The 70505-nt window shown below is 43.0% G+C and overlaps 2 protein-coding genes across 3 annotated transcripts; one reads left to right on the forward strand and one right to left on the reverse strand.

Moving 5' to 3' along the window:
* Nucleotides 1-778: 778 nt before the first annotated feature.
* Nucleotides 779-14929, forward strand: LOC117365828 (neutrophil elastase-like). Its single transcript, XM_033956703.1, has 5 exons — nt 779-875; nt 3171-3324; nt 13095-13236; nt 13464-13697; nt 14315-14929. Exons 1-5 carry the CDS (start codon nt 806-808, stop codon nt 14462-14464), a joined length of 750 nt encoding a protein of 249 aa, XP_033812594.1. The 5' UTR covers nt 779-805; the 3' UTR covers nt 14465-14929.
* Nucleotides 14930-22535: 7606 nt separating this feature from the next.
* Nucleotides 22536-53321, reverse strand: LOC117364559 (complement factor D-like). 2 transcript variants are annotated; one of them, XM_033953876.1, is made up of 5 exons: nt 53200-53321; nt 36059-36215; nt 33036-33180; nt 26578-26835; nt 22536-23235 (listed from the first exon to the last, which is right to left on the reverse strand). In XM_033953876.1, the coding sequence occupies exons 2-5, from the start codon at nt 36151-36153 to the stop codon at nt 23020-23022; spliced, it is 714 nt and encodes a 237-aa protein (XP_033809767.1). In that variant the 5' UTR covers nt 36154-36215; nt 53200-53321; the 3' UTR covers nt 22536-23019. The 2 variants fall into 2 exon arrangements, with proteins under 2 accessions (XP_033809767.1, XP_033809766.1); XM_033953875.1 differs by lacking the exon at nt 53200-53321 and adding an exon at nt 41624-41736.
* Nucleotides 53322-70505: the final 17184 nt, after the last annotated feature.

The raw sequence follows: 70505 nt of genomic DNA on the forward strand, positions 1-70505 counted from the left end.
CCTAGGAGAAAGTGCAGTTACTTACCTGTAACATGGGTTCTCCGTGGTAAGCAGGATAAGTCATCCACAAAACCGTCCCTCCTCCCCTTAGGGCCGATCTGGTCATAGCTAGGAACATCCTGAGGGAATATGGGGAAGCAGGGGGGGAATGGGTAGTGCTCGGGCATGCCCGGTGGGGCCCCGGGCACCACACATGCTCAGAGAGGGGAAAAAAATCTCAGAGTTATTGGAGAGCATATCCTGCAAATGGGAGCTGTTGGGACATCACCCCTATATGTGGCTGATTTATCCTGCTGTCCACGGAGAACCTACGTTACAGGTAAGTAACTACACTGAACTGCACATCCATGTCTACAACATGGTAAAGGGGACCACCTCAGGTGTTCCTAATGCCATAACCCAAGATAAGGGACTCTGACATTACCAGGAGTGCTCATAAAAACCCAGGCCTGGCTCAGTGTGTTTCTCACCATTGTCCTCGTTGTTCTTGTAAGGAAGTCTTCTCAGTCCTCAGAGTTCAAGCTTCACTCCTGTGTGTATCAGATCTGAATTTACAACCACCTTCTCTCCTCTGAACCCTCATGTATTAAGTAGAGGGGGGGGGGGATTATCATTCTTTTGTTTGGGTGGATAGGGTGCTAGGGGGCAGGACACCAGGTGCCTGCAGTCTTGGTACAGGCATTCAGGAAGCAGACCGTTAAACTGTGGCTATGGCGTAATGATAACTGCCCATCCTTAAGGCTTTAAAAGCAAAGTGGGGCTAGTGATATCAGGAATTGGTCTAATCTCTTGTGACTGGTGCACTATGATGAAGCTTCTCTGGCTTCTCTCCTCCGCTCTCTGGGTGCTTTGTACAGTTTACTCCAGCCAAGGCGGTAAGTTTGCATTTCCCACATTTTTCTGATTCAGCTAGGATTTATGACAGCCTGTATAGTTAAGAATCCGGCATAAGGACAGATCCCTGGCCCTGAGCTATGTCCTGTGTACAGCGTTGAGAGAGTGCAGGAAATGGATTGTCTTGAGCGTCTGACCTAGAGAATGATAAGGGAAAAAATTTGTCCCCATACCCGTGGGATCTATCTCCATCTCAGTTCCATTCCTGTGAGTTCTGTCCCTGTCCTATCCCTGCAAGCTCTGTCCTCATCTGCACAAGCCTGGAACACTTGAGGACAGAGCTTACAGGGATGGGGCAGGGACAGAATGGGGATGGAAATAGTTCTAATCCAGTGTATCGCAAATTGTGTGCCGTAAGACGCTGGCAAAGAGGAGAGGCACCAGTTGACTGTTAACACGACGTACCTCTCGCATCGAGAGGCACATCCTATAGGCTGTCAGCCAGCCCAATGACTTTCTCCCCCACTGGCATAGAGACAAGTTCAGGGTCCAGCCAGAGGACCTCCGCGCATGTGCCGACGTTGAAGTAATGACATCACATCGACGTCCACACACTGCCGGGTGCCTTCTGGCTGCGGCACCAGGTTTAGTGTGCCCTGGTGTTGAAAAGTTTGTGGGACACTGATCTACACTTCTCCCTCCGAATCCGCAATTTAGTATCCGCGGATTCAGTTATTCGTGATTTTTTTTTTTTTAATTGATTTTAATTTTTTGGGCTATTTTTAAGCCCTCTGAGACTCCCCAGAATCTTACCTGGTGGTCTAGCGGGCTTTCAGGGCAGGAGCAATCTTCCTACGCTCCTGCCCCCGAGACTACGACGGGAGCTCACGGAAGCCATTTTCTATGAGTGATCTGCATGGGGCAGGAGCGTAGGAAGATCGCTCCTGCCCCAAAAGCCCACTAGACCATCAGGTATGGTTCCGGGGAGTCTCAGAGGGCTTAAGGTAAGGTCTGAGATTCTGGGGGAAGGTGGGGTGGGTGGGTCAGAACCGGCCCGAATATTATTCACGGGTTTTTAATATTTGTGGGCCAGCTCTGCCCCTAACCCCCACGAATATTGAGGGAGAAGTGTAATCTAATCTAGTATTTCTGAGTCACGCTATGCCTAAACAGGTTCAAGGTGACTTACAATATAAGGAATTACAGAATGTGTATGCTACATTATAGCAGTATAAGGAAGGCAGAGTTATGAACAGAAAAATACGGAAGAGAGAATGGAGGTTCTATGACCAGACTGGTGTAGCACTTGAGTAGAGAGTGTGGGATTTAGTGGCATCTAGTTATCTACAGTGTGTATGCTTTCAAAGAAAAGAGTTTTTAATGTTTTTTTTGGAATCTGTTGTAGAATGTTTCCATCCTTTGTCAGTCAGGAGGTTGTTCCAGATCTTGGCGCCAATTTGTGTGAAGAGCGAGTCAACTATGCATTTGGATGTAACTCCGTAGGAAGATGGGAGGAGCAGTTGAAGCGATTTCAGGTTTCTGGATGACATAGACCAGGAATTGACAAATAGGTTTATGAGCGGTTCTGCAGTTTTTGCCTATAGGATTTAGATCCTGCTGGGATATTTGTCCCTTTCACCGTGTCATTCTCTAGTCAGATTCACAAAGTCAGTGTATCTGTCATCATGCTCTGTGTTGCCCAGTCTCATGCTATTGGGTGAACTGCAGCTGGAGAAAGCCAATTAAGTTGTTTGGCTGGTAAAAGGTCTTTTGTTTTAGCTGCTCCATAGAATTCCTTCCATGAGGCCATAAGGTATTTAACTTTTGCCCTGGCTAGGAAACATAAGCTTCTGGGATATTTACGACAGCAAACAAGTTTGAGTAGTTTTAAGAAAATGTTGAAGAAACACCTCTTCTGCAAGATGAAATAAGGGACTTGATCTATTGGGCTCCTTTTACAAAGGTGCGTTAGGGCCTTAACGCATGGAATAACAAGTGCTAAATTGCCATGCATGCTAGCCGCTATTGCCTCCTCTTGAGTAGGCATTAGTTTTTTGGGTAGCACGCGCTAATCCGGTATGTGCGCTATAAACGCTAGCGCACCTTTGTAAAAAAGCTCATAGTGTTTTGATGCGAGGCGCTGGTAGCCTCTTCGTAATTTTAGTACGCTTTACATTATCACTATTATGTTTTATTGATGTTCGATTTGTTGTACCGTATGTGATTCTGTTTGGGCATGTACTCTATTATGCAAATACAAATTTCCTTACAAACTGGGACCCCAGAGAATGGTTCCGATTCGCAATAATGTGAATTTATCTTTAACAACCTGCCAGGCATTCTTCAAAACTGGATTGTTGGAGGTAGAGAAGCTGTTCCTAACTCCTGGCCCTTCATCGCTTCCCTGCAGATTCGAGGGCTGCACTTCTGCGGGGGGTCACTTGTAGCCCCCCAGTTCGTGATAACAGCAGCTCACTGCCTTATGGATTTGTAAGTGACATCTCTCTCTACTGCTCTCAAGTTTATTCCAAGCTTGCAAACCGTGTGGCAAAGGTATTTGTTTGATATAATCCAGATTAATAGCTATAGTGTATATCAAAAGAATATCCAGATTGTAGTTTATCTAAAAACTGACGCCTCAGCCCCACCACTCCACCGCAATATTTAGTTTAAACGGGAAGTTTGATGTGGGTGCCTCATCATTGGCTGTCAATTTTGTAACGTTTATTTAGATCGTTAACATTTTTAACTGTTGTTTTTTATTATTATTTTTTGTTTTTTATTTTCTCTATTCAGTGCAATAAACTTCAAAAAACTTTAAGAAATAAATAAATATTTCAAGACTCTTCAATTTTTGAATATCATAATATAAAGTTTAAAAGTTTTTTTGTATACTTATCTCAGCATAAACCCAGGGAGTCAGACCCGACATGTTTCACAGAAATGTGTTTTATCAAGGGTCTCCCTGTAGGATATAAAGAGAAAGTTGTCACATACGATTGCATAACCTCTCCCTCCAATCTATAATTAGTTTAAAAATAATAATCGTATTTCAATGGTATACTCACCAGAGGTGCCGCTGCCATCCGACTCCACATTAATCATGAGAAAAGATGGCGGCGGCGTCCCTGGAGTGAAATTTAAATCTTCCCTCTCTATCATCCAAATCTCCACCCCCTACATTCTATTGGTCCCGTCCGAATTATACCGTGCCCCACTCAATCTCAATATTTAATCCGTGAGGTTCAACTGTATCCAAAGAAAAAATGCATCTTTGCTCAAATTCATTAAGTCTCGCAGTATCTATCCGCCCATCCCACCGATGTTAACGATCTAAATAAACGTTACAAAATTGACAGCCAATGATGAGGCACCCACATCAAACTTCCCGTTTAAACTAAATATTGCGGTGGAGTGGTGGGGCTGAGGCGTCAGTTTTTAGATAAACTACAATCTGGATATTCTCAAGTTTATTCCAGCATCTTTTACATGGACAGTTGCTGTGCTCACTACAGAGTATAAGTATACAGGAAAGATCTCATAACTCTGGCCAGGGATACTGCAAGGTGCAACACATTTCAAACCCCCAAATTTTCAGGTTTCTCTGTGGTGTTTGTTTTCAGACTACAATAGTTTGAATTTTCCTGCAATGTGCCTTTCTGGCCATGAAGCCAGACTGATAGCATGATAACAGAGCTTCCAAATTACCCTGTTCCAGGAGGGAGATTTTTAGGCCAGTCTGGGATTTCAGATGCCCTCATAATATTGCATTATAGGACTTGCAGCAGATAGAATCAGGGACTACAAATCCCATACTGCTTTGGGATGTAAGTTTAAAAACAGGACTGGCAAAAAAGTCTCTCTCCTAGAACTAGGCAACTTGGCAGCTCTGTGGAGACACTATAAGTACACCCTTTCTTCTGCAGCTGCTCCTACTGTCCTTCCTGGTGTCCTGATTAGCAAGGAAGTTTATAGTTTATAGTTTATTCAGTTTTTGATTAAACGCTTTATCAATTCTTCAAAGCGTTGTACAAAGTAAAAACTTTAACAATTTAAACAAACAAAACAATTAGACGAACTTTTATCAAATCTACAGGACAACTGACCGTACAGAACTAGATAAATATTGACCCATAGGCCATAGATACATGTGGGAAGGGGGGAGAAATACAATTGTAATAGAAAAAGCGAGTAACATTTAAGGAAAAAACACTTAAGGACTGGGAAACAATATAAAATTAATAGTTAGACTACCATAGTTTAATTAAAAGCATCTTTAAATAGAAAGCATTTTAAATTGCTTTTAAAAATTTTTAGGTTTTTTTCCATTTTTAGATATAAAGGGAGAGCGTTCCAGATTGTAGGGGCTGTTACAGAAAACGTGGAGGTACGACGCGTGCCTATGATTTTTAAAGAGGGAATATTAAGGTTATATTGAGAGATAGATCTTAGAGATCTTGGGGGGTCGTAAGGAATCAAAAGTCTATCTATGAAAGCTGGTGTGTTGCTCAGCATTGTTTTAAAGTGTGCATCCTGAGGAGAGAGCAACCATGGGAACAGGGACAGCACATTGTCACTGCATCCCTGCCTTGCTGGTTTGGCACTAGACTCTCTATACCCCAAGAAACCGAGAGGGAATGCAATGATATGAGAGCAAGGGAGGAGGGTGAGCTTGCTGAGGAAGGGGAGCCTGAGGGCCGATATTCAGGACTTGACACTGACACTAGAGCTGATTAGTGATGGACTAGTTCCGGCGTTAATCTGCGCAAAATGCTGAGAGGGCTTTAGTGTAGGAAATAAGATGTATGCTAAAGAGGGTCACAAATTGTTTATAAATGTGTGTGTAGTAAAAAATATTTATTAACCCTTTAATTGGCAGATGGTGAAACGGCTGCTTTATGCAACTTGATGTTGAAGGAGAGCAACAGTGCCAAGAGGCATTTGGAGATGCAGATCTCCCATAAGAGCCATAGAAGACACACGTTGCTTCTGAGCTACAACGCCAAATAAAGGGCTACTAAGCAGAGAAAGACACGGGGACAAATTTTTCCCCGTCCCGTCCCCGCCCATTCCTGTAAACTCTGCCTTAACCGCACACTTCTGATTTTAAAGTGTTTGAGGTTTCTGCAGATGAGGACAGAGCTTGCAGGAATAGGGCAAGGACAGCAAAATAACTCGCTGGGACGGAACGAGACGAAAAAATGTCCCCTTGTCATTCTCTACTACTAAGGTCATTTGCTATGTCCTCCAATGCTCAGATAACAGCGCACAAACAAGCCTTGTTCTTACAGCTGGAAACCTAATGCAGCTCGGAGCTGGTATTGGGGGAGGGGGTCAAAGAGAGGATTTATTATGATTTTCTGTTTAAAATCTGTTGGTTTTGATTTGTTTCAGAAGCCCATGCAAGCCTCTAAGCACCAGTACTGAGAAACAAATGTGTGTGGATCCAAGCAAACCTGATAGTGAAAGCACACATTAGCATTGTTTTCTGTGCTTAAAAACCCTTTCAAGTTGGACATTTTTTTTTTTTAAAGCTTATATTTAAAGGCATAGAAGAGTGGCACCGCCATGTGCTTCACTTCAGGATTTTCCTGGGCATTCAGGCTAGAGCTGCACTTTTCAAGAAACCTGTTTGCATGTGCCAGACAGTGGCAAACACATTCTTCTCCCTTACTTTTGGTCTCACAGCATGCATATAATTTGAAGGCCATTAACTTTGAGTATGGAGGGCTGTTTGTCTCTGCTGTTCCTGTGGTATGGGGCAGTGCTGTTTGCTATAGCACCTGAACTTTGAGCATTGGGGCTCTGGATAGGAAACAGGAGGGTGAAGGACGGGATGAGGCAGAGAGAAATTGAATTGCCTAATGGAGAGGAATCATAAGGAGTAGAAGGGAAAGAGATGAGGAGACACAAAGTCTCTGCAATTTCTGTTTTGGGGTTTTTTTTTAATCCTTAATCTGTACACACAGAGCTGCTAGTCACGCAGTTCTGACATCCAGACTGCAGACTTCTTGGCCAGTCCTGGTTTTGAACTTACATCCCAAAGCAGTATGGGATTTGTAATGCTTGATCCTGCCCTTTGAAATCAGTGTTGCAAGTCCCATAATACAACAGAATGGAGTGGGCAGAAATCCAGGAAAGCCTAACACCTTCAGCCTGGAACTAGATAACCTTGCATATGTGGTCAAGTAGGAAGTTCAATTTACATTAGAGCTTCCAAGTTATCCGTTTATTAGAAGGAACTAGTGTTTAAGCCCGTTACATTAATGGGTGCTAGAGTACATGTCTGTCTGGGTTTTTTTTATTTGTCTCTCTCTCCTTGGATGCTGTCTGTCTGTCATTCTTTCTGTCTGTCTCTCCCTGGCCCCCTGTCTGTCTATCTTTATTTCTAACTCTATCCTCTTCCCTCAATCCTGCATATGCCCTTTTTTCTTTCTCTTCCCCACTTCCATCCAACGTCTGCTCCCCCTGTCCCTCAGACTTCCATTCAGTGTCTGTCTCCCTCTCTCTACCCCTTCTATCTATTGTTCACCCTCTGTCTTGCCCCTTCCATTCACTGCACTCTCTTCTCTTTCCATCCAGTGTCCGCCCTCTCTCTCTCTCTCTGTTCCATTTGGCATCTTCTCCTTCCTTTCCCCCTTCCTTTTCCCTTGGTCTGGCATACATTCCTCCTTCCCTCCATGCCCTGCCATCTCTTCTGCCCTCCAAGCCATTCTCTCCTCCTCTGCTCCCTTTCTCTTTGAACTTCATCGGGCAGCAGCAGCAGCATTCACAATTCATTGCTGTTGCCGCCTAGTCCCTTTCTCCTTTCAAACCTACTTCGGCAAATTTCCTTCTGTCCGAATCAGTGACTTCTCAGCGCGTTCCATAAGGAACGCAACTTGTGACAAACATCGTACCCAGAAGAATACGACCAAATACATAAATTTTATGGGGGGGGGGAAAAAAATGATAATGATCCAAAGTCTATTGTGCTTGCGGCGGCAGCGCCTAATTCTACAAAGCAACCACCAGCCCCTCCTGACACTTCCGCGTCGCAACCGTAAAACCCCTTCTTATTGGTCAGCCGCTGCCGGACCTCCTTTGACTGTGCTGAACGATTGGCTGAGTGGCTGGGAGCGTGAGGCGGGGAGGGCAGGCGTTCTGAGGTCGACTGTGTGTGTGGTTTTTGCTCCTCTTCAGGTCTTCCTCTCTGTCGGGTCGTCTTCCTGAAACAGAAAGTAGGCAGGACCCGCCAGAGAGGAAGGCCTGAAGCCGGCAACAGCAGCGAATTGTAAACACTGCTGCTGCCCGAAGAATCCAGGCCTTGAAAAACCCGAGGCAGACCGCTTCTCTTCCCTCCCAGCCCAACCTCTGCTGACTCGGCTCCCTTACTCATACCCTGCGTCGCGGAAGCGTGAAGACTGAACGCCAGCAATCGGGGTGGCAAGGACGCGGCTCAGGAGACTGTGAGGTGTTGGCGTGTGGCGGTGCTCCACGAAGCCCTCCTCCCGGCAGCTGCCGCCAGCACCAATCGGGACCAAGCTTGCCTGCACTTCCTCCAGCGGTTGGTGAGTGAGGGCGGGAGGAGGGGAGTGGCTAGAGTGATCCCTGCCTCCGCGTTCTAAAATGGAACGCAGCCACGGATCAGAAATCACAGCGGCAGGGATCACGAAATTTCAAGAGCGCATGCGCGCTCTAGGGTTTTATTATATAGGATATTGTGGGTCAGTCCTATATTTTTGCAGCTCCATCTAGTGAATTATGGGTTCTGCAGCATTGATTTCAGTGGGTAGAATCGGAGACTACAAATCTCATACTGCATTGGAAATGTGAGTTCAAAACCAGGACAGGACAAAACGTCTCCCGACTGGAACTGAGTAACCAGCAGCTCTGTTATTTTTCTGTGTTTGTCCAAATTTTTAAAACAGGATAATTGTGTTCTGTTCATGCTTAAACAGGATAGAGGATAATTTATTAAAAAAACCAAACAAAAACCCCAAAAACAAAAATAGAGCTATCATGTATAAAGAGGATATCTGGCTTCACTAACTGCACACACAGCACAAGTTTTTAGGGCAATGGAGTAGAGAATGACATGGGGGACAAAATTTTCCCTGTCCCGTCCCTACGAGTTTTTTTCCTATCCCTGTCCCATTCCTGCAAGCTCTGTCCTCATCTGCACAAGCTTCAAACACTTTAAAATCATAAGTATTTGAGGTTTGTGCGGTTAAGACAAAGCTTACAGGAATGGGAAAGGGATAGGGACAGCAACAAAACTTGCAGGGACAGGGAAAAATTGGCCCTGTGTCATTCTCTACAATGGAGTTCTGGTCTCTCAGACTCATTAGCTCCATCTGCTGTTGGCTCTATGAACTGCTCCAAGCAGTCAGTCCAGCTTCAACTCAGGACCCCTATACTACTATTATTAATTATTTCTACTGTCTGCCCTGAGCTACAGCTCTGTTTGTGTAGAAACACAGAAAATTAGAACACAAAAGGATTGTAAGGCCCATCCTCTCTGCACAGCTTCATTTCTGATGCATGGCTCAGGCTTTATTGAACTCTGTCTGTCACTGTCCTGTCCTGTGTCTTTAGCATCTCCCTTGGAAAGCCATTCCATGGGGAAATATTTCCTTGGAGCCTCATAGTGCGACCCCTCTGGCTCTAGCCCCTACTTTATTACACTATTCCACTAGCTTGAAATTGTTGTCAGATGCAATCACAAAAGGTTCCTGATTTATTGGTACACCTATGCGTCCATCCCTCTGTTTCAGCAGGCACCAAGCTCTTGGACTTCCGGCCTCAGGGTGAGCTTCAGAATCCTGGCAATGATAGTTGTCACACTTTAGTGTGGGGTTTCTGTCTGTGAGAAAACAGTAGGCAGGGCCTAAGGACAGTGATTTTCACACAAACAGCTTTCTTCACAGAATCATAGTGCCTGTGCTATAAATCTATTCTAGTGCAATGTGTCTAATGGTCCTGAAACATAGGGAGGTTTCAATTCCTGAGACCAGTTATGCATGTCAGAAAAGTTTCTAACAGTCTTACCCAGGGAGAAAATGCCAGAGGATTTATCCAGCAATGTAGTGCTCGAAGACAAGCTGACCAATAAGACCAGTGCAAATTTGGCAACCCAAGCCATCCAGATGTTTTATAGAGAAATAGTATAGGAACTTTAATTAATGGTCTTTTATCTATATATATAAAATCGGAGGTATGTATGTGTGTGTGTGTGTATGTGCCACTATCACGCAAAAACGGCTTGACCGATTTGAACAAAACTTGGTATGCAGATCCCTCACTACCTGGGATGATATGTTCTGGGGGTCTCGCGGCCCACCTGCACACGTGGGCGGAGCTACAAACATAAAATCAGATTTTACCCATTCATGTCAATGGAAAAAAATGTAAAAAGCTGCCATTCTCACAGTAATTCAAAAACGGCTTGACCGATTTGAACGAAACTTGGTATGCAGATCCCTCACTACCTGGGGTGATATGTTCTGGGGGTCTCGTGGCCCACCTGCACACGTGGGCGGAGCTACAAACAGTAAATCAGATTTCACCCATTCATGTCAATGGAAAAAATGTACAAAGCTGCCATTCTCACTGTAATTCAAAAACGGCTTGACCGGTTTGAACGACACTTGGTATGCAGATCCCTCACTACCTGGGGTGATATGTTCTCGGGGTCTCGCGTCCCACCTGCACACGTGGGCGGAGCTACCAACAGAAAATCAGATTTCACCCATTCATGTCAATGGAAAAAATGTAAAAAGCTGCCTTTCTCCCTGTAATTCAAAAACGGCTTGACCGATTTGAACGAAACTTGGTATGCAGATCCCTCACTACCTGGGGTGATATGTTCTGGGGGGTCTCGTGGCCCACCTGCACACGTGGGCGGAGCTACAAACAGTAAATCAGATTTCACCCATTCATGTCAATGGAAAAAATGTAAAAAGCTGCCTTTCTCCCTGTAATTCAAAAATGGCTTGACCGATTTGAACGAAACTTGGTATGCAGATCCCTCACTACCTGGGGTGATATGTTCTGGGGGTCTCGCGGCCCACCTGCACACGTGGGCAGAGCTACAAACAGAAAATCAGATTTCACCCATTCATGTCAATGGAAAAAATGTAAAAAGCTGCCATTCTCACAGTAATTCAAAAACGGCTTGACCGATTTGAACGAAACTTGGTATGCAGATCCCTCACTACCTGGGGTGATATGTTCTGGGGGTCTCGCAGCCCACAACTCTATGTTGCTTGCTCAAGGGTGGGTTCACCCAAGAATTTATATGTTCTTGCTCCAGGAGGTGAAACTAAAAATGTTGTTTATAATCACGTTTTGCGTTAGTTGTATTGTATTAATTTTGTCAAATATTTCACATTATAATTTGAATATTGTACTTTTTATTAAGCTGTAAAAAAATAATTTCATTCACCACTATAAAGTATCTTTATTTGAATCCATTTACAGTGTTATTGCTATAATTAAATACCCGTGCAACGCCGGGGCATCAGCTAGTTATACCATATAATGAACAATGCAGGATTGAAATGTAGCAAAACATTTGTGAGGAATAAATATGAGCAGGTTAATGAATAGAAAAAGAATTTTAGGAAAGATAAATATCTTAAATATATTGATTCTTCCAGGTTCATCCAGCAAATCTGAACTAGCAAGGTGCTTGCAGAAAACTGTCAATCATGTTTTTAACTCCACCTCCTTCCCAGGAAGCAGTTCTTGCCCCCTCAGTTTGTTTTCTGAATGTAAGTTGCTCAGAAGTGTTTCTGATCTGCTCTGCGGTTTTATTATTCTCGGGTATTTTTTCTCAGTGTTCTTTGGAGGCTTGGTGCCTAGAGGTTCCTACTTGGTGGGACCTCTGCCTGGGAGAAGACGCAGACTTACACAGCAGAAGTCTGCTGCTAGCAGGATCAGCCTTTGGGGACACCAAGATAGCCAGCTTGTATTTATATTTTTTGAACTCAGGAGCTATCCCCTGCATAGCTGCTTGCATCCCTGATTTAATCAGGAGTTTGAGCGCAGGTTGTTAGGCTACTGCCCTGCTCATCTGGGACTAACTGTGGGCCAGCTGCCTGGTCCTCCCCCTTTTCACGACACAGTTTTTCGGGGGTTGAGGTTCAGTCCGACCTTGGCAGCCAGAAGACCAGGTTCATCCAGCAAATCTGCAAAGCAGATTTCTTCTCCATTGATTCCAACCGAAATCCTATCCTGTAGCAGGCAGGCACCACATGACATTAGTGAGTAAGGCTATCATAGCCTATTGGGAAAATCAGGGTAGCAGTGGCTACTCTATGGAAGTTTTATGAGCAGTCTACTGAAAGTTTATTTACAGGAGTTTGTTACAGAACTTTGGAGTCACGCCTGATGCAGCGACTGGGTGAATTTGGCTAGGGGGAAGGACAAATGCCTGTATCTTGGTGTAGTATACATACCTCCAAGACAACAGGAGGACATGGATATAGAATTAATCGAAGACATTGAGAATACAGTATCACTTTTCTGCAAGCAAGTTGCTTAAAAGTGTTTCTGATCTGTTCTGCACAGTGGAAGTCTGCTGCTAGCAGGATCAGCCCTTGGGAACCCTGATTTTCACTATATCAAAAAATGTGCTGACACTAGTTTGGGAAGACTGAGTTCCACTACTACCAACAACCCTAAAATGTTTATGTATATAAAGGATCAAATATAGGGTTACAATGTGACTCCAGAAAAAGGAGGACGGATTGAGACATCCAGGTTTTACTTCCATTGCTTTCAATGCAAATAAAAGCCAGATGTCTCTATCTGTCCTCCTTACTTCCATTGCTTTCAGTGGAAGTAAAACCCAATTCATCCTCCTTCTTCTGGAATCACATTGTAACCATATATTTGAGCCTTTATATACATAAACATTTTAGGGTTGTTGGTAGTAGTGGAACTCAGTCTTCTCAAACTCGTGTCAGCTCATTTTTTGATATAGTGAAAATCAGGGTTCCCAAGGGCTGATCCTGCTAGCAGCAGACTTCCGCCGTGAAGAACAGATCAGAAACACTTCTGAGAAACTTGCTTGCAGAAAACAAACTGAGGGGGCAAGAGCAGCTCCCTGGAAAGGATGTGGAGTTGAAAACATGATTGACAGTTTTCTGCAAGCAACCAGCTAGTTCAGATACAAGACCTTATCATTTCAGGACCACTAGACACATCTACAAGAAAGATTACAGAGGTAAGAACCTATTCTTTTCTATGTGCTTGATTCTCCAACGTCTCCCTAGAAATCCTGCATTTGTGACCATTGTGCTGGGGGCCCATTCGCTGTCTGCCAATGAAGTAACGAGACAGACTTTCCAGATCTTGCAGGTCTTTGAGAATGGATTCAACCCTCGATCCTTGAAGAATGACATTCTGGTGTTAAAAGTGAGTGTAAACAAATAAGGGCTGCTAGGAACAGGTTTGTGTTGATGAGAGGGGTGGTAGAATTTTTGAATCTGTGCAGTGCCTGAGTTCAGAGCGGAGGGGATCTGACCAGCAATATCCTATTCTAAGGCCCTGAGGGCTGGAGAAAGTCTCTTAAGGGGAAACCAAAGCCTAATCCTGACATTTATTCCCACACTGGTGACTGCCTCTGTCTTGTGCCCACACAGCTGAACCGTGCAGCTGATCTGAATGTCACTGTGCAGACCGTGAAACTTCCAAAGCAGAACCAGACAGTCCCAGCACGTACCCAGTGTGTTACAGCAGGTTGGGGCCAGCTATCCACTCAAGGCCGTTCTTCAGACCGACTGCAGGAGCTGAATGTTACAACTACTAGGAATCGTTTTTGCAGACCAACCAATGTCTGCACCCGTGTTATCAAGCGCCAGGCAGGAATCTGTTTTGTAAGTGATCAATGGATTTACTTACTGCTCTACAGGAAATGGAGTGAAGTGTTTTGGAAGATTCTGGGTGCGGGTTGAGGGGGGAGGATATTTCAGTACTTGAATAGGGAGGACTGCAGTGCAGGAGTGAGGTGCTTTGGCAAAGCTGTATGGCAAGGGAGAGGGCCTAATACTGCAATATCAAGGGGTGCTACAGTGCTCTGTGGGGTTACCATTACTGGAACAGAAGAGAGTGCTGCAGGGCAACAGTGAAGTGCCCTGGCAGAGCTCTGTGTGTGTGAGTTTCTCTACTGGATAGCAAAAGGTGCTGCAGTGCAGGAATGAAGTGCATGAACTTGGTAAGGGCTGTCATTACTGGAACAGTAAGAACCCCTCTGCCCTGCAATGTTCTTGGGGAGTGCTTCAGGGTAGGATTGGGTTGCACTGCTAGAGAGATGTCCATAAGAGGGAAGGTTTCTTGGTACCGATATAGTAGGATGTCCCTCCCTATCTCTAACACTGTGTTGCTTTTAAGAGCGCTTGGTACAAAGGGAGAGCGAGAAGATGGATGTGTTGGCATTTAGGAAAATTCATGTCCCTTTGGTCCTGCTAACTCGGCTGTTCTCTTTTTCTCGCAGGGTGATTCTGGTGGACCACTGGTTTGTAATGGTGTTCTTCATGGCGTGTCTTCCTTCATCATTCGCACCTGTGGCAGTGGAGTTGACCCAGATTTCTTTGCCCAGGTTGCACTTTTCCGAAGCTTTATCGACAGTGCCCTTGCGAGTTAAGAGAGGAAGAGGTCGAGTCCTCTGATGCAGTGGCGCAAACCTCGGAGCATCGGAGGGGACAGCAAGAACAGACCCAAAGCAGAGACAGAAGCCCAGGTCTCCCATTTCTCAGGTGTACATAAAGTTCTTTTACTGGGAAGCTAGTTAGAGCTAATATTGTTACCTTCTCTCTTGCATCAGTACATGTATGTAGGGAGGAGAGAAAGGCACAGTTTCTCAACCTTGCCACAGATTCCAATCTGGCCTTGCTGGCAGGAATAAAAGGTAAAGAAGGATATCCCAGATGAGTTTCAGAATAGATATCTAGGATCCATGCTTATCCAAAGTATGTTCTTCTAATGGATGTGGGTCCAGTACTGCATGTCATGAGCAGACGTACTCTGGATTTACTGGGAAAACAAAGAGAAGAAAGGGATTTTGTGTCCTATGTTCTTTAATGCTTTTACTATGCAGACGTGACCATGTTCCCTCAAATAAAAATTTGGAAAGGACCAGTTCAGTGTGTCAAGTTTTTGATCAGCTTTGTACTTTGTGGGTGGTTGGTCACTGATCTTTCCACCTTTCTCAGAATTTAGGGAGGCTGCAAAATACAGCTTGAGGGGAGATCAGTTACTGAGAGGACATGCTGAAACATTGTTTTGTACATGAGATTGCAGCTCAGTGTGTGTGAGGTGAAGAATTAGTGAGATGATGGACCCTGGATCTCTCCTCCATGGACTCATTTTCATGTTTTAATGTACAGTATATCTATCCTAGGGTTACCAAGGTACTCCAGAAAAAAAAGAGGATGGATTGAGACATCCAGGTTTTACTGCCATTGAAAGCAATGGAAGGAAAACCTGGATGTCTCAATCCGTCCTACTTTTTCTGGAGCCATATGGTAAGCCAACTTCCAACCTTCCTCCCCAATCATCCTTTACTTACCTAAATCCTTTACAGCAACAATTGAGAGAGACTTCTCTGTCGGCCACGGATCTTTCTTCCTGATGCATCCCGCCTCCTGTGAAGTAACTTCCTGTTCTAGATTGTTGCTTCCTGGCATTCAGTGACTCCAGGCAAGTAGAGGACTTGGGGGTGGCAGTGGGTCTGGCTTTGTGTCTCGGCAGACCTGTCTGAATATAGGTATAATTTGAAATGTGTGAAATTAGACATTTTGAATTATATGCGAGATGTCCTGCTGAAAACTGGGCTTTTCTCTCCAGCTTCTCACGTTCTCAGCATTGGGCACTGCTCCTGGTACAAGCTAGGCTGAGTTCCTTGAATCACGTTTATTTTTTCCAGGCTTTACTTCTTATCCATCAGTTCCTCTGGGTGCAGGTGGAAGATGGGTATCCAAGAATTCTTCCTATCACTGAAGGAATTAATTCTTCTTGAACTTTTAAGCTTGGATTGCAAATTCATTTGTTTGTATCTTGTGGTTTCCTATTGCTTTGTAGAATGTAAATTGGCTTGCTGACCAGTACATAATTCATGGTACTTTGCACTATATGTGGCCTCTGTCCCAATCTGCTGTAATATCAGCTTCCTTCCATGTAAAGGAATCTGCTAACCACAACAGTTTCGCTGATGAATAAAAACAGCATCTTTTTACAGAACTAAAGTTCACAGTCAGTTTTACCATTGCTGCTACTGGTGGATTATGGGTGTTGCCTTCATCTTGGTGATTCAACTGCATCTCTGCATTTCTTCAGTCTAATTTCTTGTTCTATTTATCATCCACAGATCCTATGTTCTGTTAGACACTATATTTTCTACACAACAGCAAGAATGAAATAAAGCAACAATTTATTGGAATAATCTGTCGCTGTTCTTTTCCAAGACTTTACCTCCCCCACCCTAACAGCTGAGGATCCTTTATACAGTCCGTTCTCGCTATTCACGAGTTCCTATTATGCAATATTGCGTATCCACGTTTGCATCAGTTGCTACCAATATTCCCCATTCTCGCCACTGTATTCAAGTATTTGCAGACTGGCTCTAAAAAAAACAGCTCTTTTTGCTTTCACTTTCACGTCACGGTCAGGCATTTTCTTCCAGATATGGCCCCTAAGCATCTGGAGAAAAAAGTGTTAGATACAGAATGATGCACCCACCCAATCCCCCAACTACAGGATGGAGGATGGAGAAAGAGTAGGTGACACGCTTTGCAGGAGTTTCCAGTAACTCCCATGGATGGATGACAAGTGAGAGGGAACTGAAATGAATGCTATAAATATTTAACAGCAGGGGAGAGACGTTGCAGCATGGTAATCAATTGTCAACCAGCTGATTTAACCCTTTCTGTGCAGCTTACACTACAGTACAAATCCAAATGAGTAAAGTTAGAATTACCATATGGCTCCAGAAAAAAAGAGGATGGATTGAGATATTAATATTAAAATGAGCAATTTTCTATAATCACCGGGTGATTCTCTAACCTCATTGTGCCACATTTGCTGCCAAAATTTGCCTACAGGTCTGAGCTGTCGTTGCCTTATTTTCTGATCAGTGCCTGAGTACTGATTGGCTCAGGCAATGACAGGAAAATAAGGCCAATTAGAACCTTAGGCCCCCTTAGGATGCACTGGGGAAGGGAAGGCCGCCATTTTGAAGAGGCGGGCCTGCTGGCCAGAGGGAGTAGGCATCCCTCCGGCCAGCCATGTAAATAAGGTAAGGGGGAGGGTCATTGGAGGCATGTGGGAATATTGGGGGGGGGGGGGGCTTGACTTCGATGGCTGGAGGGAGTGGGCATCCCTCCTGCCGATCTTCAATTTGGGTTGGGTGCATTTATTCTGTGCTGATCACTATCACCAGCGATGGGCACATGCAAATTTAGTGAACCTTCATTACTCTCCGCCAACCTCATTTGCACACGTGTTTTTTGGAGAATGACTCGCCTTTTTGAAATCACTACAATAACGGCTGCAACAGCGGTCCATCAGTTTTTAACACAAAGTTTAGAGAATCTAGCCCTCAGAGACTTGCCCAGGAACACAAGGAGCTGCAGTGGGAACTGAAGCTGGTTCCCCAGGATCTCAGTCCTTGCACTAACCATTAGGTTACTCCTCCACTCCAGAGCTTTTCTTCAACACATAATGTTTCTATTTATCTTGATTATCCACCCATGCACATATTCCAGTCATAACAATTTCTTCCTTATATGTTATATTAAGTATATCTGATCCTCAGAGGGCTACATAAGCCCATTTGGTATATGTGAAGCTTATCACAATCACCCGATCGTCATAGGATCAACATTAAATAATTTTTTGTTGCTATTATTTTGTATCTTTTTCTTATTATTATGCATTTGAAGTTAATCTTGTGAATACTTATCTTGATCAGTACAATAAATAATTTGGAGCGCCTCTGCCAACAAGCATATGTTTCAAATATTTTTCATCAGGGCTGAGGTTTCAAAGCTGCCGCTCCTTTCCTCTCCTGAACAAACTGAGTGAGTGGACAAATAGACATAGACATAGAAATAGACGGCAGATAAGGGCCACGGCCCATCTAGTCTGCCCACCCTAATGACCCTCCCCTACCTTTTCTTAGTGAATAGAACCCACGTGTCGATTTGGCCTTAAAATCAGGCACGCTGCTGGCCTCAATCACCTGCAGTGGAAGACTATTCCAATGATCAACCACCCTTTCAGTGAAAAAGAATTTCCTGGTGTCACCTCGTAGTTTCCCGCCTCTGATTTTCCACGGATGTCCTCTTGTTGCCGTGGGTCCCTTGAAAAAGAAGATATCTTCTTCCGCTTCGATGCGGCCCGTGAGATACTTGAACGTCTCGATCATGTCCCCCCTCTCTCTGCGCTCCTCGAGCGAGTATAGCTGCAGTTTGTCTAACCGTTCTTCGTACGGGAGATCTTTGAGTCCCGAGACCATCCGGGTGGCCATTCTCTGAACCGACTCCAATCTCAGCACATCTTTGCGATAATGTGGCCTCCAGAATTGCACACAGTATTCCAGGTGGGGCCTCACCATGGATCTATACAATGGCATAATGACTTCTGGCTTCCGGCTGACGAAACCCCTGCGTATGCAACCTAGGATCTGTCTTGCCTTGGATGAGGCCTGCTCTACCTGACTGGCAGCCTTCATGTCCTCACTGACAATCACCCCCAAGTCTCGTTCTGCTACCGTTCTTGTTAGGATCTCACCATTAAGGGTATAAGTCTTGTATGGATTATGGTTGCCTAGGTGCATGACTTTGCATTTTTTGGCATTGAAGCTAAGTTGCCAGGTCCTAGACCAGCGCTCCAGTAGGAGTAGATCGTGCGTCATGTTGTCGGGCATTGAATCTTCGTCCGTTGTGCATTTGCCCACTACATTACTTAGTTTGGCGTCATCAGCGAATAATGAATGCTATTTTACCTCTAAGCCCTTCTGCCAAGTCTCTTATAAAGATGTTGAATAGGGTCGGGCCTAAGACTGAGCCCTGTGGCACTCCACTGATCACCTCCGTCATTTCTGAGGGGGTGCCGTTCACCACTACCCTTTGAAGCCTACCACCAAGCCAGTTCCTAACCCATTTCGTCAAAGTGTCACCTAATCCTATAGAACCCATCTTGCTCAGCAACCTGCGGTGTGGTACATTATCGAATGCTTTGCTAAAGTCCAGGTACACGATGTCCAGGGATTCCCCAACATCCAGCTTCCCCGTCACCCAGTCAAAGAAGCTGATCAGGTTGGATTGGCATGATCTCCCCTTAGTAAATCCATGTTGACGGGGGTCCCGTAGATTTTCCTCATCCAGGATCTTATCCAATTGTTGTTTGATTAGAGTTTCCATTAGTTTGCTCACTATTGATGTTAGACTCACTGGTCTGTAGTTTGCTGTCTCCATCTTTGAGCCCTTCTTGTGGAGTGGAATGACGTTAGCCGTCCTCCAGTCCAGCGGGACGCAGCCTGTACTAAAGGAGAGGTTGAAGAGCGCTGACAGTGGCTCCGCCAAAACATCACTCAACTCCCTAAGCACCCTGGGGTGTAAGTTGTCAGGCCCCATTGCCTTGTTAATCTTGAGTTTTGACAGCTCATCGTAGACACTGCTGGGCGTAAACTCGAAGTTACTAAACGGGTCAACTGAGTCAGCCCTTGTCTGTAGCTGAGGGCCAAGCCCCGGTGCTTCACGGGTGAAGACTGAGCTGAAGTATTCATTTAATAGTTGGGCTTTTTTGGAATCCTTTTCCACATAGTCTCCGTCTGGTTTCTTAAGACGTACAATCCCGCCTGAGTTTTTACTTCTGTCACTGATATACCTGAAGAAGGATTTATCTCTCTTCTGGATGTTCTTTGCCAGAGACTCCTCCATGTGGAATTTAGCCTCCCTGACTGCTGTTTTGACTGCTTTTGACTTGGTCAGGTAGTCTGCTCTAGAGTCCTGTTTCCCCGATTGTTTGTAAGAGATGAATGCTTTTTTCTTCTCCTTGATGAGGTCTGAGATCTCTGCAGTGAACCATTGCGGCTTGTTGTTTCTTCGCCGTTTACTTACTAATTTAACATAGCGGTTTGTCGCTTCTTGTATGGTGGCTTTCAAAGTCGACCACATTTCTTCCACGCTATCGGTTTTTGCTTGGCTTTGTAGTGCCTGGTGAACAAAGGAACCCATGTCTTGGAAGTTTGTGTCCTTGAATTTGAGGACCTTGGTCAGTGTAGTAGATTTAGTAAAACCTTTCCTAAGATCGAACCATACCATGTTGTGGTCACTGGAGGCCAATGTCTCGCCCACCGAGACCTCTGTGACACTTTCTCCATTGGTAAGTAATAGGTCCAGTATTGCCTGATCCCTTGTTGGGTCCAACACCATTTGCTTCAGACCAGCTCCCTTCATAGAGTTTAATAGCCTCCTGTTTCTGCCGGAATCAGAGGTTAGTGTATCCCAATCCACATCAGGCATGTTGAAGTCACCTAACAATACTGTGTCCCCACGTAAGGTGATATTTTCTATATCCCCGATTATTTCCATATCCAGGTCATCCTGTTGTCTTGGGGGTCTGTAAATTACGCCAAGATACAAGCATTTGTCCTTCCCTCTGGCCAAATAAATGGCAGATGAGCTTCAATGTAGAGAAATGTAAAGTTATGCACATAGGGAAAGGGAACCCGATGTACAACTACACAATGGAGGGGATGGTACTGGGGGAAGGCAACCTAGAAAAGGACTTGGGGGTTTTGGTAGATAGAACAATGAAGCCGGCAGCACAGTGCGCAGCGGCCTCAAAAAAGGCAAATAGAATGTTGGGCATTATCAAAAAAGGTATCACTACCAGAACCAAGGAAGTTATCCTCCCGCTGTATAGGGCGATGGTGCGACCGCATCTGGAGTACTGCGTTCAGTACTGGTCGCCGTACCTTAAGAAGGATATGGCGATTCTCGAGAGGGTCCAGAGGAGAGCGACAAAAATGATAAAGGGCATGGAAAACCTCTCATGCTGAGAGTCTGGAGAAGCTGGGGCTCTTTTCCCTGGAAAAGCGGAGACTTAGAGGGGATATGATAGAAACTCATAAGATCATGAAGGGTATAGTGAAGGTAGAGAGGGACAGATTCTTCAGACTAGCAGGGGCAGCAAAAACTAGAGGGCACTCAAAAAAATTGAAGGGAGATAGGTTCAGAACAAATGCTAGGAAGTTCTTCTTTACGCAGAGGGTGGTGAACACCTGGAATACGCTTCCAGAAGAGGTGGTAGAGCAGAGTACGACTTTGGGGTTCAAAAGGGGATTGGACAAGTTCATGAAGGAAAAGGGGATCCATGGGTACATTTAGAGGGTTACTATACAGTACAGAAGGCTGTAAAGTAATAGAGTAGTAGAGTAATAGATCACTACAGGTCATTGACCTGGGGGGCCACCGCGGGAGCGGACTGCTGGGCATGATGGACCTATGGTCTGACTCAGCAGAGGCAATGCTTATATGTGCTTAAATGCATAATAAGAAAAAGATAAAAAATAATAACAAACAATTATTTAATGTTGATCCTATGACGATCGGGTGATTGTGATAAGCTTCACATATATCAAATGGGGCTTTTGTAACACTCTGAGGATCAGATATACTTAATAAAACATATAAGGAAGAAATTGTTATGACTGGAATATGTGCATGGGTGGATAATCATTGAAACCAGTCTATGAATAGCCGGTGACACTGATCTATTTATCTTGAAGCATCCCAAACCCACTCGGTAACCCTGCAAGATACATTGATGGTTCTGCATGAGATATGTTTGCAACCATGGAAGAGCAGTGTATATAAACAGATTTTGTTGCATAAATTTACATTTCCTGCAAAATCAGCAATGATATCATGCAGGGTCACCAGGGTGGGTTTAGGATGCCTACTTCAGAGAAGACTAGCTTGCTCATCCCATATGATTTTGGTCCTGTTTCTGAAATCAGAAGCATTTCTTCATGTGTTTTATTATGTACTCAGACACTTTCTTCTTAAGGACTATTTAAAAGCAAATCTTTGATAAGAGATTCATAATACCAGCAGAGAATGGTGTCCTAAATGAGATTAATACATCCCTGAACTTTTACCCAAATAACAGGCCAAATTATGATATGACAAAAGAAAATAGCTTTTATGTAGTTGAAATGGTGATAGATTTTGTAGCAAAACACATTTAATGTCTGATCTAATTTTCCCCCTTAGTAAAAGAACCCCTTTATTTGGCCCACACCAGGTTTAATCTTAAGTAGATCCAGGGCAGATTCTATAAAAGAAACCAATGTGTACTCTGGAAAATTACAACAAAATTTAATAATATTAAAATAACTGAAAACCCCAATAATAATAACCACTTGCAGATCAACTGTAGTCCTGACTTAAATATTTATGGAATACAGCTTGGAAAAGACACGGCTGAGGCTGAGATATGATGGAGATTTATAAAATACTGAATGGGATGGAACAGGTAGATTGCTTTTGTACTCTGTCCAAAAATACAAGAACTATGGGGCACACAATTAAGCTAAGTAGTAAATTTAAAACAAATCAGAAAAATATTTATTTACTCAACATATAATTCATTGCCAGAGAATGTGGTAAAAGCAATTAGCTTAACAGGGTTTTAAAAAGATTTGGATCCCTTCCTAAAAGATAGGTCCATAAGCCATTATTACGATGGACTTGGGAAAATCCACGCTTATTTCTAGGATAAGTAGCATAAAATCCATTTTACTCTTTTGAGATATTGCTAGGTACTTGTGATCTAGGTTGGCCTCTGATGGAAACTGCCATACTGTCTGTCTCAGTATGGCAGTGTTTATGTTCTTTCTTACGTTAAATGTTTTCAAGTGTCTATAAAAGGAAGAGTTAGAAGACTGCAGTCTCATATACAATGGCAAACTGTTCTAGACACTCAAGGCCTGATAAGAAAATGTATTGTTCTTTTTCCTTTAAGATTCACCTTTCTAAAAAGACTCTATTTAATCTGGGATTCAGCGTCTGCATTAAAGAGTGATTTTATACAAGTAGTGTTAATTTCATGGGGAGCAGATTGGATGACCGTGGTTATTCCTGGGAGAGTGACTACTGTAAATGGGACATGTAGCAACTTTAATTTAGGGTTCTAGAGGGAGAGAGGAAGGGAACTTGCAGTCTCTTTGGACCCTGCACTCTCCCCCTCTTCTTCGCTGGCTGCTTCCATGGTACTGTTGATCCAGGAGTTATAGGCTGAAATCCGGGTATAAATTCCAGGCCTCTTTATGTTGCCACATTTGCGATAGCCAGTGGAAACGACACCCTCTGCTATTCCATCACAAACCAATGGCCCACCAGAATCTCCCTGTAAGGCAAATCCATGGAAAATGATTAATGTAACTGCAGCCACATGCATAGTTTAGGGCTCAGGGGGAGGGATGTTAGGGGACTGAGTGCAGGAAGAGTTCATCCTATGGTCCCTAGGCACTCTTACAGAACTGATGTTCTTGTTGTAGAACAGTGTATCGCAAACTATGTGCCCCGGGACATTCCAGTTATGCCGCCAGATGCTGGGGAGGAGAAGAGGCACATCCTGTAGGCAGGCAGCCAGTGCTAGCATCTCTCCTCCTCCCTGGCATCTCTCCTCCTCTCTGCACCTTTTCATTTTCAGCACCCCCTCACTGGCGTCTCAGAGCCCTGTCTGGAGGATCTATGTGCATGCACGGATGTTGTTGTGATGATGTCATGCATGTGCGTGATATCATCATGTCAACATCCACGCATTTCCGGATGTCTTCGAGCCACCACCCCCAAGTTAGTGTGCTCACAAAGTTTGCGAGACACCTTTGTAGAATCGCTTGCCTTCTACCATAGACAAACCAGTTAATTACAGTAAAACTTTGGTTTGTGAGCACAATTCGTTCCAGAAGCATGCTTGTAATCCAAAGCACTCGTATATCAAAGCGAATTTCCCCATAAGAAATAATGGAAACTCAGATGATTCATTCCACAACCCAAAACCTTTAATACAAAATACTATGCGTACTTGTATTGCAAGACCTCGCTCATTTAGAACAGTCACTACACTCCTGCAGCGTCAGAGAGAGAAGAGCCATCGGCTCAGTTGTGATGTGTGTATACTGTATGTACTAGTATTGCAAGACATTGCTTGTATATCAAGTTAAAATTTAATAAAATGTTTTGCTTGTCTTGCAAAACACTTGCAAACCAAGTTACTTGCAATTAGAGAGTTGCACGGGGACAGAAATCCCACCCATCCCCGCCCATCCCCATCAGGATCCTCTCCATCCCCACCCATCCCCGCAAGGAATTACCTCCATCCCCACCCGTCCCCATAAAAAGCAGCAATTACTTCTGACAGGATCATCAATTCCACAGTTTCTTTTGTGTTTGCACTGCTGTTTTCCTTGAGGAATCTCTTTGGTGGAACCCTTTTTTTGTTTTCTGTTCAGGTAATTAACTTATAAACCCCCTCTTTTACTAAGGCTGACGTGCCCATTATATTATATGGACGAACCCTGCTTCCAAAGCCTTCCATCCCCGTGGGAGTCCCGTTGGCTAGAGGGGGGTCCCCGTGGGAGTCCAGTGAGCCAGAGGGGGTCCCCGTGGGAGTCCCATGGGTTAGGGGGGATTCCCGCGGGAACCCTGTGGGACCCGCGGGATTCCCGCGATCCCCGTTCCCGTGCAGACCTCTACTTGCCATCCAAGGTTTTACAGTATTATGTTTTGGCCCAGGCAACTCTCTTCCCAATCCTGGTGGTGGCTCTAGTCCTTGAGAGAGCAGCACACAGGATCCCTGCAACTTCTTGTCACCTGTGTTTTTAACTATAGCACATTCTTGATTTGTGAACCTGTGCTCTTAGCATAATTAGTGCCCATGCTCATTTTTCTATCCCACCAGGTTTTTGAAGTTTAAGTGTATCTTTTTTTATGTGCAGTAGCAGTGAAGGCAGCAAGGCTGGCAGGGTTCTTAAGCTGCACACTAGAACAGGGATCTCAAAGTCCCTCCTTGAGGGCCACAATCCAGTCGGGTTTTCAGGATTTCCCTAATGAATATGCATTGAAAGCAGTGCATGCACATAAATCTCATGCATATTCATTAGGGAAATCCTGAAAACCCGACTGGATTGCGGCCCTCAAGGAGGGACTTTGAGACCCCTGCACTAGAAGATGACAAAGGTGGTATAGCAAGATGACAAACTCAGAAAATAGAGGGTAACTCCTCCCTCCCCTATTCCTCCTTTCAGTGTTTGAAAATGGCCTTTGGGGGGGGCCTTCGCTTGAAACATTTGGAGACCCCTGTCTTTGAGCAAGGCAAGTTCTTCTCATTCCTGAGCAGTCCACAGAGAGACCCTGAGTGATGGGAAGGATTGCAGGAAGAGCTGGGCAGAGACAGATAGCAAGAATCAAACACCAGAGACAAGGGAGGCAGAAGAAGATGCAAACACAACTGTTCCACTGAGCACCACTGTGCCCTTTTCAGCAGGAGACATCTAAAAGATATCAGTGTTTCTCAACTCGGCCCTGGAGTACCCCCTTGCCAGTCAGGTTTTCAGGATATCCACATTGAATTTGCATCAACTTGATTTGCATAGACTGCCTCCATTACATGCAAATGTATTTCATGCATATTCTTTGTGGATTACTCAGCAAGTTTAAAAGTCTCGTAAAGAGTTGGCTATTTAAGGATGCTTTCTAATGGATTCATTCTAAGTTACAATAGACTAGGAAGACGATCTAGTAAAAATTAAGCATGTATTTGTTCCCCAACCTTTAGTGTCACTCGACCTTCCATTTTTTAGTATTTTTTTTAGAATTGTATTTAAGCCAATTGTTGTCTGCCTCCTATTTCCCTAAATGTATTATTGTAATTAGTATTAATTGTTATGTTTGTTTGTCTTTTATTTTAACCTAACTTTTAACTTATGTAAATCGCATTGGATTTGGAGTATGCGATTAAATCAAAGAATTTAAATAAACTTGAAACTTGATATCTTGGAAACCTGACTGGCAAGGGGATACTCCAGGACTGAGTTGAGAAACACTGATCTAAGCAAGCAGACAAGGTTGCAGTGGCCGGGGGGGGGGGGGGGGCAGACCACCTCGGGCACTGTCTTTGTGCACCCCCTCCCCCCCCAACACACTTACCTCTTTAAATGTTTGTTGGTGTGAGCAACATCTTCCGCTTGCTATTTGCACCAGCCTTGGCTCCCTTCTGACACCACTTCCTGGTCGCGGGACCAAGACATGATTTCAGAAGAGAGCCGAGGGCGGCGTAAGCAGCTTGAAACATTTCAAAGGGTGATCGGGGACATGGGCACACGGCGCAGTGGGAAAGAGTGGGGGTGTACAGCGATGCCAGGTGCCAGCCTCCGTTCACTACGCCATTGCAAGTTTGCCCAACTTTATTTCAGATCCGTGATGATCACTGATGTTTCATAGCATAAGAGAAATTTGAGTTTTTAACTGTGCAACAGCTAACAAAGATCTATTTAACACTGCTAGTTCAAAGCTTTCCCAAAATCAGCTTACCAATTTCTCTGCTTTAAATGATTTTTTTTTTCATCCTGTTACATTGCACTAAAGGTTTCATTTGTATTCATAGCTAGGTTACAAAATGATTATTTGCATCTAGTTTCAACATGCAACCAGCATGTTTTGTCACACTAACCCGGTGGTAGCATACCTCACATGAATCTTTCCTCCGGGCTCCTGCACAGATCATGTTCTCCGTTATCTCATTGTCATAATGATCACGTTGATTGCAGGTGTTCCGGCTGATCACCAGCACCGTCACCTCTTGCAGTTTATCTGGACGTTTGCCCGTCAAGCTGATTTGACCCCATCCTGCGACACTGCACGAAATCCCAGCTGGAAGATCTCTATCCACCTTTTGCAAGGGAAGGATGTGCACCTCTTGGCTGAGGGTTACTTTCTCTTTCAGCTAGGGGGTATGGAAACAGATTATTGAGCTGGGCCCCCAAACTCCATATAGACCTACTGTGCTAACAGGTTGTTCCGCCACTAATTTCTGACAGGTGGAATGATCAGTAACACTCAGGAAAGCACCCAGACAATATAAAGCATAAACAATAACAGTTTATTATACACACATATAAGAATTAAATATAAATTATCCTCACCTTGACCCCAGACCCCATCCTCACTATTGAGAACCCCTAAAATAGATGGATGGAAAGACCAAAGGACTGTCCCGTGAGACGTGGCCAACCGTCATGGATTCTGGATTCTAGGAGCAGAATTCCGTCCTTATAAGCTGCTGAGTTAAACAGCTGGTTCTGCAGTAACAGCGTCCTTTGATTCAGGCACACCCCAGGTCGGTCCCTTTGAAGTTGTTTGGGCAACATTCAGGTCAAAGAGGTCAAAATGTCAGATAAACAGACTTGTGGATTCATGTCAGTTACCCCTCTGGCCAGTTTCTTTGTTTGGATAACATTCAGGTCCCATCTGGCGTTAATGAGGTGTTGCAGGGACTGGTCTTGCTCTTTTGTTCTCTTGTTTTGGTAACACCCAGGTCTGTCTTTAATGATGTTATTTGAGTGTTACGCAGGCAACTGAATTTAGGGTAATCAAAAGAGTCATTTGATGTTGTCAAGGTAACACTAAGGTTCAGGAGTTCAGGTAAGCAGACTTGAGGAGACATATAATATTCTGAACAAAATTATCAGTAATATACTGGGGTATAACACAGGTCCATAAAATCCAAGAGTACACTTAAACCAATCAACAAGGAGAGATTTGATCTGACATGTATTGTTCATCCTTTGCCTAATATTCTCAGCCATCAGTGTCAAAGTTCTATGTGCCATCATCCAACAGATACATCTTGTGTGCACAATCTATCATCCCCTCCAGACTAGACTATTGTAACTCCGTCTATTTAAGTCTAACTAAAAAAAAGTCTCCAAAGACTTCAGCAAATTCAGAACACTGCGGCCAAGCTGATGTTCGCAAAAAGCAAATTTGATCATGTTTCTTCTCTTCTGTCCAAACTTCACTGGCTTCCAGTAATTTCCAGGGTTCATTTTAAATGCGCCTGCCTAGCTTTTAAGATCTCACACGGCATCCTCCCTAACCTAATTCCACTATCTTGGAATTCCTTGAGTCCCGTTACCACCAGGTCCACCCAAAAATTTAAACTATCCTTCCCCTCGCTAAAAGGTATCCTCTATGCGGGAAGATTAGAGAAATCTCTCTTCTTCTGAATCACAGGGCTTTGGAATAACCTTTCTGCCCCTCTAAGGAATCTGGACTCTTTCCAACTATTCCAAAAGCATCTAAAAACTAGGGCTCTCTCCCCACCTATACTCGACCTCCAATCCCATTATGCTGTTCCTTCCTTGTATTAAGCTTTTGTAAACCATGCCGAGCTCTATAATTATGGAGAGGATGTGGTATATAAACTTAAGGTTTAGTTTAGTTTAGTTTGCAGAATCTACTGTTGGTTCTGTGATAGGATTCCTTAGAACTGCCAAGTTACTCAGATCCAGGAGAGACATTTTGACAAATCCAGTCCTGGATTTTTGACAGACCAACATGTTGTATCATGGGATCTGAATCATGGATTTCAATGGATAGAATCAGGAACTGCAAATATCACACTGCTCATAGGCATCAGTAGGTGCTAGAACAGGGATCTCAAAGTCCCTCCTTGAGAGACGCAATCCAGTCGGGATTTCAGGATTTCCCCAATGGATATGCATTGGAAGCAGTGCATGCACATAGATCTCATGCATATTCATTGGGGAAATCCTGAAAACCCGACTGGATTGCGGCCCTGAAGGAGGGACTTTGAGACCCCTGTGCTAGAGCATCTCCAATATTTTTTCCTAGGGTTACCATATTTCTTAAGTTACAAAAAAAAGAGGACACAAGGTCCTGCCCCCCCCCACCCCCCAGCCACACAAACTGAGCCACCTCATCTCTCTTCTTCCCTCCCCCCAAAGGAATAAGTACCTCCAGTGACAGCGGGGGTCACCCATGGGTGGGAGCCGCATCAACTGCGGTCCTTTCGCAGGTACCAGTAATCCAGGGATAGGCTGTGAGCTGCTGGAGGCTCATTTGGCACTGACTGGAGGTGGTAGGAAAGGCTCCGGCTCTGCCTGAGTTCAGGGCCTGCATCTGGAAGGCCTCCAAGTATGCGCGGATGTGACGACATCATGTGTTAATGTTTATTACAATTTTTAACCGTACTTCGTTTTAGCATCAGCACGGTTTACAAATATTAAAAAGAAAAGAATGGCATTAAAAACAAAGAAAAGCAAAAAAATAATTAAATAAAACAAAAGTTTAATAGCTGCCTACGAAAGACCTCCACTCTCAATAATTTCAAGGCTAACCCGAAAAGATATGTCTACACAAGTGACCTAAATTTTGGATAGCAAAGTTCAGAATGAATCTCGATTGGAAGAGAATTCCATAGACTAGGAACAGATGCAAAAAAATAAGTAGAATTATGAGTTGAAGCCAATTGAACTAAATGAACCAAAGATAAAGTTAATTGATGAGCAAATGCAGAATGCAAGTTATGAGTTGGTCTATATGCCACCTCCAGCTGCTTCCAGTGGCTCGCAACCTACCCCTGGCCCACCGGTACCTGCGGTGGGACTATAATTGATGTGGCTCCCACCTGCAGGCGACTCCTGTTGCTCACCCATAAGTTAAAAAAAAATTAGGCTGGACTCAGAGAGTCCAAAAACCTGGACAAACTGCCAAACTTTCTTGTTTGCTAAACACTTTGAAAATTAGCCACTTTTGTTAATTTAAATTTTCTGCTTTTGTTCTCTTAAAGTATTATGTTACCATTTATTCTTAACCGAGTCGAGCTCCATTTGGTTGATGACCTGGTCTATAAAACTAAGTTTTAGCTTAGTTTAGTTTTAGAAAACCATCTAGACAGTCTTCCAAAAAGAGAACGTGTTCAGGTAAATCCAGACTTATGGTAACCCTATTCTTTACAGCACCACTCGGACATCAGAGCTGAAATCTTCAGTATGTAGCTTCAGGAGAAAGCAAGAAGAAAGGAAGTGTCTTTGCAGCTACTGTTCCCACCTCCCCTTGCAGCCCATTGGTCAGACATTTCTTAGCTAACCAATAAGCTGCAAAGGAAGCAAGACCAGTAGCTTAAGGGACACCATTGGTCACTCATTCCATAGCCAGCCAATAGGATGAATGGGAAAGCCAGGCTGGTTGGGGTCTCTTAAGCTACTGATCCTGCCTCCTCAGCAGCTTATTGGCTGGCTGAGGAATATCTGAGTAATGGGTTAATAGCAAGGAGTGGAGAAGAGTTGCAGCATAGGTAAGAGATCCTTCCTGCTTTTGGTCTATCATAGAGAGGGGGAAAAGTGCTGAGGGAGCACTGAGAAAGGAAAGAGTAGACAAGCACTGAGAGCTGGAAGGCATGGGTTGTGAGAGGAAGAGAGATGGAATGTAAAAAAGAGAACAGAGTTGGGGGGGGCTAGTTTGCAACCTCGGGGGCATGGACTGTGATATAAAGATAAGTGGATGAGGAATGTTCTGAAGAAAAAGGGAGATTTAATGAAGAGGGGGCTGATGGGGGAATAAGCTGAGAAAAGAGGATCAGGTTGGAGGGATACAAGTGGCAGGAAAGATTAAACTAGGGGGGAAAAAATCAAGATAATCCAAAGAAAAAATTGTTTTCAGATTTTTCAGGACATGGTTTGAATCTATCAGCTGCTCCCCACGACTGAAGGAACCCAGGAATCACTGGGTAGGAATGTATTATATTGTTAATTGAGCTGAGTCAGTTTTGGGTATCTGCTCTTTTCTTTCAACCTTGCATTCATAGGGATAAATAAAGTAAGAGTGAAAGAGGGAAGAGGACATTCTCTTTCTGAGAGGAGACGAGTAGAAGACATATCTTTGGGTAAGTATACATTATTTTGCTCTGAGCTTTGATAGGTTTGAGGAGAAAAGCTCAATTGTAGGTTCCCTTCTATAGACAGTTTACATCTTAAAAGAGCAAACTTTTCTTAGCTAGTCTCCATAGAATAATAGTCTTTTACAGTTAGCTAGTCTCCACAGAATAATAGCCTTTTACAGTTTTGTAAGCTTGAATCTTCTACTAGAGAGAAAGTTTCTGGCAGACAGAGCAGGGTCTGGCTTAGTCTCCATTCCCTCCTCTCTCCCACCCTTCTCTAGCTCATTTCTTTACTTATAGTCTTAATTTATTGACAATTATTCTAATTAGGACAACAGGAGAACTCTTTATATTTCATTACCTGTAAAGAATCAAACAGTAAATAAGCATACAATATAACCCTAAGACTATCTAAGAAATAAACACTAAATAAAGCATATAATAAAATCCTAAGGCTCTCTATACTAGTCTAATATATTCCCAGTAGCTTAATAAGATTAATTAATGAATCAGCTCAATAACAAGATGCAGACCAGCAGCAAGAGGGTTACTATCCAGTCTTTTGCACTGAGTGTCACATGTATGATTTTCTCCTGGTTGGTGAGAAATTATATGTGTGTGCTTGCTACAAAGAGCTCCTAGCTCTCGGAGAACAAGTACGTTCCCATGAGGCTAGAGTAGCAGACTTGGAGGAGTACATAGAGGAGATCTACAGGCATGTTGAAGAGAAGTCCCACCTCCGGTCTGGTAGCCCCTGTGCTGCCTTGGAGGAGAGAGGTCTCCTAGATAGAGAGCATCACCCTGGTGAACTAGGAAATAATCCTGTAGCCAGGATCCGCCCATCAAGGGAAGCAATAACCTCTCGCACCGAGGATGTGTCTCCAGGGGCTTCTGCCCAGGAGGGAAGGGTTAGGACAGCTGATGTAGTTGGTAATTCGATCATTAGGAATGTAGATAGCTGGATGGCTGGTGGGCATGAGGATCGCCCGGCCTCTTGCCTGCCTGTTGTGAAGGTAGTGGACCTCACATGTCACATAGATAGGATTTTAGATAGAGATGGGGAAGAGACAGCCTTCTTGGTACACGTAAGTACCAAGGACATAGGAAAATATGGGCGGGAGGTTCTGCAAGCCAAATTTAGACTGTTAGGTAGAAAGCTGAAATTCAGATCCTCGAGGTTAGCATTTTCAGAAATGCTCCCAGTTCCAAACATGGGACCCAAGAGGCAGGCAGAGCTCCGAAGTCTCAATGGGATTAGGGTTCAAACTGAAGGACGATTTGTCGTGGCCTTGTTGAAATGTCCCACGATGAATCATCCCATTCTGTCTCAAGCAGTACCCAAAAAGAGGAATGTGCCTGGAGCCAGGGAAATTATCCATGCCTGGCAACCCTACAGATATCTCTCAGTAGCTTGAGAAAAGAAATAGGTAATGTCTCTTCTTATTTTGATGTACACCGCTTAGATTTTCCTAGATAGGCAGTTTATCAAAAACTTGAAACTTCACAGCCTTAGTTCCCTTCCTTAACCAGCCTACAGGTTGTCTTTTAATTGACTATGCATACACTGAACATGACTGGGACCAGATATGGCTCAGGTCCTCTGTTTTTTTCCTGGAGTCCTGCCCTCAACGTTCCTACAGGAATGAGAATTGCTTCTTGTCATCACATTTTACCTTCAAAAGTTGCCAAGTTATTCCGTTCCAGGAATGATACATTTTGGCCAGTCTTAATTTTTAACTAACATCCCAAAGGGTGCTGAACTCAACTCATTACAAACTTCCCCTCACCTAGCAAAGAAAACCCAAAATATATCTGGTAGTGAATTGGATAACATGACAGCTCTGTTAAAACACGCTTTGGGGGGAAAAAAACCCTCTTCTTTATCAGGAATATATTACAATCCCATGCTAGTTCTACAGTTATCACATAACACAGTAATGGAGAGATAAACCAAGAGACCTGCCCCATGGAGCTTGCATTCCCTTCCCAAGTTAAGACTGCCAACTGGAGTCAGATTCACAGGACAGGGCTGATCCAGTCCTGATTTTACCCCAGTGTATATTGGGACTGGCAGTCTTGCTTTTCTTAGAGAATGCAATGGGGAAATCAGAACTACTAGTCCCTGCATGCAGTGGGGTAAACCAAGGATTGGATCAACCCTGTCCTGTGAATGTGAATCTGAATCCAGTTGTCAGCCTTAACCTAAGTATGTGCTAGGAACAGGCACAGAATATTCTAGTTACCTTTAGGAGAAGGAGATCATTGTGGGTTGTCGTATCATTGTACTCTGGATGAATAAAGTATTTTAAAACGTCGTAGAACTGCTTAGATGGTTCTAGCTCTGAGAGGGAATGGGCTCCTAGGAGAACCTGAAATGTTGCATTGTTCCTAGAAGTAAAAAAACAAAACAAAACCGTTGATGACACAGCTTCTCAAACCTATCCTGATGACCTTGTAACCATTTGGGTTTTCAAAGTATCCATAATTAATACGGGTAAGGAAATTTGCATAGACCTGATTTCCAGTGTATTCAAACTGGTCTCATATCTATTATGGAGGTCATGAAAACCTGAGAGTGGTGGAGAGCCAGGGCAGGTTTGGGAAGCTCTTATTAGAGGATGCTTCAGCAGTGACTAGGTAAGCACCACAGAAGTGGTTGTCAATATAATTTAGTAATGATGGGTTACTGCACATTTAACAGCATGCAGGGACCCAAGGATCTTCAGTTTGAACCCTAAACTTAACTGGGATTGAGTGATTTCATGCCTTGCTTTAAAAGTTAGAATTAAGTCTTTTTCTTCCTACTGACCTGGAAACAACTATAACATCATAGACAGAACAAAGCATCCAGCCCAGTCTCTGCTTTTGCTGGTAATGAGGCATTAGCAGCATAATCTGGGCTAATATTAACTAAGGAAGGTTCGTGGTGAATTTGAGAAAGCAGATCTGGATAAGATTTGTATTTAAATGAAATAAATGATTTAGGAACTTTTATAATCTCAGAATTAGACCACTAACTCTTTAAAATAAATAAGGAGGAAGGGGGGGGGGGAATACAAGTTAAAAAAGATAAGCAGAGTAAAAAGTATTACTCATTTTCCAAAATCCAAACTACAAAAACCTCTGAAACGCAGGGTCATAGGATGAGTTTGAAAGGGGACAGACTCAGGAGTAATCTAAGGAAATATTTCTTTACAGAAAGAGTGGTAGTTGTCTGGAACAGCCTCCCAGTAGAGATGACGGAGATGAAGACTATTTGAATTTACAGAGGATTTTTAAGGGAGAAGGGATTGTAGAGATTAGCAGTTGGTATGGATGGGCAGGCTGGTTAAGTCATATGGTTCCTGGTTCTCAGTCCACTGCATTAACCACTAGGATACTCCTTTATCTTCCCTAACCTACAACACAGTAGGCTTAGAGCTACGGCCTCAACACCTTGAGATTGTGGGTTCAAATCCCATGCTGCTCCTTGTGACCCTGGGCAAGTCACTTAGGCCCAAATTCTGTAACCAGTGCACTTATTTCGGAGGTGCCCATCTATATAGGCACCTATCTAAATCAAAGAACAAGCTCAATTAAGCTTTATAATCAGCACTGATTGAAACATAGGCACCTATCAAGAAAGCGCGATTCTGTAACAAGGCGCCTCTAAATATTTAGGCAGCCTTCATAAAAATAGGCGCTATGCATGTTAGGTATGGGCGTGGCTACATGTTAGGCGCCTTCTTACAGAATCGCTGCTCTTAAGCGGTCACATGGGCGCCTAACTTTTAGTTGTGCCTATCGCTGGCCTATTTAATGCGCGCCTCCACAACAGGTGCCACTCGGCGTGATTCACTAAACATCACCCAATTGTGCTCGAATCGCGCTGGATGGTGCCTATATTGACGCCTAACTTTTGGCCGCATCGTATAGAATCTGCCCCTCAATCCCCAAATTATACCTCTCTTCCAGATACTGATTTTAAGGAAACTTCAAAATCATCAGAGCCGTGATGCTCACTGTTTGAAACCTACTCCATATACTTCAAAAATGTAATCTTGAGTTTTCCCCTTTTCATTTGATGACATTTTTGAAGTATAGAGTAGCCCGAGACCCCAGTGTCGATGGGCGTAGGATAACACGGGGCTGGCAGGCCTGCGTGTCGCCCATCGGCTGGGGCGGTCAGGGGGGCGGTGAATGAGGGTGCGACGTGATTGGCTAGAGTAGAGCAGGGCTAGTTTCAAATTAATTGGAGGAGGTTCGGAGCGCGCGGGGGAGTGAGTCTATAAAAGGGGGAGGCAGTGGAGGACTCAACCGTTGGGGTCCTCCTGAGTGGGTTTTTTCCCTCCCACCCACCCCATGTTTTTCAGGTAGTAGGGTGTAGCTCGGGGGCGGATCTCCCGAGCTACTGGGTCATTGGGGCTCATCAGGTGATGAGCGGTGGGCCGGCGGGGTGCCGTGCCTGGTGGGTCAGGTGACCCAGATAATGGGGCATGAGGGACATGCCACCCCTCTGACCCTTGCTGAGGTGGCAGGGTCGAGGGCACGGAATTTTATGGGTAGCTCGGGAGGAGCTCTGGGAGTTTAGGTTAATTAATGTTATAATTGAAATTATATTATGTTAATTGTTATGATTAATAAATTGAGCTGCGGCTAATTACCAACAATTGTAGTCAGTGTGTTTTGTGGTAATGGCTGGGGAGTATGGGTGTGTTAAGGTGATGGGTTATAGGGTGACAACGGGACTTGTCCAGATCCCGCTGTTAATGGAGTAGGTTTCAAACAGTGAGCATCACGGTATCGGGAAGAGAGGTATAATTTGGGGACTGTGATATTTCTCTCTTATCCCGCATATACAATAGGTGATATAATCAAGTCACTTAATCCCCAATTGCACCAAGTACATTAGTGTGAGCCCACCAGGGCAGGCAGGGAAAAATGCTTGAGTACCTGAATGTAAACCACTTTTACATATTTACTAATGTAATTTGTTTTCTAGCCCGTTGTCCCCAAAGAGCTCAAAATGGGTTACAGGTTTAACATTCATAATTTCTGTACAAGTTTATGATACAAGTTTTTATCCTAACTTGATACATGCTAGGGGCTAATGATAATATACAGTTTACTGGTTACAATTTGCTATGGTTGTCCTTATGATGCAAGGTTTCCAGTACAAGTTATACCTAATTAGGCCATAACTGGTATATAAAGACTAAAAAAAAAACAAAAAACACCTAATACCAAGTCAAATCTGAAAAGTAGCCAGAGGGGAAAAGAGACATACATTTCAGGAGCACAGTGTGCAGCACTTAGCACCCATTTGTCCGCAATCAGGAATCCTCCGCATAAATGTTTTCCATCCACATTTAATGAGGCCATGTAGGGCCTCAGGTGAGGCCTAGCTTCAGAACCACCCAGTATCCGGCCCACAGGCTGAGCAGCTGAAAAAAAGCACAAGCCGGGAATCATTCATCATCATTTTACCCTGGTCACATAGGTTTTACTGCCAGAGAGATTGGAAAGGACTGTTTACAATTGACAGAGACAAGTGGCATTGTACTGACTAATTAGTTTATTGAGTCAGTCACTCCTTGCAACTGCCTTCACATTTCCTTATTCCCAGGCAGGCGTAGGGGAACCCTGAATCAGCCTATCATGCTCAGCTATAATGGCCATTATACAGATGCAGTGCTCACTAGTGGCAGTGGAAGAGGTCCATAGGAACTTCCAAGAAGAGAATGACATGGTAACAGAATTTGTCCCCGTCCCCACAGTTAACCATGGGAAACCAGCCCCATGTCATTTTTTAAGGAGAGAGGGAAGAATCGGAGTATGAACGGGCACAACCACTGACCTTCAAGCCTTGCATTGAAGAATGCTGGGGTGGAAGGACTGAGGTTGAGATAGACACTAAAGAATGACACGGGATGGTTATCCACAGGGTGAGGATGGTGACAAATTCTGTCATTGTGTCATTCTCTACTTCCTACTTGTCAATTCATCGAAAAGTGAAGAATGCAGACTTGGAGTACTGTAGTTTGGTGGTAACTCTGAGAGAGAAGCTGCCGGCAGTGCAGTCCCAGGACAGTGAGAAGTACAAAATGTTAACACTGAAAATGAAAAGAAGCAAAGACCTTCTGCCAACCAATTCTCCACTCCTCCAATTCTTGACAAATACCAGGTTTGGGGATCTTAGTCTTTCTAGAATGTAAAGCGTGTGTATCGGCACAATTTTATGGCCTAGATACTAATATTTGCAGTGGTTCCTAACAAGCACTGGCTTCTAACCCCCTTCCAAATAAATTCAAATGTCTGCAGAGGTTCTGTGAGGAATATGATTATTTCTGTCCCACGCTAAACATTGTCCCTTTTCAAACTGATCTATTGTCTGAGCTTTCCAGAGCACACGAGCATTTGCTTCAGCCGTGAAGGGCCCATGTGTTCTTCAAAGTTCAGGTACTTGCACATAGTTTGCTGGTGCTTCAGATGTCATACTCGCTCACAACAGAGTGTGGTGCAGTGGTTAAAGCTACAGCCTCAGCACTCTGAGGTTGTGGGTTCAAATCCACACTTCTCTTTGTGACCCTGGGCAAGTCAATTAATCCCCCCATTGCCCCAGGTACATTAGATATATTGGGAGCCCGTCTGAACAGACAGGGAAAATGCTTGAGTACCTGAATAAATTCTGTAAACCGTTCTGAGCTGTCCTGGGAGAACGGTATAGAAAATTGAATAAATGATAAAAAAAATAAAAAATATCTGAACTAGGAATTTCAGGTCCTATACTACAGTGGTTCCAAGGTGTTTTTTTTGTTTTTTTTTTTAAGAAACAAAATGATACAGAGTACTAAAAGATGTATCCTACTCTGACGGTTGGACTCTGCCATGCGGTGTACCACAAGCACTGGCGTAACGAGGGTGAGAGGCACCCAGGGGGGATGGCACCCCTCCCCCGCCTGTCTCCGGCCCTCCCTGCTCTGTCCCTGATCCCCCCTGCCACATGCGCACCCCCCTTCCCTTCTCCCATACCTCTGGTTGTTCACTGCCCTGAGCAACAAGGACGTCAAAGTGCTCCTTGCGACCTTGTCGTCTCTCCTGCTGACGTCACTTCCCATACGCAGCACCAGGAAGCGAGGTCAGCAGGAGAGATGACGTGGTCGCGAGGAGCACGTTGACATTCTTGTTGCTCAGGGCAGTGAACAACTAGAGGCATGGTGAGGGAAGGAGTGGGAAGAGGCGGGGACAGAGAGAAGAAGGGGTGCTGGTGCCCCGGTGGACCTCCCCCCTCTTATTACTCCACAGACCACAAGGATCTCCTATTTCTCCACTCATATATAATATCTTCATGACCACTCTACACTCAATCAATCAATCTGAGACCTGGGGAATGGCTTTTTTGTTCCTATGTAGATGATGTCTTTCTATTAATTCTTGTAAACATGAACCTACCTTGTTTCCCTGAAAATAAGACCTATCCCAAAAATAAGCCCTAGCATGATTTTTAAAGATGCTCCTAATAGAAGCCTTACCCCCAAAATAAGCCCTAGTTAAGATCGACCTCTGAAGCACCCTACCCCAAATGTCCCCAACACTCTCCGATTCCATCCCTGACACTAGTGCTGCCCTATTTGCCGAAAAATTGAAACTTGTCAATTCAGCGACCCCCATCCCCGTGAAACCTGACATACCTCCGCTCCGAGGCCTCCAGTGGCAGCTTCATGACCTTCCCCGCTGGGGCCTTCCCTCTGCTATGTCACTATGGGAGTGTTAGTGGGGTTCTGGGAGGGATAGAAAAATGCTGCAGAGGGAAGACCCAACCCCAGCGGGGAAGACCGCAGAACAGCCCATTCAGAGTGTTGCCGCCGCACTGTTTTTGGAGGCCTTGATAGGAGGGTTGGTGGAATTCTGCTGCACAGAGGGATGAGAGGGAAGGATAGAAAGATGCTGCACAAGGGGATGGGTGTGAGGGAAGGAAAGATGCTGCACATGGGGTGGGGTGGGGGAGAAAGGAAAGAGGAAGAATTGGGGTTGGAGAGAGAGATGATTGTTGTACATGAAAAAAAAACCAAACACATCCCCCCGAAAATAAGCCTAATGCATTTTTTGGAACCAAAATTAATATAAGACACTGCCTTACTTTCGGAGAAACACAGTAGCAAATATGGCTATTAAGTTGGCTAGAGCGTTAGCTAGAGTACAAGAATGGTCAGCAAGATACCATCTTAAACTACACACAGAACCCTCCCCCCCACATACACTTAGATTGAATTGTAAGCTCTTCTGAGAAGGTACTGTGTCTTGAATGTTCTAATGTACAGTGCTGTGTATGTCTGACGGCGCTATAGAAATGATAGGCAGGTTGTAGTAATCCTACACACTATTAGACTAGCATATGGAGTTAGCGTCATCACTGAAAAATCCTCCAAAGATCTGGGCGTCAACTTGGGTAGCTGACTGAACTTCAAAGACTATGGGGTCCTTTTACTAAGGCGCACTGATTTAGCGCATGCTAAAGATTAGCACATGCTAAATGCTGAGGCGCCCATTATATTCTATGGACGCCTTAGCATTTAAGCGCGCACTAAATTGGTTAGTGCGCCTCGGTAAAAGGACCCCTATGTTAACACTTTAGTCAGAAAATCTTTTGTTACACTACAGAAGTTAAGCAGAGTCAGATCCTACTTTTTCCATCAACACTATAGGATACTAGTGCAATCAGTTATTCTGTCCTCACTGGTCTACTGTCATGCACTACTCTTGGGAATGTCATTGAAATCAATTTTAAAAATTCAGTTGCTACAAAATACTGCAGCAAGATGAATCGAGATTCCATCACATCACACCACTGCTGACAGAAAATCAGGTTGAGTTCAAGTTATGCTGTATGGCAGGGCTGCCCAAGTCCGGTCCTCGAGATCTACTGGCAGGTCAGGTTTTCAGGATATCCACAATGAATATGCATGAGAGAGATTTGCATACGAAGAAGGTAGTGCAGGCAAATTTCTCTCATGCATATTCATTGTGGATATCCTGAAAACCTGGCCTGCCAGTAGATCTCGAGGACTGAACTTGGGCAGCCCTGCTGTATGGTATTTAAGACTCTGTATGGAGAGGCTCCTCATAGCTTCCCCAGACTCACCGAACTACTAGGCAAATCTGTAGGACTCTGCAGTTCTAACCAATTAAGGCTATCATTTACATCTATGAAAGATATAAAAAAGTCTTTTAACTATCAGATTGCAAGAGTTTGGAACTCATTTTTTGTGGAGATCCCTGTTACCAATATGTACTGTATGTTCCAAAAATATCGGAAAACATGGGCTCGTCAAAAATCTCTGGGAGGGACTTAACGTGATCTAGACTTCACCTGAAGGTCTACTCAATGCAACAATAATGCTATCAACCCCCTGCCCACTCCCTATAGAAATGCTGTTTGTAAATCACCGTTTCAGAAATATCTGTTAAGGATGTAATCTAATTTTTATCATATATTGTCTGTATATAAGCTTCTATGTAACGTTTATGCTATTTGCAAACGCATCTAGAACTCTGCCCTGTGAGCATTTGTCAGGATATAAAACTACATAACAAAACATTATTTTTCCTTGTCAAAAAAGGTGTCAACACTCAAATTCCAAATCTGAGCCAACACTGTGTAGCGGCCGCCTTTGTGCATGGAAACACTTTGGAGAGTCCCGTTCTAAAGGTACGTTCTTTAATCATTGAATTGGAAGTTTTCCCTCCAGTTATCGATATGAACCGTTACACCCCGAGGCAGGAGTAATGTGAAACGCTGGCCACCATTGGTGTATCGGTCGGTTTTGAGAGATAATTTGATTTTTTTCATCTATCTTTAAATGCTTTAACTCTATTTTGCACCGCACAGAGCCAGTTTTGAAATTTCAGGGGTGGTTTTTTTTATGCCAATGAGGTTTAGCCTGAACACCTTAAATCCCATCTGTGGATGGTGGGAGGGTCCGTCGTCTGAGGCTTTTTTCTCCCCTGATATATTAGTTCTGGCCTGTGTATAAGCACAGTTCCTTTACCTTGCACTGTTCTTGTGAAAGAGTGATTGACTAATACTCATTTTCAGGCCATTCTTCAGGACTGGGGTAATTACTGAGAGATCAACTTCAGAGTAGTCAGGGCAGGCCCCCCTGTAACCAGTCACAGAATCCATGAAAAGGCAGCATTGAGTGTGCAGAACCTGAGCTCTTTTATTTATACTTGAGGACCATGGGTCATTTTTATCAAGCAACAGAAAATATGCTGTAACCCTTCTAAAAAAAAGTCCTGCTCGCAACCCACAAAGACTACAGTTTTCACTCCAACCCATTAGAAGGAAGTGCTATGCACAGCCAGCCCTTGTGTTGTCTGATGGTTCTTCTAGACTACGGTATCTTCTTTCAGACAGAAATTCTGGTTGCGTGACTTTTAGAAGCTTGATAAGAACATAAGAATAGCCTTACTGAGTCCATCAAGCCCAGTAGCCTGTTCTCACAGTAGCCAATCCAGGTCCCTAGTACCTGGCCAAACCCCAAGAAGTAGCAACATTCCATGCTACCAATCTAGAGCAAGCAGTGGTTTCCCCCCTTGTCTTTCTCAATAACAGACTATGGACTTTTCCTCCAGGAAATTGTCCAAACCTTTTTTAAAACCAGCTAGGCTATCTGCTCTTACCAATTATTTTGGACTGATGCTGACACTCAGCACGGTGTGAGCTTGCAACACCATAGAAGAATAAAAAGTGATCAGTCTTCCCATCACAGCTCCTGGGAACTCATCTAGAACTATATCATTACTGTCATAGACAAAAGTTAGTGTTAACTCAGATGAACCGATCACTCACCACATACTGAGACTCCCAACCAGACCAGCACTGTTGCAAAAGCACTGTGACAACCCATCGCTCCAGGGAACCTCTCTCATATGCAGTCATGTTTTCTGAAAGAACAACCTGCCCTTATATACCAGCAATGTAAAGGAAGGGAAGGGAAAGTGGCATTTTCCATATTTCTCCTGTAATTAGCTGAAATCCCCTTAGCCTGTAAGTAAATAGGAAATGAACCTAGACATTGAAGATTTTGCTAACAATAGAATCTGCCTGTCCCTGCCAAAGAACAGGAAGTATCTGACACAATGAGAGGAAAAGACCCAAAGCTGAGCTTGGAAGGCTGCGTGTGTTTCCGGCTTTAGGGAGAAGAAATTCCTCAGACAGCAAATTCTGAGTTTTTGTGAAACAGAAGTGGTTTTAACAGTGAGGCTTTTTGGATAGGGATTAGCTCTCAGGAACACTGTCCTCTTTTAGACATAAATTCTTTATAATGTGTTTGTGCAAAGTTCTCACTAAAAGGGAGTTTAGTTAAATGGATTCCTGAAGGAAGGGAAGAGGAGGGCCCTAAAGTGCATTCCCTGCCTGGGGTCCAGCCTTCCGGGTTAGACTTAGGCAACAAAGATTCTGGTTGCAAAGGACATACATCCATAATCTATCTGTCCTTTCTTGGTAAACTGTTATTAATCACTTGGTCATCCAATGTATGGATGCCCAGAAGTCTCAGTTGCGGCCCAGTTGGAGTCACCTTTTGTGGGTGACTTTGGTGGGGAGGAGGGGGTGAAAGCCTCAGAGGACTTTTCCTGAAAGTTGCTGCTCTACAGTTACAGGATAGATACAGCAAAAGATTAATCAGCTCATCCAGTTTACCCAGTATTTCCTGTTCATGCTACCAGCTGCCAGGCACAAACCACTGCTGCCTTTAGGATATTAGTCCATAGCCAGGATAGTTTCTGTTGTCTTCCTCATTTGAAATCCACTTCCCTTCATAACTGAGCATTCAAACTAGGTCTCCTTCTTAAGTTCACACCCAGCATCCCATCACTGACCTCCCTATTCAGCTATAAAGTACCACAATAATCTAATAACCTCCACCACCCACTCCCCGTAGGAGGACAGAAGGAGTCTGCCACCATTGCCATGAAACCTCCCCCCCCCCCAAACCAAACCTAAAACTGAATTTTAGTCTACCTCTCTGAAAGCCTCATTATTCTAGAGCTCCTTTCTCTTGAAAGTTTGCTTCTCAGGCACTTTTTTAATATCTTTCATGTATATCGTATCGTAACTTCTCTGTCTCTCTTCTCCAGGGTATTCATATTTAGATCCCTAAGGGGGGGGAAATTTACGATATGAAATTAAGTGTGTTAGCGCACGCAATTGCCACCATTGCACATCAAATTGGGCCTAATGAAACAATTGCCAGAGTTCTAGATAAAGAGCTGGCAACCTTCAAGTACCTTCAAGAAATCTTCCCTAATCTGTCTGAGGCAAAGGTCAAAGCTGGTGTCTTTGTTGGACCACGGATAAAGTTCCTGGAGTGCAAGGAATTTCCCGTGAAGCTAACTAACCGCTAAAGATGCCCAATATACTCCATTATATGATTACATGCGCTAATGCATTAGTGTGTGCTAACACACTTAACGCTCTTTCATGAATTCCCCCCTAAATCCCACCTCATAGGGTTTCTAGTACATACCTTATATCATCTTTGGACCTTCTCCACTCTGTCTATGTCTTTCATGAGGTCCAGCCAGCCTCTAGAACTGGACTAATGACTGAAAGGAAAGGATAAGTTTTCTGTCTCTGTCTATGCTGGAAGTAATCAAATGCAGAATGTTCGTGTTTACTCTCTTAATGGTTTGGGAAGAGGTCATTTAATTTATGTTAACGAAGTTAGTTGTCTGAGACAATGAAGGCTCAACCCCCCACAGCTCTTAACACCTTTAAGATTTAAACAATGAAGTACATATCCTGCTCATTCATCCCCCCCCTTTCTGGTGTTGATTACTTCTTTGAAGCCTATGTATCCTGTCACTAGATATGGTCTGTACTTACGTCATCTGCTAATACCACTGAAGATATATAAATGAATGCAGACTGATAATAAAACAGGCTATCCCTTTAGAACACTGTCTGCGTATCTTTCTTTCTAAGGGGAATTGCCTCCAGATGTCTGAAATAGATGATAGAATGTTTGCAGGACGATTTCGGGATCAAGAAACGGATCTTGTTTGTTTCAATTTGGGGGCTACGTCCGCGATGGACTTGACATTACCAATATTTTGTGAGTATTTCTGAATTTTGAATTCTGTTCTTTAATACTCACTGGTATTGGGGCGTCATGTTCCAACCCTTTATTTATATTGTAGGATTTTTAGTAAACCCGCCGCGTTTACTGTTCTTTTGGCAAGGACAAATATTAATGTGGAGTTTTCGGTAAGCTCCCGCCGCGAAAATAAGCAGCTGCCATTCTTTCGGGAAGAATGAAATTAAGTGAAGACTTTTGGAAAGTCTCTATTGTGGATTTATAGAAATGTCTGCTCATTCTGTCATCTGTACCATTCTTTGCATGCGCTTTTCTCTTCTATCGCTTAGATAAGATTTTATAGAGTATAAGATTATATTGTATATTATTAATGTACCTCACTTATAAGGTAAGGTAAGCGAAAATTTCTGCATTGTTATATTGTTTTTTTTATTGAAAAAATTCCTGCATTGTGATATTGTTTTTGGTTATGGGTCATAAAGGCACTTAGGATTCTCCCCCTCCTAGACAGATGAGACTTTGTTCGCTTCAGTAATAATAATAATAATGGTAATAACTTTATTCTTCTATACCGCCACAATCTTGTGACTCTAGGCGGTTTACATTTAAGAGAGCTGGACATTCAGCGATTTACAATATGTGGAGGGAGTACAGAGTACAGAGACTATTAAGAATCAAAATTACAAAATATAATGTTTGCTAAGAATTTCGGAGCGGACCTGTAAAGAAAAATTGCAGCTTTCCTGAAAAAAGGGAAAAAATTACAATGTACAGTTTGTTTAGAGATTCAGAAACAGCAAGAATTAGGATTTCAGAGAGCATTGTGAAAAGAAAGAGTACTTGGTGAGGTTCTGTTTAGGTGATGTATCTGTCGAATAGGGTAGTTTTTATGAGTTTTCTAAAGGCATTGTAGGTCAGTTCGGCTTTATTAATGTGACTGTCTAGCCAATGTTGTTGTTTATTTGCTTGGAGCATGAAGGTTCTGTCCAGAAAGGTTTTGTATTTACAATTGGTTATGCTTGGGTATGCAAAAAAGATAGCTGTTTCTGGTTTGTCTTGTTGGGTTGTGGAGTGCAAAGTGGGTTTGTAGATACATAGGTGCTAGTCCCCAAACTAGCTTGAAACATATGCCGGAGAACTTGAATAATATTCTTGCCTCGACTGACAGCCAGTGCAGTGGTTTGTGGTGGGGGTGACATGGTCATTCTTTTTTAATCCATATATCAAACGGACAGCTGAGTTCTGAATGATACCCAAATAAATGATATTACAATAGTCCAGGGTAGAAAGCACTAGTAATTGCACTAGTAATCTAAAAGATAGTGGGTCGAAGTATTTTTTGATGGTCTTTAATCTCCATAACATCGTGAAACATTTTGTTGCTACTATATTCGTGTGTTCAATCATAGTGAGGTGTGTGTGTCCAATGTGACTCCCAATATTTTTATTGTGTTGGTAATTGGGTAATCATGGTCTTTTATATGTAGCGTTGAATTGGCAATTTTATCCGTTGGGCTTGCAAGGAAGATTTTTGTTTTTTTTCTGTGTTGAGTTTCAGTTTGAAGTTGCTTGTCCAATGTTCTATTTCGGTCATTATATGAGTAATGTATTTTGAGGTTTCATTTGTTATGCTGTTCACTGGGATTAGGATGGAGATGTCTGCATATATGTAATAGATCAGGTTTGGTTTTGCAGTGGGTGTCCTAGAGATGATAAGTAACTCCTTTGTTGTAGTGACAAGCAGGCTGACTAGTTTTCAGCACTGTTTGTGGGTAGCATGAAGCAGCTGGCAAGCCGGCTGAGAACTTTTCAGCAGCTTGTGTGATACATAAACAAATTGTCTGAAATAAGTTTTAAGAATGATAAAAGAATATTGGAAATGTTATAAAATGTTAATGTATATTCAGTGGACAGAACGAATATGATTTCTGAAACTTTTAAACGTAGAAGAGCTCCCTGTAAGGCTTATGCTGCCCGTGTGTGTGATACTCTCCTTCCAGCTCACATCTTTCTGTGTCACCGGTCCTTTCCCGTATGCGTTTGCACTGCTTATAGGTTTAAATTTCTGCTGTTTCTTGTGCTGTGTCGCCGGAAAGAAAAAATAAAAAAATAAATAAATAAAAAACCAAAACAAATTATAATGAAAAAGAGGGAGAAGGATCAAAACAAAAGGGAGGAAACAAAAAATAAATAATCTAGCACTTTGTAGAAAAGATTAAAATGAATAAGAAAAGCAAGGAGCAAAGTTCCATTACAGTCCTTAAAAGGACTATTATACTCCAAATGCGTCTTTGAAAAGAAAGGCCTTCAAGCTAGTTTTAAATTTATCAAGTGATGAACTTTCTCTTATATAATTTGGTGCTAAGTTCCAGACGGTAGGTGCCGTCACAGAAAAGATATTAGTATGCACAGTGCCAATGTGTCTTAAAGAGGGAATGGATAACAGGTTTTGATAAGAAGAACGTAATGTGCGATGGAGGTTGTGGGGGATTAATAACCTGTTGATGAAATCAGGTAGACCGGAAGCTAAGGTTTTATATATCAGTAACATTATTTTATAAGTAAATCGATGATCTATGGGAAGCCAATGGGAGTTAATCAAAAGTGGTGTGACATGATCAAATTTTCGAGCTTTTAAGTTGAAATGATTTTAATGGCAGTATTTTGAATAATTTGGAGGCGTTATCTTTCTTTCTTAGTGATGCCTTTATATAATGCATTGCAACAGGATCGAGATACAATGCAGATAGAATTGGAAAGAGTAAAAAGTGATTTGACAGCCAGGAAAAAAAAACAGTGTTAGTGCATAGGGATGTCCTGACTTTCTGTATCTAAATACCAAGGTCACTCAAACCTTCACAGCCCTGCCGGACTCCTATCACTTTCCTGTGGACTCAATTTTGGAGACGCAGGATAAGGGAAAGAAGTCAGACTCTGAATTCAGCTTGAGGTATGTGGCACCTTTGATTTTGGGCACTTGCGGCCGCCCCAATGTTAATACTACCAAAGAAGGTCAGGATAAATTAACTTTAATTAATACAGGGGCCAGAATCAAATGCAGAATGTTCGTGTTTACTCTCTTAATGGTTTGGGAAGAGGTCATTTAATTTATGTTAACGAAGTTAGTTGTCTGAGACAATGAAGGCTCAACCCCCCACAGCTCTTAACACCTTTAAGATTTAAACAATGAAGTACATATCCTGCTCATTCATCCCCCCCCCCTTTCTGGTGTTGATTACTTCTTTGAAGCCTATGTATCCTGTCACTAGATATGGTCTGTACTTACGTCATCTGCTAATACCACTGAAGATATATAAATGAATGCAGACTGATAATAAAACAGGCTATCCCTTTAGAACACTGTCTGCGTATCTTTCTTTCTAAGGGGAATTGATGATAGAATGTTTGCAGGACGATTTCGGGACCAAGAAACGGATCTTGTTCGTTTCAATGACTGTAGCTGAGATCTCACCATTGTCCAGCAGAATTAATTCCTTTTGTACCTAGGTAATCAGCCCAGCATCACTATGACATCAACCAGTACTTCACATGCTATTTTGCCACACTGATATCCTTGGATACAGGTCTCTGACCTGTGCTGTGGACTTTGACAAATCTCCCCTCATATATTTATTTATTGAGATTAATGGCCTTTATGAAGAGATTTGCCCAAGGCAGTGTACAGCAGGTATAGTTCAAAATAAAACTTACAATTTTGTTAACAGCAAAGCCAAAATTGGCTGGCGGATAGGAAGCAGAGGGTAGTAGTAAAAGGACACTACTCTGACTGGAAAGGGGTCACGAGTGGTGTCCCACAGGGGTCTGTGCTGGGACCGCTGCTGTTCAATATATTCATTAACGATCTGGAAACGGGCATGAAGTGTGAAGTTATCAAGTTCGCAGACGATACAAAACTCTCCAACAGAGTAGAAACTGTTGAGGAATGCAAAGAATTACAGAGCGACCTGAACAAACTGTGTGAACGGGCAAAAAGATGGTAGATGAGCTTCAATGTGGAGAAATGTAAGGTCTTGCACATGGGGAAAGGGAACCCCATCTACAGCTATACGATGGGAGGAAGGGTGCTGGGGAAAGGCACCCTAGAAAAAGACCTGGGGGTATTGGTGGATACAACAATGAAGCCAGCAGTGCAATGTGCAGCGGCCTCAAAGAAAGCAAACAGAATGCTGGGCATTATCAAAAAAGGTATCACTACAAGAACGAAGGAAGTTATCCTGCCATTGTATTGAGCAATGGTGCGACCACATCTGGAATACTGTGTCCAATACTGGTCACCCTACCTTAAGAAAGACATGGCGATGCTTGAGAGGGTTCAGAGGAGAGCAACCAGGATGATAAGGGGAATGGAGAAAGTTTCATATTCCGAAAGGTTAGACAAACTGGGGCTCTTTACCCTGGAAAAGCGGAGACTGAGAGGAGACATGATACAGACGTATAAAATCATGAAAGGCATAGAGAAGGTGGAGAGGGACAGATTCTTCAGACTAGCGGGGACAACAAAAACAAGAGGTCATTCAGAAAAACTGAGAGGGGACAGATTCAAAACGAATGCAAGGAAGTTTTTCTTCACTCAGAGGGTGGTGGGAACACGCTTCCAAATGAGGTAATAGGACAGAGTACAATACTGGGTTTCAAAATGGGACTGGATGACTTCCTGGAAGCGAAGGGGATTACAGGGTATAGATAGAAGATCACTCTACAGGACATAAGCGAAAAGCATATGACAGTTTTAGGGTATGAGCACTATCAGGTCCTGGACCTGAGGAGCCGACGCGTGAGCGGACTGCCGGGCACGATGGACCTCCGGTCTGACCCGACAGGGGCATTTCTTATGTAAGAGAGCTACATAAATGGTTAAGGGACAGGAGGACTCTCTATGTGAGTGGTAGAAATCTGGAATGCTCGTCCAGAGGCTGTTATAGGGGAAAGCACCCTTCAGGGATTCAAGAAAAGGTTCGATAAGTTTCTGCTGGACCAGAACATATGCAGGTAAGGCTAGACTCAGATAGGGCACTGGTCTTTGACCTAAGAGCCGCTGTGGTGAGCGGACTGCTGGGCACGATGGACCACTGGTCTGACCCAGCAGCGGCAATTCTTATGACCAAATATAACCATAAATACAATGAATGAGGTAGAGTTAAAATCAGTAAATTGAAACTTAATAATAGGACAATGAAACAGGTTCAAAAATATACTTATTAACAGCACCAAAATTCAAATAAGAGAGATACATATTAAAAGGGGGTCATAATACTTATGAAGGATCTAATAAACACAAATTAGAACATTCAAATAACATAGATATGATGCTAATGAGCATTGTGTATTGCACACTCCTTTGAATTTCTACTCTCAAAATAAATACATCTGCTTATTTAGGCCCAAATTCTATAAAGGGTGCCTAAATTAATTGGCTCAATAATTAGTAAAATAATAATTAGGCGATAGGAGCCTATCCCATGGCGTTTAGTAGCGCCTAACGCCTAAGCAGGCATTTTTATGGGCAGAGCATGACTTAGGCACTGCTAAGCGCAATTCTCCAAAAACTTAGGCACCTGAAATGTAGGCCTTTAAAATCCTTGCCTACATTTCAGGCGCCTACATTTTTACATAGGCGCTGCTAGCCGCGATTCTGTAAACGGCGCGTAATTGCTATTGACAAGCAGCCGGCGCCTATTTTTTTTTTTTTTAGGTGCCTGGTGATTTAGGCGCCGTTTATAAAAATCCAGGTCTTTGTGCTGAATCCTAACTGCAAAGCACTCAACCACTCCTCAAGCCTTCTTAGATCAGTTGGTATTCTGTCTACGATCACTGTGTTGAAGATCCTAGAGGGTGATAAGCCTAGACTGGTTGGTGGCCTGAGCAGTAGAAGCTGATAATCTAGAACAGTGGTTCCCAACCCTGTCCTGGAGGACCACCAGCCAATCAGATTTTCAGGATAGCCCTAATGAATATGCATGGAGCAGATTTGACAAAGTTGGACAAGTTCCTGCTAAACTAGAATGTATGCAGGTGAGGCTGGACTCATTTAGAGTACTGGTCTTTGACCTGGGAGCCGCCGCATGAGCGGACTGCTGGGCACGATGGACCACTGATCTGACCCAGCAGTGGCAATTCTTATGTCCCACCCTTAATGCATGCTAGCAAGAGAAAGCGCTGACTGTTCCTCCTGCACGCGCGATCCCAGATGCAGAAAGCAAACATGACTCTCCCTCCTCCTGGTTCTGACCTGCAGCCGCCAGTTTTCTCACAGTCCAGGCCAACCGCACGGTTTTCAACCGGACGCAGCGCTGATTCGGTGCCATGTAGGCTGCCAATGCTGCTTTTCAGTGTGCTTTGCTCTTGTCTCTCTTCCTGTTGGCTACAACATGCAGGAGCTGCTCCTCGCTCCAGCTCCAGTCAAGCCTAAGCAAAGGGCTTGGGGTCCTTGGGGGTGGGAGTCTTCAGTTGAACCATCCTCACCAACCTTCGCGATTTTGATAATTAAAGTAAAAAAACAAAACTGCACGAGGCTGCCAGAAATCTCAGATTGGTCTGAAGGATTCACCCTTTAACTGGATAACTTGATATGTCTCATGCTGTTTCTTCACTAGGGTGAAGGGGGGAAGACGAATGGTGGAGGGGGGATGGACTTGGGGGAGATTATGGAGAGGGGAGATGGACTTGGGGTAGTTCATGGAGAGGAGAGATGGGGGAGGGATGGAAGAAATAATGGATCTAAAAACAGGAGAGGGAGAGAGATGGTGGACAATGGGATTTAGGGAGGGAAGGAACAGAAGGAGAGAAGTTGGACACAAGGGATGGAGTAGAGGGGAGTATAAAAACTGGACAGGAGGGTAGTTGGGAAGAGAATGGGAGATAGTGAACCCTGGGGTGGTGGGGAAGGAGGAAGAGATGCAGGATGAAAGGGTAGTTAAGAAAAGGAGATGGTGAATCTGGGGATGGTGGGGTCCATCGCTGCAGCTGCGGAGATGGAAACAAAAAAGGAAAGATGCCAAACCTCCAGGGGAGGGAAGGAAAACAGAAGGAGAGGACAGAGATGGAAGATGGATGGTTAGCACGGAGAAAGAAGGAGATCCTGGCAAGCACGTTATCAGAAGACATCCAGAGCGTGGGACCAACCTGATTTAAATAATGACCAGACAACAAAAGGTAGAAAAATAATTTTACTTTCTGTTTTGAGATTACACTATGTCAGATTTGAAATGTGTATCCTGCCAGAGTTGGTGTTGACTGCAAATGTGAGCTAGGATTTAACAGAGAAAGGAAAAGTATTTTTTGTTTACACCACAGCGCCAGTGTGGGTAGGAGAGGGCAAAGGGGGTGAAGAGGCTATAAAATAAACCCACTAGGATGTTTTTTTAAAAAACACCCAATTGGGCAGGAAAATCAAATCAAATCAAATCAAAAAATCGATTCAATAAGCTGAATCGAAATATTTTTTCCTGAATCGGGCAGCACTACTTTCCACCATCTTCTTTGTATTTCAGTTGCTTTTACATTTATCTTTCAAAATGTAGAAGGCAAAAGGATACTCCATGAAACTATCAGTACATCTAAAACAAACAGGAGAAATATTTTTTACTGAATGCACAGTTTTGCTATGGGATTTGTTACCAGATGATGTGGTTAAGGCAATTAACATAGCTGAGTTTAAAAAGGGTTCAGATAAGTTCCTAGAGGCAGAGTCCATAAACATTCATGTAGACTTGAGGATGCCGCTGCTTATCCGTGGGTGTGAGCAACAATGAATGGATCTACTCCTTGGGATTCTGCCAGGGACTTTTGACCCAGATTGGCCACTGTCAGAGACTGGGTGCTGGGTTTTTATGAACCATTGGTCTGACTCATCTTACATTCTTATGTTCTCTGAGGTCCAGACTCCCTTGTACAGATTAATTGATAACATAGAGCCCTCTGGTGGTCATTATGCATTAATGCAAGCTTCATTCTCATTGAATGGATAGGAAACCATGTTACTCAAGAAAAACAGATTTAGTCTCATAACTTTATTAGCATGACAATTCTACATCTATTGCCAAAGTAAGATATCTAGTACCGTGAGCTTTCTTACATCTTACTGGTGTTGGGGGGTCAACAAAACTGTTTTCCACTTTTATCTGCTTGCTTTAGGGGGGAGGGGAAGACAAAGTGTAAGGAAATCATAGCACCAGTACTGTTCCCTCTAAGCCAGGGGTAGGCAATTCCGGTCCTCGAGAGCTGGAGCCAAGTCAGGTTTTTAGGATATCCACAATAAATATGCATGAGATAGATTTGCATCTCAAGGAGGCAGTGCATGCAAATCCATCTCATACATATTCATTATAGATATCCTGAAAACCTGACCTGGCTCCGGCTCTTGAGGACCGGAATTGCCTACCCCTGCTCTAAGCTTATGGAGCAATGAAGTGTTAAGTGACTTGCCCAGTCACAGGGAGCTGCAGTTGGAATTGAACTCAGAACCTCAGGGTGCTGAGACAGCTGCTCTAACCACTAGGCTACTCCTTCATTACAGAAGAATTCATCTTGATATTGAGTGGGCTAGACAATATATTGAAATGAACTATACATATTTAAAATATCTGACTTCTACAATCACAATATGACAAGATGACAATATGCTAGCACTAAATGTAGCCAAAACAAAAACGATGTTATTCCCATGGAAAGAAGGAATACAGGGTGGCAAGGGGACCCCCTCTGGGGATTCAGACAGGTCTTGACCTGTTTGGGCCGCCGCGGGAGCGGACTGCTGGGCAGGATGGACCTGTGGTCTGACCCGGCGGAGGCACTGCTTATGTTCTTATGTTCTTATCTAGGTGGTTCAATCATCCTTAAAAATAGTGCCCTACAACAAGTAACATCATTAAAAATCCTGGGGGTCACCTTTGATATGAAATTTTCATATCACGAACATATTAGTAGAGTTGTGAGATCCTGTTTTTACAAACTCCGATTAATTTGATCGATTTCAAAATTTCTGGAACCCAAATCCCTGAATATCTTAATTCACGCACTAGTAAAATCAAAATTAGACTCTTGTATTTCACTATTAAAAGGAGTAACTCATAAAGAAATAAGACACCTTCAAATAATTCAAAACGTGGCAATAAAAACTATATCAAATGCCCAAAAATATGATCACGTTTCACCACTCTTAAAGAAAGCTCACTGGTTCCCTATAAGTTAAGTCTGTTAGTACATAAAACAATTAACATAAAAGCACCTGAATTCATTTATAATCTATTAAGACCATATACCCTATTGTGCGCACTTCAGTCTACCAATCAGCATTTATTAGACATACCTTCCTTAAAAATTATTGGTATAAGACACTTGGAAATCTTCTCTGTCACACAGGTCCTCAGCTGTGGAATTATCTGCCAACTGAACTAAGAGAAGAAAAAAATATTTGACCGCTTCAAAGGAAAACAAAAAAGTCATCTTTTCAAAGACGCCTTCTCAATATAACTTTGAACTTACCCATCGATCTTTGCTAAAAACAAAGTTATTCTCTTATTTTTACACTCCCCCCCCTTTGTTCTTACCCTTGAATGTTTTCTATTTTTTTTAAATTCTTTATTCGTTTTTAAACTTTCATCAAGTGTACAAGAATCATAATAAACACTATTAATTAGATCACTTGAACATCTTATCATTGTATCTTATAAATATAAATGCAACCCTCCCTTCACCCTCTCTCTAAGCCCATCATTTATTATAAGATCATAAACCCTCCCATTAAACCCTTCCCCTCTTTCATCACTAAGTGGTGTATAATTAATAGAAAAATGGCATTTAATCATGACAAAAAGATGTTAATGGCTCCCATATTTTTATAAAACTTTTATACTTTCCATTCTGTACCGCCAATGATCTTTCCATTCTATATAAGTGACACAACGAATTCCACCAGAAATTAAAATTAAGTCTACCGTGATCTTTCCAATTATTAGTAATATGTTGGATGGCAACTCCTGTCATGATCAATAAAAGTTTATTGTTACTCGATGATATCTGACTCTTTTTCCTCATGGACATTCCAAATATCACAGTATCATAAGATAATGCTACATGATTTTCCAATAAACAATTTATTTGATCCCAGATTGAGTTCCAAAAGGCTAAGATATGGGGACAATAATACAAAAGATGATCCAAAGTCCCTACATCTATATTACAATGCCAGCATCTATTAGACAAGGAACTATTTAATTTTTTAATCTAACTGGGGTCCAAAAAGCTCTTTGTAACAGAAAAAACCAAGTCTGCCTCATAGACGCTGACATTGTACATCTTATTCTCCAAGACCAAATTTGTGGCCATTGAGATGCTGAAATCTGATGCTTACTCTCAATGCTCCAAATATCCCTAAGACCATTTTTAGGCTTTTTTTTAACCAGATCACTAATAGTTTTATACCACTGCATGGCCTGGTGACCCAGAAAGTCTGCCTGAAAACATAAAAATTCCATACTGTACTGAGTATTAAGAGTTTTCCATTCAGGGAACCCTGCCTGAATGGCCTGCTTCAATTGCAACTAACGAAAACATTGTGATTTATGAAGCCCAAATTTATTTTGCAATTGTGTAAATTCAAGCAGTTTACCATTAGAAATAACATCATTGAATGTTTTCTATTAACGATTGTAGTTCTTCCCCACCCACCTACCCGTTCCTGTACGTTTGGTAAATCCAAACTTATGCATTTTAACATTGTTCAGGTTTTATTTTTGTATTTCACCTAGAAACCTTGGAATAGGTGATTCTATCAAATTTTAACAAAACTTGAAAACTTCATGTACCCTTAGTGAATTACACCTAAGCTGGTAGTACTCTGGACTGACACATGTCGGGATTTTCTTAGTTAATCACACCCCATTCAGAAATTGCTACAGAAACCCCCAAGAAACAGTGAAGTGAAGCATTTTAATTAGTGGTGTTTGTTTATAATTATTGGATTCTTGGTACAAACCAGAGCAGTTTTATCTGCACATAACACCTTTCACGGGTGCATGGTTCTCTGCTTCATACTGTGGAGGAAAGCTGCTGCACTGATGGGTGAGACATTCCTAAGTGTGTACTGCTCTTCCACAAATGGAAACAGACAATAGTTGTCAGTATAGTCTATAGTTGAAAATTAAACCGAGTTAATCTAACCATCTATAATTTGACCTGCTAAAGATGAGCAACCTACTCAAAATTAACTTAGTCTCAAACCTGATCTTGAAAAAATAACTTCCCACATACAGTACCTCTGATCTTACCTCCCCATCAGAGAATGACCCTGGTTGCCCATCTATTGCTCCTTATTTAATGAGGTATTCTCCCAATACCTCAGAAATTCCTGTCCCACTTACCAGCCCTCTAAAATCTGTTCTTCACCAGCAGAACGGATGCTAGATCCCTCTTGGCAGCACCATTTAATGATGGCATACTTCTGAGACCAATTAGGAGTGCTGGGGAAGGGGTTTTGCATTCATCCTGCTGTGAAGAACTATCGACCATGGGCTAGATTCACTAACCTTCGATCCGTGTCCCAAGATGGATAGGCAAATGTCTGGAGAACAGAAAGCAGAGAGTGGGCATAAATGGGAAGTTCTCAGACTGGGAGAAAGTGACTAGAGGTGTGCCCCAGGGCTTGGTACATGGGCCCATCTTATTTAATATTTTCATCAATGACCTAGAAGAAGGAACATCCAGTGAGATCATCAAGTTTGCAGACAACACAAAGCTATGCCGGGCAATCAGATTGCAAAAGGATAGTGAGGAACTCCAGAGTGACTTGTGTCAGTTAGAGAAATGGGCGGAGAAATGGCAGATGAAGTTTAATATGGAAAAGTGCAAAGTAATGCATTTAGGCAGAAAGAACAAGGAACACGAGTATAGAATGTCAGGTACAACTCTGGGTAAGAGCAAACAAGAAAAGGACTGGGTGTACTTATAGATAGGACCCTGAAACCGTCGGCACAATGCGCGGCAGCAGCAAAGAAAGCAAATAGAATGTTAGGCATGATAAAGAAAGGAATCAAGGAATCACGAGTAGATCGGAGAAAGTTATAATGCCACTTTATAGATCAATGGTCAGACCACACTTGGAATACTGTGTCCAACATTGGTCTCCCAACCTAAAGAAGAATATAAAACTGCTGAAGAGGGTGCAGAGACGGGCAACGAAGCATAAGAACATAAGCAATGCCTCTGCTGGGTCAGACCTGAAGTCCATCGTGCCCAGCAGTCCGCACACGCGGTGGCCCAATAGGTCCAGGACCTGTGCAGTAATCCTCTATCTATACCTCTCTATCCCCTTTTCCAGCAGGAAATTGTCCAATCCTTTCTTGAACCCCAGTACCGTACGCTGTCCTATTATGCTCTCTGGAAGCGCATTCCAGGTGTCCACCACACGTTGGGTAAAGAGGAACTTCCTACCATTCGTTTTGAATCTGTTCCCTTTCAACTTTTCCGAATGCCCTCTTGTTCTTTTATTTTTCAAAAGTTTGAAGAATCTGTCCCTCTCCACTCTCTCAATGCCTTTCATGATCTTGTAAGTCTCTATCATATCCCCTCAAAGTTTCCTCTTCTCCAGAGAAAAGAGTCCCAGTTTCTCCAATCTCTCAGTCCCTTTCTTGGGTATTCTCCTACAATAACATCCCTCCCATCGAATAGCTGTACCTCGGGTTTCTGCTTCCCACATGTAGTACTTTACATTTCTCAACGTTGAACTTCATCTGCCATCTCGTCGCCCATTCCCCTAGTTTGTTTAAGTCTCTTTGCAATTCTTCGCATTCCTCCTTAGTCCGAGCTCCACTAAATAGTTTGGTGTCGTCCGCAAATTTTATTATCTCACACTTCGTCCCTGTTTCTAGATCATTTATAAATATATTAAATAGCAGCGGCCCGAGCACCGAGCTCTGCGGGACACCAGTCCGAGTAGTGGCCCTTCACTCCTACCCTCTATTTCCTACCTGCCAACCAGTTTCTGATCCATCTATGTACATCTCCTTCCACCCCATGGTTCTTCAGTTTCCGAAGTAGGCGTACATGGAATCTAGATATATGATGTCTATGGGGTCACCTCTGTCCATCCGTTTGAAGAAGTGCAATAAATTCATTAGACACGATCTCCCCTTGCAGAAACCATGTTGGCTGGTTATCAGAAGTTTGTTTCTTTCAAAATGTTCATCGATGTTGTCTTTTATCAGTGCTTCTGCCATTTTCCCTGGAACCGAGGTCAGACTCACCAGTCTGTAGTTTCCAGGGTCACCTCTTGATCCCTTTTTAAAGATGGGCGTAACGTTGGCTATCTTCCAGTCCTCAGGGATCACGCCTGTTTTCAGGGATAGATTGCAAATTTGCTGCAGTAGTTCCGCTATCTCCTCCTTCAGTTGCTTTAGAACCCTTGGATGGATTCCGTCCGGACCCGAGGATTTGTCAGTTTTTAGTTTTTCTAGCTGCCTGCGTACGTCTTCCAGGCTCACTTTCATGGATGTTAATTTTTCTGCTTGATCTGCATTGAAGATTTGCTCAGGTTCCGGTATGTTGGATGTGTCTTCATTTGTAAATACAGATGAAAAGAACATGTTAAGTCTTTCTGCTTCTTCTTTCTCCTCCTTCACCACTCCCTTCCTGGCTCCGTCGTCCAGCGGTCCCACCTCCTCCCTAGCCGTCTGCTTCCCTCTAACATATCTAAACATAGAAATAGACGGCAGATAAGGGCCACAGCCCATCTAGTCTGCCCACCCCAATGACCCTCCCCTACCTTTCTCTGTGAATAGATCCCACGTGTCTATCCCATAAAGAACGGTTTGAAATTTCGAGCTTTCCTGGCTAGCCTCTCTTCATACACTCTTTTGGCTTTTCAAACCACATGGTGACATTCTTTTTGATATTTCCTGTGCTCTTTCCAGTTCCCCTCAGTTTTGTCCTTTTTCCATTTCCTGAATGAATTTTTCTTATTGCCTATCGCTTCCTTCACTATTTTAGTTATCCACGCCGGGTCTTTTGTTCGACTCTTTTTGCACCCCTTTCTGAATTTGGGGATATACAAATTATGCGCCTCGCTCACCGTGTCCTTGAAAAAAGACCATGCACAACTATTTTATATAATTTTAAGGTGATTATTCAATCAATATCCACTTTAAACTTGATAGTGTTCTTAACTACCAGTTTTATACCACCTTTTCACTATAGAGTTTTTCACTATAGAGTTTTTCAGGAACCTCAGCGCCACCACTCAGAGCTCAAACTCGTTCATTGCTCTAAGCTTTATGTGTTAGCTCCTCATCGGATCCTTTTTTATTTTAAACTCTTTTTTTTGCTTTTGTAATGTGTATTATATTTTTACCATTTAATCGGTTTAACCCTTAAGCTTAAAATATTAAGTTGTACTTAGCTTTATTTCTTGTGGTCTTTGGCTAGGGGAAACATCTTGCCGACATGTTTCGCTTTACAGCTTTATCAAGGCTTTTACCCCTGAAATGTAACAAAAGCCAACATAATTATCTTAATAGTGACACAATCAGATACAAACTTTACTGAAGTGCCCTGTTTTCACGCTTACCTTACTAGTTTACCGCCAATATTTGTGACCACTCTATCCACAAATATGGCGGCGGCGTTCTTACTATGAATTTAAATAGAACGGGGCCCCCATTAGCATAAGCTGCGTCATCACGCAACGTAAGCATCACCGGGTGCCATGTCAGTGAAACTTAATTATTTAGAATATGAATGACTTATTATTAATAAGAGACCCTTCCCCTCCCGACTCACGCTAGATCAAAGAACCCCATTCTAGTTCCGCATTCAATCCGTGCGGAACCACTGTATTCAGCATATATATCCAACGCTGTTCTTTATAATTCAACAGTGAAGAATATAATGATCGCTGTTTCCCAACAGTCCCACTACTTCCACTTCCTTTGCAGGTCCCCTTAACCCATTTAGGATTAGATCCAGAGTGGCATTTCCTCTCGTCGGTTCTCTAACAAGCTGCTCCATGAAGCAATCTTGTGTAGCCTCCAGGAATTCTGTCTCCCTAGCGCATTTTGAGCTTCCAAGACTCCAGTCTATCCCGGGATAGTTGAAGTCTCCCATAATAACTGTGTTACCGCTTATGCATTCGTGCTTCATCTCGGCTTTCATTTCTTCATCGATATCTCCGGTTTGCCCAGGTGGATGATAGTGTAGGCCCATCTTTATTTCAGGCCCTTTCCTTCCCTGTATTTTAACCCATAGTGATTCCAGCTTGTTGGTCGTCTCTGTTGTGTCCATTCTTGTCGATTGAATGCTTTCTTTTATGTATAGGGCTATTCCACCTCCGATCTGTCCTGGCGATAGATCTTGTACCCCGGCAGTGCTGTATCCCATTTGTTTTCTTCATTCCACCATGTTTCAGAGACTCCAATGATGTCTATGTCTTCTGCATTGGCCATGGTTTCCAAGGTATGGAGAACTTGGAATACGAGGAACGACTTAAGAGACTGGGATTGTTCTCCCTTGAGAAAAGGAGACTGTGAGGGGATATGATCGAGACTTTCAAAATACTGAAAGGAATCGACAAAATAGAGCAGGAAAAAAAATTATTTACAATGTCCAATGTGACACGGACAAGAGGACATGGACTGAAGCTAAGGGGGAACAAATCCAGGACAAATATCAAGAAGTTCTGCTTCACGCAACGAGTGGTGGACACCTGGAATGCTCTCCCAGAGGAGGTTATTGCGGAATCCACCATTCTAGGATTTAAAAGCAAACTAGATGTACATCTCCTTACGAGAAGCATAGAGGGATATGGGTGACTAAAATTACACCAGGTGTACATCTGGCTGGGCCTCCGCATGTGCGGATCGCCAGGTCTGATCCGCACATGGATTGATGGACCGAAGGTCTGATCCGGAGATGGCAGTTCTTATGTTTGCATGCATGCTAAAGAATTCACTAAAGGCCTGCATGCAAATGGGGGCGATCGTTTGCACGCTAGAGAGCGATCCTTGAGCATGCATAGACCATCTTCCTTCCTTGTAGATGGTCTCCTCATGCTCTCAGCAGGAAACTTTTTTTTTTTCCCCCAAGTCCATGGTTTTAACCCGCTTTAAGCCTGCGGGTTAAAACCACGGGCTTGCACTACAAGGAAGGGCAGGAGAGTCGGGGCAGCAGGAGAGATTTGGAGCGAGAGCAGGAGATTGGGGCAGGCAGCAGATCGGGGCTGAGAGCAGAGAAGCAGGGCAGAGAGCACGGCAGTAGAAGGCAGGGCAGTCGAAAAGGACCTCAGCAACTGGTCCCCATATCAGAGGATTTCTCTGACTCCAGACATAAATGCCAGGTCTGTGGTTAGCTGAGTCTGCCACCCCACCCTCACACACAACAGTAGCGTACCAAGGGGGGGGGAGGTCCGCCCCGGGTGCAAGCCCTGAGGGGGTGCTCCCGGCCTTTGGGGGGGGCGCTCAGTCCCCCCCCAAAGGACCGCTCGTCCCCCCCTGGCCTCCCCACACCACTTACGAAGCAGCCCGCAGTGGGATTGCGATGCCAGCGATCCCTGCGCTGCTTCAGCGCTGCTTCCTCCACCGCGGTCCCGCCCCTCCTCTGATGTCAGATTTGACGTCAGATTTGAAATGTGTATCCTGCCAGAGCTGGTGTTAGACCGCAAACATGAGCTAGGATTTAACAGAGAGAGGAAAAGTCCTTTTTGTTTCTTTATTTTATTTACACCACAGCGCCAGTGTGGTTAGGAGAAGCCAAAGGGGGGTGAAAAGCTATAAAATAAACCCACCAGGATGTTTGGAAAAAAAAACAAAACACCCAATTGGGCAGGAAAGTTGAATCGAAAAACCAATTCAATAGGCTGAATCGAATTCAAAATTTTTTTTTTTTCTTGAATCGGGCAGCACTAGTTTGCGTTACTGTCTTAGACTTTAGGACCTGGGATTGGGGAGAGATGGCATCCTCAGTACTTTATAATGCAAGTGAAACGAGGATTTGGTCAGACTTTTGAAGGGTCTGCAGAAGAAAAATATTGTATAGGCCGGGGACATGAGACAGCAGGAAACGGGAACTTTTCTTCATTCTATTTTTGTGAATGGCAAGGCTGAGGATGTCAGAGAGTTCAGTTAAAATATGTGCTTTATAAGAAAATATAATAATGTGTTTTATAAAGTTTATAGAAAAATATTATAGTGGCTATACTTATAACTGGAATCAGTCCATGTGATTTATATCGAAAAACATCCAGTTAAATATAATCTTCAAACATTCATAAATGAAGACTCATAAGGAAATACTTTGATACTCGATCCTCAGAGGGTTTATCTCCCGTTGGTTCTAGTGGACAGAGCCCACAGAACCCGATCTTCATAGGATCTCATTGGATCAAAATATAACGTTTTTTTCTTTTTTTGTATCAACAACTTCAATATAAATAGTGAGTATAAAACTTTTACTTAACTTATAAGATTTATTTTAAAGAGGGGAGCTCCTCCACCAACATGTCCATGTTTCACACGCTTTCCTCAGGGTCGAGGCTCCCTTAATATATCTGTAAACATTGAATACGTTTAAATATCAAGCATTCACCCATCATTATTTAGTTTCAAATAATCTTAAATAATTAAGTTCATATGGCTAATTAAGCACCACATCTTATATCATAATAATTTTAAATTTCAGCTTACTGTTTTGCTCAGTAGAAATCGCTCCATTCGATATACTATCATTCTAGTTTAGAGCGTCTGTCGTCATATCCGGTTTTTAAACCCTTGAAACAATCAACCCCCAAGGGACCCAGTGTACATTGCATCAGAAAAACTTGCAAGGGACTATAGATAAATTCACACTAAGGACATCCAATCGATCTCTTTGTTTAATCCACTAGGGGATAAAGCATTCAATAAGTAAATCCATTTTTGTTCCTTTATGTTAAGAGCTTTTTTATAATTCCCACCCTCCTTCCCTATTTTTACAGAGTCAATAATACGCCACTTTATATCAAGCCATGTGTGTCCCATTGCCACCCAATGATTTACTATAGGTGCCGTGTCCGTTACTGTATGAACTCTGGACTTATGTTCATTCATACGTATCTTAATTGAGCGCTGTGTCCTACCTACGTAAGTTTTATCACATGGGCATTGAATAATATAGATAACATTGGTGGTGTTACAATTGGTAATTTCTTTAGATCGTATGATCATTCCCGTGGAGGGATGTGTCCAATTTTCTCCTGCAATGGTCAAAGAACACCACTGACAGTTGCCACAACCCCCATGATAACCCCGTTGGTAAGGGGCTACAGGGCTGTGAAGTATTTCTTCAATGTTCCGGTGTCTCTGAAAAGCGAACATTGGGGCTTCTGGCATGTCCTTTAATAACCGGATATGACGACAGACGCTCTAAACTAGAATGATAGTATATCGAATGGAGCGATTTCTACTGAGCAAAACAGTAAGCTGAAATTTAAAATTATTATGATATAAGATGTGGTGCTTGATTAGCCATATGAACTTAATTATTTAAGATTATTTGAAACTAAATAATGATGGGTGAATGCTTGATATTTAAACGTATTCAATGTTTTACAGATATATTAAGGGAGCCTCGACCCTGAGGAAAACGTGTGAAACATGGACATGTTGGTGGAGGCGCTCCCCTCTTTAAAATAAATCTTATAAGTTAAGTAAAAGTTTTATACTCACTATTTATATTGAAGTTGTTGATACAAAAAAAGAAAAAAACGTTATATTTTGATCCAATGAGATCCTATGAAGATCGGGTTCGGTGGGCTCTGTCCAATAGAACCAACGGGAGATAAACCCTCTGAGGATCGAGTATCAAACTATTTCCTTATGAGTCTTCATTTATGAATGTTTGAAGATTATATTTAACTGGATGTTTTTCATTATAAAGTTTATAAGCATTGCTGGCCTACCCGGTGAGGTGTTCCTAATGGTGGTGGTGGTGGCAGTGTGTCAATGTGTTGAGAGGAAGAGGTGGTCTGGGAAATTCTGATGAGCAAACTCCGGGCCCATTTCCACACTCCCCCCCCCCCCAGTTAGTCCACTCCACTCAACTGGTTCACACACTGAGTGGGTCTTTGGGTGTTGTGCCTGGGTAGTTGTTTTGGGATCTCTTCCAGTGGTTTGTCAGTATCTCTTTGAGGTCCAAGGAAGGAAACTTTGTTAACCTTAGCATTGACCTTCAGAATATGTTTGTAACAGCGCTGCTTGTGTGGCATTAGGCTATGTAGTGATCGAAAGAAAAAAACAGACCTTTGCACATTTGTGCACTATATGGTGGGTGTATGAGGAGATTCACATTTCCTGCACAGCTAAGTCCTTGTGAAGTTACCTTGTTCTTTCTGTATTTGACATCTAGCAAGGTCTCTGTTTGGAAGGAAAGATCTAAGCTTAAAAATGAAGTGGCCAGAAGTTATGGTAAAAAGCAGATAGCGTTGCTGATTTTAAGAAAGGTTTGGACAAATTCCTGGAGGAAAAATTCCATAGTCTGTTATTAAGACATGGAGGAAGTGTCTGCTTGCCCTGGATCGGTAGCATGGAATGTTGCTACTCTTTGGGTTTTGACCAGGTACTAATGACCTGGATTGATTACCATGAGAATGGGCTACTGGGCATGATGGACCATTGGTCTGACCCAGTTAGGTTATTCTTATGTTATGTTCTCATCTGTAGGGGCCTTTGTTTTCACTTCTTATTTTAATGTATTTTTTTTCTGGGAACTTAGTGTTTTTTAGAATGGGAACAAAAGTGGAAGAGAATTAATGTGTATGGAATGGGGGGGGGTTACTAATTTCTTCAGCTAAATAATTAAATCCACCTCAACCAGACATAGGAGAACTCACGCACCATTCACACACTCTCCAACCAAAATCATTAAAAGAAAAAAAAACTGTTCGACAACCTCCTAACACTCGACCCCCCAACTCTATAACCTATTGACCTCAACCACAAAACCTTCAAAAAAGAAATAAAAACCCTTCTATTCAAAAAACACAATCAGAACTGTCCCAAGCATCACCTGCAACTACTCCATATGTACTGCTGATGTCATGACAATTCAGACATAATTTATGTTATGTTTGGAATAATGGTTATATATATGAGGTTCAATAAAAGAAAATTTTCAGTGCCTGTTTCTATTATGACCATTTATTTTTCATGGTTATTACAAAAAGTATTTTTTTTACATGGGGGGAGGGGGGTGTCAAAAAATGATGGGCCCCGGGTGCCACATACCCTAGGTATACCACTGACACACAATATTAAGTAGCCTCCTTATCACTGTCCAAGGAGGGGTCATTTGTGCTGAGAGTAGCAACTCCCAATCCAGTCATTTTGACAAGTACATGCACTCCTGTGCCACGCTCCTCCTCCTGCTACTTCAGAGCACAGGGTGTCATCAGGGGATTCAGTTCCTTTTAGTGAATCCTCCTGAAGGCTTTTTTTTCCCAGTTTTATTTTGATTGGTTGTTACAGAAAGGGAAAATGCTTAAATTATCTGTATGTAAGCTGTTTTGAGTGTGGTTGTATAACTGCAAAAAGGCAGTATACAAGTCCCAATCCCTTTTTCTACCCAACCAATCAAATTAAAACAAAAACAAAGCCTTCAGGAGGACTCAAGAAAGGAACTGAATCCTCCGATAGCACATGCACTCCTGTGCCAATTCGAGTTTGTGCCATTTCCAGCGTGGTCCTGGGGCTAGTGCTGGCTTCCCGACTTGTCCTGGTCTGGGCCTCTGAGTTGCAATATGGCTGCCTTCAGCCTGGAACCCAGGCTGTGTGGGGAGATGCCCTGGACCCTGCCTGAAAAAGTCCAGACTCCCCCAGCCCAGGAACTTCTTCTTTGCTGGTGATGACAGCGCTTAAGTACTTGAGAGGCAGATGAGAAGGGAAGGAGGAACATAGCCTGGGTTACAGGAGGGGGAGTCAGATGTGTGCACCACAGTCAGGTGAAGGAGGTAAGTACTAACAGAATCTGTGCTGGGGCCTTTTCTCTTTCTGGCTGTTTGCTGGAGTGGAGAATGTTCACCTGATCTGTCAGCCAGCTTGGCAGGAAGTGGCCACCTTCAGGTAGGACCAGGATGCTGAGAACTGCCAAACTCAGCACAGTTACAAGGAACAGGGCTGAACTCCTCCTGCAGGTGGAGCCTGGACTTCCTCGGCTGGCTATCTGGCAGTCTCGCTCCTCTCTTGCACTGCATCTGTCACTCTGTCTATGATCTTGCATCTAGAAGAGGAAGTTTTGCTGAAAAGAGGAAGAGTCTTTCCATTCATCTTATTCAGCTCTAGGGGTCTGGCTAGCACCAGTGTACAGTATAGTATGAGCTCTTCCCTGTATCTGCCAGCAGGTGGCACCAGTTGCAAGGTAAGCAGGGAATGGAGGCTGTATGCTTCGGATGAAGGTAGTCTGTGGGCAACTTTGGACCTTCCCTCTGAGTTTTATAAGGATGGGATTAGAGAATGACAGAGACAAATTTTTCCCCATCCCTGCGGGAACTCATTTTCCTGTCCCTGCAAGCCCCATCCTCATCTGCACAAGCCTCAATCACTTGAAAATCATAAGTGTTTGAGGCTTATACGGTTAAGGCAGAGCTTACAGGAATGGGACAGGGACAGGGACAGCAACAAAACTCGCAGGGACAGGATGGGGAAATTGAGCTCCCGCGGGGTTGGGGACAAATTTGTCCCCGTGTCAGTCTCTAGTTGGGACATTTTCTGGGGTCCTGTTATAAGCAGGATTTTCTTAATCCTTCAAAAAAAAGGAGTTTCTTAATGGATTCTTCCTTTCTTTGCCTATTGCAGAATAATCTAGAGCAGTGTTCTTCAACCACCGGTCCATGGACCAGTGCCGGTCCACAGAAATTTCCTGCTGGTCCACAGGGCCAACACATGCATCAGGCCCAAAACAGTGTTCTTCAACCGCCGGTGCACAAAGCCACGGGCAGCGGTTCCTACGGGCATCCTGCACCTGAACCGGAAGCCTTCTCTCTGATGTTGCAACATCAGAGGGAAGGCTTCCAGATGAGGCACGGGACGTGCAAGGTGCAATTAGCCCCGTGTTCTTCAACCGCCAGTCCACAGAATAATTCTTTTATTTCTGCCGGTCCATAGGTGTAAAAAGGTTGAAAGACACTGATCTAGAGAGTCTGAGATTTTTGGTGTGATGAATACCCTCTAGCATTGAGACTTGAGCCAGAAAAAAAATTATTTAGTCCAAACTCTTTAGCCTTTAACTGTGCTAAATTCCAACTATGTAAGGATTACACGGAAGGAGTTGAGGGTGAAAAGCAGATCCAGAATTTAAAAAGGCACTAGAATAAGCACAAAAGATCTTTAGCTGAGGGCAAGGGTAAAGCCTGAGATAAGAACAGAGAATCCTTAGGTATGGGGACGTGAGAGGTAAAGCCTGGGTTAAGCACACAGGTAGAAAAGAAAATATTTTTAATTTAGGAGAAAGTCATGTCATATCTTTGTATTCCAGTCTAAAGGTTAATAAATAAAACAAGTATGTGCAACACCACAGAAAGTAAAACAAGTGTTGTCTGTCCATTAGTGTGCATCAAATGCCAAGAAGCCCATAGGTATAAAATGGGCTTCTTAGCATTTAGTGCGTGCTAAATCGATTAATGCATGGTAATAAAAGGACCCCTTAATTTGTAATATGTCAAGTTTTGAAATGTATACCTTTATAATTTTGGAATGGAAAATTATGTCCCCAATGCGTCTATCTCATATATTAGACAGTTACACAAAGGATAATAACATCATTTTTGATACTTGGAAGACCTTGAGATGTATAAATAAGTTAACCGAAATACCTATAAAACAGTCTTTTTGTCAATCCCTATGGCTGAATTCCAAGATACAAATAGGCGGCTCTAAAATTGCCTGGAAGGATTGGATGCAAGTAGGCATAAGAACATTAGAGGATGTTGTGTTAAATGGGAAATTGCTGGATTTTTCACAGCTGCAACAATCTTTTGGCATTTCAAAATTACAATTTTATAAATGGTTGCAACTGAAGCAGGCCATTCAGAAAGGGTTCCCTGAGTGGCGTAATTTTAAAAATTATTACAGCTTGCTGTTCCTCTGTTTTCAGGCAGACATGCTAGGACACCAAGCCGCCAAGTGGTATAAATTAATATCTGAACTTATGAATAAGAAACCCAAAAACATTCTTAGAGACATTTGGAGCATTGAGATTAAGCAGTATATTTCTGCATCTCGATGGCCACGTATTTGGTCTTGGAGGATGAGGTGTACAGCTTCAGCTCTATGAAACAAACATGGTTTTTTCTGTTACATCGTTCTTTTTGGAGCCCAGTTAGATTGAATAAGTTGGATAATTCAAAGTCTAATAGATGCTGGCACTGTCATCTTGACATAGGAACATTGGATCATTTACTGTTTTATTGCCCTAAGATACTGGTTTTTTGGAAATCAATTTGGAGACATATTACTAATATTTTAGAATCTGAAATTCCATTAACCTATGAAATAGTAATCTGTGGTACCATTTTGTATATCAAAGATCCCCTAGATAAATATAAAAGAATTCTCTTTTTAATTATGACAAGTACAGCTATACAATTGATTACATGTAACTGGAAAAACTGTGATTGTCTAAATTTTGCATTCTGCTAGTTTATGTCAAATATATAAATATGAAAAAATGAGAGCTGATCAGTTAGGGAACTTTAAAAACTTTAATCTAATATGGGGTCCTTTGACGTCTTTTGTAATTTAATATAATTATACATTCTTGTTGTTAGAAGAATTGCACATCCAGGGAGGGAGGGGGGTGAAAGGAATATAAAGGTTATAATCAATTATTAATATGGATGGGGAAAGGGTGGTTAAATAAAGTTTAAAATATGTCTAAGTGGGTAAATGTGTAATTTTATGTTTAAAATATGTAGTGAATTATGGAATTAGGTTAAATTTATAGATACATGAATGATAAAGAATAATTTGAATAGGAGGTTATTGATCTGTAAGAATGATGTCTATAGTGTAAATAGTCTATAGAAGTGATGTCTATAGTGTAAATGCTTTATCTATTGTTCTTCACTTATTGAAATTATTTTAAAATGAATAAAGATTATTAAAAAAAAAAAAAAAAAAGAAATTTATACCTTAAAAATTTACACTGTACTTTGTCTGGTGATGTGTTATGTGCAAAGTCTGGGTTCCTGGGAGTTCAGTTTACTTTTTGTCTACATATTTCTATTTTTAGTTTGTAGTTACTTATTCTGTATTTGGTGAAACTCTGCCCTGTGTTCTGCATAGACCAACTCTTCTGCTTGCATTGAATATCAGTCTAATCTGGCTTGTATGGTTTTCCAGTAGGTGTGGAGGGGCATAATCAAAAAAAGCATCTAAGTCCCCTTTTGGCCTAAGTCCCTAAACGTTCAACCCAGAAGCAGGGAAAGTGTCCATAACCAAAACAAACGTCCATGTTTTGATTATGGCCCTTCCTCTGCCTAAACGTCCAATCTCCATTATGTCTACAAGTACCCCCACAGCACGTCTACACTTTTTAGCCATAATGAAACAAAAACACGCCTAGGCCACAAACGTCCAATAGAAGGGCTTTTAGGCGAAGGAGGAGCCAGTCCTTCGCCTAAAAGCTTGATTCTGTAACCGGTGCCTGTCAAAAACAACACCGGTTACAGAATCCCCCCCCCCAACGATCCAGGCAGGAGGGTGCCCAAGCCCTCCTGCCATGTCAAACCGCGACCCCCCCCCCTCCCAACAACATCGGGGCAAGAGGGAGCTCAAGCCCTCTTGCCCCCCCGACTCCGGGTCAATCCCCTCCGACGTAATTTACTTCTTCCGGAGCAAAGCCTGGAGTCATCGCAGGACCTTCCAGCATGCGGCTGCTGATTCTGCTCCAAAGCTAGTATGTCAAGAGTGGGGTGGACCGGTAGCTACAGTCATTGCGAGAAAGGAAGAGGACTGCTGGAATGAAAGAGTGGTGCAGGGAGAGAAAGGGGGCAGGGTGAAATGGAAGGTTTGTGCTGATGGAATTGATGTACAGGGAAAGGGGATAGAGACATAAGGGGGAAGGATACTGGATGGAATTGGATTGGAGGGAAAGAAAGGGGCCAGATGCTGATTGAAGAGGGATGGATGGAGAGAGAAAGGGCAGACATTGGATGGTAGTGTGGAGGGTAGAGGGGGAGCCTATGCTGGATGGAAGTGCAGATGGGAGAGATAAGGGAGCAAATGCAGGAAGGAAATGGGAGGAGAAAAAGAGGGGAGAAGACGATGGAAGTGGACAGAGAGAGGAGAAGGTACTAGATGGAAGGGGTAGAGAAAGAGGGCACATGATGGAAGGAGGGGATAAATAAAAGGAGGGCACATTATGGGGGAAAAAGATTGAGTTAGGGAAATACTGGAGGGGGTGAGGGAAAGAGGTGGCGAACTGTGGGTAGACAGTAAAAAAGGAAATTGATGAGAGGGTAGCAAGAACGTAATCTAGATGGATGCAGAAAATAAATTGAAAAGGAAAATGAGGGAAGAAAGAGATTGCAGAAAAGAGGTGTGGGAGAGGGAAGGAGAGGAGAGAGATGCCAGACCAATGGGGGTGAAAGGAGAGACGGAATGGGGAGGCATACAGTTTCTGGAAGGGGCATAGAAGGAGAGAAGATGCCATATAGGGGCAGAGAGATGGCAGACAGTGGATGGAAGGGAGTAACAAGAAGATGAGGAAAGCAGAAACCAGAGAAGACAAAAGTAGAACAAAAATTTTCTATTTATTTATTGCTTTAGGAGACATGTGGTGTTGCATTGCATGCAGAGTCCAGCTTCTTGCTGGTTCAATTTAACTTTTGTCTATGTATTTCTATTTTATCCCCCCTTTTACAAAACTGTGGAGCGTTTTTTAGCGCCAGCCGTGGTGGTAGCAGCTCTGATGCTCAGAATTCCATTAGCGTCAGAGCTGTTACCATCGTGGCTAAAATCCACACTACAGTTTTGTAAAAAGGGGGAGGGGTTAGTTTGTGATGACATATTCCATACTAGGCGAAGGTGTTTTCTGTGTTCTGTGTGTTCGAAAGACATGGTTTTCTGTTAGGATTGATCTGTACTAGTCTGGCTTGTATTGATGTTGTACTGCTCACTGCAAATGTAAGATGCTGCCTTTTCCTAGGTACTCATGTGTGACGTGTGACTTGTTACTAAAAATCATGTTTTTCGTACAGATGGGGGGTTGCCAAAAAATGATGGGCCCTGGGTGTCACATATGCTAGGTACGCCACTGGTTGTGAGTTCAAACCCATGCTGCTCCTTGTGACCCTGGGCAAGTCACTTAATCCTCCCATTACCCCAGGTACATTAGATAGTTTGTGAGCCCCCCCCGGAATAGACAGGGAAAAATGCTTTAGTACCTGACTAAATTCATGTAAACCGTTGTGAGCTCCCCTAGGAGAATTGTATAGAAAATTGAATAAATAAGAATGGTTTAGTTATTTGAGAAGTGCAGAGGTAGTTAATCGATTTGAGCTAGTAGGTTGCATAGTATAGGTACCGGTGAGATAGGGGGTACCAGGTTGGGTCCGATAGTTAATTGTCAATAGAGTATATGGAGTCGAAGAGGTAG

The sequence above is a fragment of the Geotrypetes seraphini genome, chromosome 8 (assembly GCF_902459505.1).
Source record: "Geotrypetes seraphini chromosome 8, aGeoSer1.1, whole genome shotgun sequence".
In the NCBI taxonomy this organism is placed as follows: Eukaryota; Metazoa; Chordata; class Amphibia; order Gymnophiona; family Dermophiidae; genus Geotrypetes; species Geotrypetes seraphini.

Coding starts and splice junctions, on each gene's coding strand:
- LOC117365828 (XM_033956703.1), top strand. CDS start 806: ATGATGAAGCTTCTCTGGCTTCTCTCCTCCGCTCTCTGGGTGCTTTGT. Junction 876..3,170: donor AGTTTACTCCAGCCAAGGCG/GTAAGTTTGCAT, acceptor ACAACCTGCCAG/GCATTCTTCAAAACTGGATT. Junction 13,698..14,314: donor GCCAGGCAGGAATCTGTTTT/GTAAGTGATCAA, acceptor TTTTTCTCGCAG/GGTGATTCTGGTGGACCACT.
- LOC117364559 (XM_033953875.1), bottom strand. CDS start 41,681: ATGGGTTGTCACAGTGCTTTTGCAACAGTGCTGGTCTGGTTGGGAGTC. Junction 36,216..41,623: donor GTTGGGAGTCTCAGTATGTG/GTGAGTGATCGG, acceptor GCTTTTTTTCAG/CTGCTCAGCCTGTGGGCCGG. Junction 23,236..26,577: donor GGAGGAAAGATTCATGTGAG/GTATGCTACCAC, acceptor TTTGCCTTACAG/GGAGATTCTGGTGGGCCATT.